The sequence below is a fragment of the Nicotiana tabacum genome, chromosome 4 (genome assembly GCF_000715075.1).
Source record: "Nicotiana tabacum cultivar K326 chromosome 4, ASM71507v2, whole genome shotgun sequence".
NCBI classification, from domain to species: domain Eukaryota; kingdom Viridiplantae; phylum Streptophyta; class Magnoliopsida; order Solanales; family Solanaceae; genus Nicotiana; species Nicotiana tabacum.
This window is the reverse complement of record NC_134083.1, coordinates 51,909,600-51,981,688: the sequence shown is the minus strand read 5'-3', so window position 1 is coordinate 51,981,688 and position 72,089 is coordinate 51,909,600. Positions and strand designations below refer to the sequence as shown.

General features: G+C 38.1%; 3 protein-coding genes and 1 long non-coding RNA gene across 9 annotated transcripts; 3 read left to right on the top strand and 1 right to left on the bottom strand.

Annotated features, from left to right (window-relative positions):
- Window positions 1–23,118: 23,118 nt before the first annotated feature.
- On the top strand, window positions 23,119–27,864 carry LOC142180300 (uncharacterized). 6 transcript variants are annotated; one of them, XM_075251849.1, is made up of 5 exons: window positions 23,119–23,346; window positions 24,099–24,125; window positions 25,143–25,233; window positions 25,357–25,400; window positions 25,664–27,864. In XM_075251849.1, exon 5 carries the CDS (start codon window positions 26,191–26,193, stop codon window positions 27,640–27,642), a length of 1,452 nt encoding a protein of 483 aa, XP_075107950.1. In that variant the 5' UTR covers window positions 23,119–23,346; window positions 24,099–24,125; window positions 25,143–25,233; window positions 25,357–25,400; window positions 25,664–26,190; the 3' UTR covers window positions 27,643–27,864. The 6 variants fall into 6 exon arrangements, with proteins under 6 accessions (XP_075107950.1, XP_075107955.1, XP_075107954.1 ...); XM_075251853.1 differs by having other exon boundaries at window positions 23,158–23,346; window positions 25,357–25,396; XM_075251852.1 differs by having other exon boundaries at window positions 23,185–23,346; window positions 24,099–24,183.
- An 834-nt stretch (window positions 27,865–28,698) lies between these two features.
- LOC142179920 (F-box/kelch-repeat protein At3g23880-like) lies at window positions 28,699–38,557 on the bottom strand. The gene is made up of 2 exons (XM_075250813.1): window positions 38,525–38,557; window positions 28,699–29,796 (listed from the first exon to the last, which is right to left on the bottom strand). The coding sequence occupies exons 1-2, from the start codon at window positions 38,555–38,557 to the stop codon at window positions 28,699–28,701; spliced, it is 1,131 nt and encodes a 376-aa protein (XP_075106914.1).
- Window positions 34,950–37,476, top strand: LOC107779011 (uncharacterized). The gene is made up of 3 exons (XR_001646514.2): window positions 34,950–35,357; window positions 36,558–36,607; window positions 37,194–37,476. It is a non-coding gene; the product is annotated as an uncharacterized LOC107779011 (long non-coding RNA).
- An 11,826-nt stretch (window positions 38,558–50,383) lies between the features above and the next one.
- Window positions 50,384–51,502, top strand: LOC142179919 (F-box/kelch-repeat protein At3g23880-like). Its single transcript, XM_075250812.1, has one exon. The coding sequence runs from the start codon at window positions 50,384–50,386 to the stop codon at window positions 51,500–51,502; it is 1,119 nt and encodes a 372-aa protein (XP_075106913.1).
- Window positions 51,503–72,089: the final 20,587 nt, after the last annotated feature.

Below are 72,089 nucleotides of genomic sequence, written 5' to 3'. Positions count from 1 at the left end.
ATTTTGGTTTAAATTAATTAATTGTTGAAATAAATTGTTTATCCTCTCGAATAAATCTTGCAATAAATACTCTCATTCCGGAGGTATATAAGAAAATATCCTCCTTTCTTGTGGACCGGGCCGAACGCCTCAGAAAGTGGACTTTGAGACAATTTAAGTCTCTTGCCTAATCTTGTGAGGGAAAAATTACCCCATTGGGATTAAATTAAATAATTGTTAATAATTGCGGGGGGCTCCCATAGGGAAGAGTTGCGGTTTTAGTTTGAGCAGCTCCAGCAGGGTCAGATGTCAGTGACTGATTATGAATAGAGGTTCTCTGAGTTATCTCGCCATGCACTTATGATACTCCCTACTGAGGCGGAGACAGTGCAGAGGTTTGTAACTGGTTTACATACTGGCATTCAGGCCACTACGGCTCGAGAGGTTGAGATAGGTACTTCTTATGAGCTAGTCGTGGAGATAGCCCGGAGGATTGAAGGTGTACGTCAGCGGAGCCGAGATCAGGTTGTGAGAGATAAGCGGTTCAAGCATTCTAGAGAGTGCAGAGGTGCTCTGTCTGGGGGCAGAGGTCAGTTCGTGAGAGGGCAGTCCAGCAGGAACCCATATCCAACACCACCGCCTCCTCGAGGTGCTCCAGTACGACCTTATTTCAGTGCTATACCAGAGAGTTCTTATCGCCCACCGGCTATTCAGGGCTCTTCCAGTGGGTATTCAGGTCCCCAGGGTCAGACTTCTAGTCAGCGGCTTATTGCACCGCAAAGTTGTTACGAGTGCGAGGATCCCAGTCACATACGGAGATTCTGTCCCAGGCTGCGGGGTAGGCCAGTGCAGCAGGGTCAGCAACCTATGATTACCGCACCAGTTGCTCTACCAGTTGTCCGACCACCAAGAGGTGGAGGAAAGGTGGGTAGAGGCTGTCATAGAGGTGGAGGTCAGCCAGGTGGAGGCTAGCCAGTTGGCGCTCCAGCAAGGTTCTATGCTTTTTCGGTCAGACCAGATGCAGAGGCCTTAGATGCCGTGATTACAGGTATTATTTCTGTTTGCGGCAAAGATGCCTCGGTATTATTTGATCCAGGATCCACGTATTCATATGTGTCATCTCTATTTGCTCAATTCCTGGGTGTTTCTCGTGAGTCCTTGAGTACTCATGTTTATGTGTCCACTCCTGTGGGTGATTCTGTTATTGTGAACTGGATCTACTGGTCTTGTATTATTACATTCTGTAGTTATGAAACTAGAGCAGATCTCTTATTGCTCGAGATGGCCGATTTTAAAATTATTTTGGGTATGGACTGGTTATCTCCATATCATGCTGGTCTAGATTGTCATGCTAAGACAATTACCTTGGCTATTCCATCTTTGCCTAGGCTGGAGTGGAAGGATTCGTCTGTTAGTTCATTTAATCGGGCTATTTATTTTATAAAGGCTTAACACATGGTTGAGAAGGGTTGTTTAGCTTATCTAGCTTATGTTCGGGATACTACTGCAGAGACTCCTACTATTGATTCAGTGCATGTAGTTCGGGAGTTTACCGATGTATTTCCTTCAGATCTTCCAGGCATTCCACATGATCGTGATATTGATTTTTGTATTGACTTGGCTCCAGATACCCAGCCTATAACTATCCTACTGTATCGCATGGCTCCGGAAGAATTGAAAGAACGGCTTGAAGAGTTACTAGAAAAAGGGTTCGTCAGACCGAGTGTATCGCCTTGGGGTGCACCGGTATTATTTGTGAAGAAAAAGGATGGCACAATGCGAATGTGTATTGATTATTGCCAATTGAACAAAGTCACTATTAAGAACAAGTACTCGTTGCCGCATATTGATGATCTATTTGACCAGTTGCAGGGTGTTCTCTAAGATTGACTTGAGGTCGGGGTACCATCAGTTGAAGATTCTGAATTTGAATGTTCCAAAGACTGCTTTCCGGACTAGATATGGTCATTATGAGTTTTTGGTGATGTCCTTCGGTTTAACTAATGCCCCGACAGTGTTCATGAATTTGATGAACAGGGTATTCAGGACATATATTAATTTATTTGTCATTGCCTTTATTGATGCCATTTTGATCTACTCACGCAGTAAGGAGGAGCATGAGCAGCATATGTAAGTAGTGCTTCAGACATTGCACGAACAAAAGCTATATGCTAAGTTCTCCAAATGTGAGTTTTGGCTAGAGTCTATAGCATTTTTAGGGCATATTGTATCAAGCGAGGGTATAAAGGTTGATCCCAAGAAGATTGAGGCAGTGCAGAATTGGCATCGTCCCACTTCGGCGATTGAGATCAGGAGTTTTCTCGGTTTAGCAGGTTATTATCGTCGATTTGTGGAAGGTTTTTCATCTATTGCAGCGCCTTGACCAAATTAACCCAGAAGGGTACTCCATTCCGATGGTCCGATGATTGTGAGGTGAGCTTTTAGAAGCTCAAGACAGCATTGACTACAACACTAGTGTTAGTGTTGCCTTCCGATTCGGGGATGTATACAGTGTATTGTGACACTTCACGCGTTGGTTTGGGTTGTGTATTGATGCAAGAAAAGGGAGTTATTGCATATGCTTCACGTCAGCTGAAGCCCCACAAGAATAATTATCCAGTACATGATTTGGAGTTAGCTGCGATTGTTCACGCTCTTAAGATTTGGAGGTATAATCTTTATGGGGTGTCTTGTGAAGTTTACAGTGATCATCACAGTTTGCAGCATTTGTTCAAGCAGAGGGGCCTAAATTTGAGACAACACAGATGGCTTGAGTTACTAAAAGATTATGATATTACTATCATGTATCATTCGGGCAACGCAAACGTGGTTGTGGACGCCTTGAGTAGGAAGGCAGAGAGTATGGGTAGTTTGGCTTTCATTTCAGTAGAGGAAAGGCCATTAGCTTGGGATATTCAGCCCTTGGCTAAAAGGCTTGTACGACTAGATATTTCAGAGCCCAGCCGAGTTCTTGCATGTGTTGTGGCTCAGTCTTCACTATTTGAACATATCAAGGCTCGCCAGTATGATGATCCACACTTAATGGTTCTTCGAGACACGGTACTACGAGGTGGTGCCGAGGAAGTTACTATTGGTGCGGATGGTGTTCTGCGACTCCAGGGTCGTCTATGTGTTCCTAATGTGGATGAACTAAGAAAAAAGATCTTAGAGGAGGTACACAATTCCAGGTATTCTATTCATCCGGGTGCTATGAAGATGTATCGTGATATAAGGTAGCATTATTGGTGGCGGCGAATGAAAAAGGATATAGTTGAGTTTGTAGCTAGGTGTCTAAGTTGTCAGCAAGTTAAATATGAGCACCAGAGGCCAGGTGGCCTACTTCAGCAGATGACCATACCGGAGTGGAAATGGGAATGCATTACTAAGGACTTTGTAGTTGGGTTGTCACGGATCTTGAGGAAGTTTGATGTAGTTTGGGTGATTGTTAACAGGTTGACCAAGTCGGCACACTTTATTCCTATTGTGACTACGTATACTTCAGAGAGGTTGGCCCGGATTAATATTCAGGAGATAGTTCGGTTGCATGGTGTGCCAATTTCCATCATATCAGATAGAGGCTCTCAGTTTACTTCACATTTCTGGAGAGCAGTGCAGAGTATATTGGGGACTCTACCGGACCCATGTAGAGCTCAGCATAGCTTTTCATCCGCAGACCGACGGGCAGTCATAACGGACAATTCAGATTTTGGAGGATATGCTTAGGGCATGTGTGATTGACTTTGGAGGTCAGTGGGATAGTTTCTTGCCTTTGGCCGAGTTTGCTTATAATAACAATTATCAATTTAGCATCGAGATGGCTCCATTTGAGGCTTTATATGGTCGGCGATGTCGTTCGCCCATCGAATAGTTTGATCCCGGTGAGGCTAAGTTATATGGTATTGATTTGGTGAATGATGCCTTGGAAAAGGTAAAGTTGATTCAGGAACGACTTCGCACAGCATAGTCCAGACATAAGAGTTACGCGGATCAGAAAGCGCGTGATTTATCATTTATAATAGGTGAAAAAGTTCTCTTGAAAGTTTCGCCGATGAAGGGAATCATGAGATTTGGGAAAACCGGAAAATTGAGCCCAAGGTTTGTAGGGGCCCATTTGAGGCGTCGAGACGAGTTAGGGAGGTGGCGTATGAGCTTGCATTACCTCCCAGTCTATCGGGAGTTCATCTGGTTTTTCATGTATCTATGCTCCGTAAGTATCATGCTGACCTGTCACATGTTTAGACTTCAGCACAGTTCAGCTAGATGATAGCTTGGGTTATGAAGAGGAGCCAATTGCCATTGTGGATAAACAGGTTCTCCCGTTGAGGTCCAAGAGGATTTCTGCAGTAAATATCTAAACTTATTTAGCACTCCAGGTATTATTCTAAACCCGTTCGAGGATGAACGTTTGTTTAAGAGGTGGAGAATGTAATGACCCAACCGGTCATTTTAATTTTTAGAAATCCGTTCCCAAAAAAACATAAAACTCCCCAAACATGCTTTTATTGATTTATGACTCGAGGGGATGGTTGGTTCGGGATTTGGAAGTGTCTGGGTTGAAATCGGAACACTTGGTTCCTTAAGTTGGCTTTAAATGGCCAAGTTTTTCTTCGGTCAACAATTTTAAGAAAACAACCTCGGAATCGGGATTTAATGGTTCCAATAGGTTCGTACGATGATTTCGGACTTGGGCTGCCCGAATCAGGTTTTGGATAATCCGGGAGCATTTTGGCGCTTAATAGTGAAAAATTAACTATTTGAAGGTTTAAAGTTCTTTAAATTTTGTTTGGAGTAGGTTTTTGAATAATTGAAGTCCGTTTAGAGTTCTTAGTTTTGGGAATAGTTCCGTATAGTGAATTAAGACTAGAACGCAAAATTTCGTGTCATTCCGAGTAGTTTAAATATGTTTCGGCGCGTTGGAAGTAAATAGAAGAACTTGAAGTTCTTAAGTTTGAATCAATTTGGTTTGGAGTATGATTATTAGATTTGATGTTGTTTTACACGTTCCGAGAGTTCGAGCGAGTCCGTTTTATGATTTCAAACTTGTTGGTATATTCGGGCAGGGGCCCCGGGGCCCCGAGCGTTATTCGGTAAAGGCTCGGATCAATTTTTGAACCTTGGACACAGCTGAAGCTTTCAGCTTCTGCTATAACCGCACATGCACTTGGCCAGCCGCAGGTGTGTGAAGAGCACCGCAGAAGCGCAAAGGGCGCAGATGCGCATGTACAAGCGCATCGCATGTGCGATGTACAAGCCGCAGAAGCGAGCTGCTGACCGCAGGTGCGAACGAAGCCTGCTAAAGGAAAACCGCATTTGTGAGGGAATTTCTGCAAATGCAGAGCCGCAGAAGCAGCTTATGAGCTGCAGATGAGATTTTCATTGTTCGATAGAATGTTTAAAAGTCGGTGCTCCGACATTTTTAGCCCATTTTTTCTCTATTTCCTCGCGATTTCAGAGCTTTTGAGAAGTGGATTTCAACTAGCAATTTAATGTAAGTTAATTCTACACCCCTTGAGTTAAATACATAGATTATGGGTCAATTTTAACTGGAAAAGCTTAGAAATCAAGGGTTTAGGTAAAAACCCTAGATTTTTATAAAAATGCGATTTCGAGTTATTGAGCATATATTAATTATTTTGTATAATATTTGGATAGTTTCGGATTTTTCGGCGCCGAATCGAGAATTTTACGTGACGCAGTAATCGAAAAGTGGACTTTGAGACAAGGTAAGTCTCTTGTTTAATCTTGTGAGGGGGAAATTATACCATAGGAATTAAATTAAATAATTATTGCTAATTGCGGGGGACTACGTACGCACGAGGTGACGAGAGTCCGTGCGTAGCTACTATTAATGCTGAAGTCCGGGTAGTTTAGGACTCAAAGCATGAATTACTTGTGTAAATTGTATTCTTTATTGATTAAATCATTTGATGTATATATTGTGAATTGTTATAAAAGGTAGAAAAAGATGAAATTTTCATATGCTTAAATTTTTGTTTAAATTAATTAATTATTGAAATAAATTTTTATCCTCTCGAATAAATCTTGCAATAAATACTCTCATTCCGGAGGTACCTAAGAAAATGTCCTCCTTTCTTGTGGATCGGGCCGAGCGCCTCGGCAGGATAGATGCATTTATGGATCGCGCTGCACGTCCCTCGGCAGTGTACACGACACTCTGGATCGGGCCGTACGTCCTCGGCAAAAATCGTGCTTAATAATAATAATTACATGATACTTTGATAGTTTATTGCAGCTTGCGAAGCTAATTGATAAATTGGAAATCTTTGAAATTTTAAAGAATTGTTTTTTTCCTGTTTGTTAATGAATTATTATTGTTTCTGAAAATGAGACTAATTGATAAATTGAAAATTTATTGGAATTGAAGGAATTTAATTATTTCTGTTGGTTAAGTAAATTATTGTAATATTCTGTGAATCATGCTGATTTAGATATTCTAGTTTTATTTCAATTATTATTATTGACCCATAGTGAGTGTCAAAGTCGGCCATCTCGTCTCTACCACTTCGAGATTAGGCTTGATACTTACTGGGTACACGTTGTTTACGTACTCATACTACACTTGCTGCACTTTTTGTGCAGGATCTGAGACAGGTACTAGTGGAGGACCTATCATCACATATCCACGTCATCCCGAGGCATAGTGGTGAGCTGGCCTTTCTGAGCCGTCCTGCAGCTACCTGTGTCTCTTCTTTTATTTACATTTCTGTCTATTTCATTTCAGACAGTATTTGGAGTTTTGTATAATCTACTAGATGCTCATATACTTGTGACACAAGGTCTTAGCATACATATTAGTAGAATTTGATGTTTTTATTATTTTCTTGGATTTAAATCTAATCGATATATGTTTAATTTATTAGTTGGATTGCCTAGTTGTAGTATTGTGCACCATCACGACCTTTAGGTGAAATTGGGTTGTGACACCCACGTCTTGGAATCCGGCAAAAGTTATGAAATATAAACACTCGTTCAACCACGAGTCTACCCATACCAAAAATATTAAATTCCGATAACAATTCGGCCATCAAATCCTCAAATCTATCCAAGAAGGTTTTCAAACTTTTCCAACTTAATTCACCAATTAAATGATAAAAACGGTGATAGATTTGGGTAACTTAACCGATATTGAGTTAAGAACACTTACCCCGTTGTTTTCTCTGAAAATCTCCCAAATATCGCCTCAATCCGACCTCCAAATCGTTAAAAATAGAAAATGGGACAAAGTCCTATTTTCAAAACTTAAACTCTCTGCCCAGTGATTTCTTTTACGCGATCGCGGACCAACTCACGCAATCGCGTAGCACAAATTTTTCTGCCCAGAAAATAACCCTACGCGATCGTGAAAATTCGCATGCGATCGCGTAGCACAGTCTCCGCAAGCCTACGCGTTTGCGAGCCTCCTCACGCGATCGCGAAGCAATAAGCGCGTGGAAAGCTTCTGCTTCGTTTCCTCTTCACGAACGCGGCCTTAGCCACGCGTTCGCATAGCACAACTGAATCCAACCTATGCGATGGCGGACTTGCCCACGCGATCACATAGAACAAATTCCGAGCTACCCAATTAAGCCTACGCGATCACAACCCAATTCACGCAATCGCGTAGAAGGTTAAAAATACTAGAAATCAGCATCTATCAGCAATGTTCCAAAAGCCAAAAATTATCCGTTAGCCGTCCGAAACTCACCCGACCCCCCGGGACCTCAACCAATTATACCAACAAGTCCTAAAACATCATATGAACTTAGTTGGAACCTCAAATCACATCAAACAATGCTAAAACCACGAATCATCCTCCAATTCAAGCTCAATGAAACTTAAAATTTCCAACTTCTACATTCGGGATCGAAACCTATCAAATCAAGTCCGATACCTGAAATTTTGCACAGAAGTCATAAATGACATAACAGAGCTATGTAAGTTTTCGGATCAAGATTCTGACCCCGATATCAAAAAGTTAACTCCCCGGTCAAACTTCTAAACTTAAATTCTTGTTTTAGCCATTTCGAGCCTAATTTAACTACGGGCTTCCAAATAAAATTCCGAACACGCTCCTAAGTCCAAAATCATCATACGGAGCTATTGGAACCGTTAAATCCCGATTCCGGAGTCGTTTTTCTCAAAATATTGACCGAAGTCAAACTTAGAACTTTAAGGCCAACTTAAGGAACCAAGTATTCCTATTTCAGCCCAAACACTTCCAAATCCCGAACCAACCATCCCCGCAAGTCATAAATCATTAAAATCACGTACGGGGAGTTTTATTTTAGGAAACGGGGTTCTAAAAGTAAAAATGAACGGTTGTATTATTACATTCTCCACCTCTTAAACAAACATTCGTCGTCGAACGGGTTTGGAATAATACTTGGAGTGCTGAATAAGTGTGGATACTTGCTCTGCATGTCCTCCTCGGCCTCCCAAGTCGCTTTTTTGACTGGTTGGTCCCTCCACTAGACTTTTACTGCAAAAATCCTCTTGGACCTCAACTGGCGAACCTGTTTATCCACGATGGCAAATGGCTCCTATTCATAATCCAAGCTATCATCTAGCTGAACTGTGCTAAATTCTAACACATGTGACATGTCGGCATGATACTTTCGGAGCATAGATACATGGAAAACCGAATGAACTCCTGATAGACTGGGAGGCAATGCAAGATCATAAGCAACCTCCTCAACTCATCTCAACACCTTAAATGGGCCTATAAACCTTGGGCTCAACTTGCCCTTCTTCCCGAATCTCATAATTCCCTTCATCGGTAAAACATTCAAGAGAACGTTTTCACCTACCATAAATGATAAATCATGCACTTTTTGATCTGCGTAGCTCTTCTGTCTGGACTATGCTGTACTAAGTCGCTCCTGAATCAACTTTACCTTTTCCAAGGCATCCTTTACCAAATCAGTACCATATAACTTAGCCTCACCGGGCTCAAACCATCCGATGGGCGAACGACATTGCCGGCCATATAAAGCCTCAAATGGAGCCATCTCGATGCTAGATTGTTAACTGTTATTATAAGCAAACTCGGCCAAAGGCAAGAAACGATCCCACTGACCTCCAAAGTCAATCACACATGCCTTGAGCATATCCTCCAAAATCTAAACTGTCCGCTCTGACTGTTCGTCGGTCTGCGGATGAAAAGTTGTGCTGAGCTTTACACGGGTTCCTAACTCACTTTGTACTGCTCTCCATAAATGTGAAGTAAACTGAGGACCTCTATCTGATCTGTTGGAAATTGGCACACCGTGCAACCGAACTATCTCCTGAATATATATCTAGTCCAACCTCTCTGAAGTATACGTAGTCACAACAAGAATAAAATGTGCCGACTTGGTCAACCTGTCAACAATGACCTAAACTGCATCAAACTTCCGCAAGGTTCGCGACAACCCAACTACAAAGTCCATAGTGATACGTTCCCATTTCCATTCTGGTATAGTCATCTGCTGAAGTAGACCACCTGGCCTCTGGTGCTCACATTTAACCTGCTGGCAATTCAGACACCTAGTTACATATTCAACTATATCCTTTTTCATTCGCCGCCACCAATAATGCTACTTCAAATCACGATACATCTTCTTAGCACCTGGATGAATAGAATACAGAGAACTGTGTGCTTCTTCTAGAATCTTTTTCCTCAGTCCATCCACATTAAGAAAACATAGACGATGCTGGAGTCGCAGCACACTGTCCGCACCAATAGTAACTTCCTTGGCACCACCTCGTAGTACCGTTTCACGAAGAACCATCAAGTGTGGATCATCATACTGGCGAGCCTTGATCTGCTCAAATAGTGAAGACTGGGCCACAACACATGCAATAACTCGGCTAGGCTCTGAAATATCCAGCCTCACAAGTTTGTTAGCCAAGGACTGAATATCTGAAGCTAATGGCCTTTTCTCTGCTGAAATGAAAGCTAAACTACCCATACTTTCCGCCTTTCTACTCAAGGCGTCTGCAACCACATTTGCTTTGCCTAGATGATACAGGATAGTAATATCATAATCTTTTAGTAACTCCAGCCATCTGCGTTGCCTCAAAATTAGGTCCCTCTGCTTGAACAAATGATGCAAACTGCGATGATCAGTATAAACTTCACAGGACACCCCATAAAGATAATGCCTCCAAATCTTAAGAGCCTGAACAATCGCAACTAACTCCAAATCATGTACCGGATAATTCTTCTCGTGGGGCTTCAGCTGACGTGAAGCATATGTAATAACTCGCATTTCCTGCATCAACACAGAACCCATACCAACGCGTGAAGCGTCACAATACACTGTATACTTCCCCGAACCGGAAGGCAATACTAGCACTGGTGTTGTGATCAATGCTGTTTTGAGTTTCTGAAAGCTCACCTCACAATCATCGGACCATCGGAATGGAGAACCCTTCTGGGTCCATTTGGTCAAAGGCGCTGCAATAGATGAAAAATCTTCCATGAATCGACGATAATAACCTGCTAAACCCAGAAAACTCCCGATCTCAGTCGCCGAAGTGGGACGACGCCAATTCTGAACCGCCTCATTCTTTTTGGGATCAACCTTAATACCCTCGCCCGATACAATATGCCCCAAAATTGCTATAGACTCTAGCTAGAACTCACATTTGGAGAACTTAGCATATAGCTTTTTTTCCCGCAACGTCTGAAGTACCACTCTCATATGATGTTCATGCTCCTCCTTACTGCATGAGTAGATCAAAATGTCATCAATAAAGACAATGACAAATGAATCAATATATGGACTGAATACCCTATTCATCAAATCCATGAATGCTGCCGGTGCATTAGATAAACCGAAAGACATTACCAGAAATGCATAATGACCATATCTAGTACGGAAAGCAGTCTTCGGAACATCCGAATCTTGAATCTTCAATTGATGATACCTCGACCTCAAGTCGATCTTAGAGAACACCCTAGCACCTTGCAACTGGTCAAATAAATCATCAATACGCAGCAACGGGTACTTGTTCTTAATAGTGACTCTGTTTAATTGGCGATAATCAATACACATTCGCATTGTTCTATCCTTCTTCTTCATAAATGATACTCGTGCACCCCAAGGCGATACACTCGGTTTGATGAACCCTTTGGCTAGTAACTCTTCAAGCTGTTCTTTCCACTCTTTCAATTCTTTCGGAGCGATACGATACTGTGGGATAGATATAGGTTTAGTGTCTAGAGCCAAGTCAATACAAAAATCAATATCACGATCATGTGGCATACCTGGAAGATCTGAAGGAAATACATCGGAGAACTCCCAAACTAAAGGCACTAAATCAATAGCCTGAGTCTCAGCAGTAGTATCCCGAACATAAGCTAGATAAGCTAAACAACCCTTCTCAACCATGTGTTGAGCCTTTATAAAAGAAATAACCCAATTAAATGAACTAACACACGAACCCTTCCACTCCAACTTAGGCAACGCTGGAATAGCCAAGGTAACAATATTGGTATGACAATCTAGAATAGCATGATATGGAGATAGCCAGTCCATACCCAGAATAATTTCAAAATCGGTCATCTCGAGCAATAAGAGATCTGCTCTAGTTTCATAACCAAATAATGTAATAATACAAGACAAGTATATACGGTTCACAATAACAGAATCGCCCACAGGAGTGGACACATAAACATGAGTACTCAAGGACTCACAAGAAACACCCAGGAATGGAGCGAATAGAGATGACACATATGAATACGTAGATCCTGGATCAAATAATACCGAGGCATCTTTGCCGCAAACAGAAATAATACCTATAATCATGACATCTGAGGCCTCTGCATCTGGTCTGGCCGTAAAAGCATAGAACCGAGATGGAGCGCCACCTGGCTGGCCTCCACCTGGCTGACCTCCACCTCTAGGATGGCCTCTACCCACCTGTCCTCCACCTCTAGGTGGTCGGACGACTGGTGGAGCAACTTGTGCGGTAATCGTAAGCTGCTGACCCTGCTGCACTAGTTTACCCTGCAGCTTAGGGTAGAATCTCCGTATGTGACTAGGATCCCCGCACTCGTAACAACTGTGCGGTGCAATAAGCCGCTGACTAGAATTCTGGCCCTGGGGACCTGAATACCCACTGGAAGAAACCTGAATAGCCGATGGGCCCTAAGAAATCTCTGGTATAGCATTGAAGTAAGGTCGTACTGGAGCACCCCCGAGGAGGCAGTGGTGCTGGATATGGGGGCCTGCTGGACTGCCATCTCATAAACTGACCTTTGTCCCCAGACGGAGCACCTCTGAACTCTCCAGAATACCTGAACCTCTTATCTCTCATAACCTGCTCTCGGCTCTGCTAACGTACACCCTCAATTCTCCGGGCTATCTCCACGACTAGCTCATAAGAAGTACCCATCTCAATTTCTCGAGCCATAGTGGCCTGAATGACAGTATCTAAACCAGCTACAAACCTCCGCACTCTCTCCGCCTCAGTAGGGAGTGTCATAAGTGCATGGCGAGATAACTCAGAGAATCTCGCCTCATAATCGGCCACTGACATCTGACCCAGCTGGAGCTTCTCAAACAGAAAACGCAACTCTTCCCTCTAGGAGGGTGGAATATACCTGTCTAGAAAGTTACGGGTGAACCTATCCCAAGTTATGGGAGGAGAATCTGCTGGTCTGCAAAGAACATAAGACTTCCACTATCTACGGGCCCTGCCCTCTAGCTAGAAAGTAGCAAAGTCAACCCTATGAGATTCAAATATCCTTATATTGTGCAGTCTGTCCCTGCACCGATCAATGAAGTCTTGTGGATCCTCATGTCGCTCACCCCCAAAGACAGGAGGATGTAGTCTAGTCCATCTATCCAATAGTTTTTGAGGATCAGCGGCTGCAGCTGGCCTGGGCTCAGGTGTAGCTGCTGCCACTGGCTGGGCTCCACCCACGGGTAGTGCACCCTGGGTCTGATATACAGTAGTTGCCTGTCCATGAGCCTGTGCGATCGGAGTCTGTGCTCCCCCGCCCGCCTGAGATGTGGCTGGGTCTACCGGAAATAAACCGTCTTGAGTCATAGTGTCCATGAATCGCAGCATACGACCCATAACATCTTGAAATCCCGGTGCAGATGTGAAATCCACCAGAGCTGGCTCTGCTACAGGTACTTCACCCTGCTCCTCAATAATGGGATCCTCTGCTGGACCCACTAGTGGAATAAGTGGGACAATCCTGGGACATCCTCTACATCTACCATGGGCTAGAGCCCTCCCTCGGCCTCTAGCAACTGGGGAAGTAGCTCTTCCCTGGTCTGGAACCTCATTAGAGCTCGTTCTCACCATCTGTGAGGGAGTAAGAGAAAGATATTTAGTATTGTATCAATTGCACGATGGAAGATGAAGAAAGGTAGTTCCCTAACACCCTATAGCCTCTCAAAGATAAGTACAGATGTCTCCGTACCGATCCGCAAGACTCTATTAGGCCTTCTCATAACTTGTGAGACCTACGTGAACCTAGTGCTTTGATACCATGTTGTCACGACCCAATTTCACCTATAGGTCGTGATGGCGCACAACACTATAGCTAGACAAGCCAACTAATAAATTAAACATATATTGATTAAACTTTTAATCCAATAATAAAATAAAATACCAAATTCTACCAATGTGTGTGCCAAGACCTGGTGTCACAAGTGTATGAACATGTAGTAGATTATACAAAACTCCAAATACTGTCTGAAATGAAATAGACAGAAATGTAAAATACAAAGAGAGGCACTGGTAACTGCAGGACGGCTCAGAAAGGCAGCTCACCACTACGCCTCTCGATAACGAGGATGTGAATAATAGGTCCTCCACAAGTACCTGTCTCAGATCCTGCACAAAAAGTGCAGTAGGTGTAGTATGAGTACGTAAACAACGTGTTAAGCAGTAAGTATCAAGCCTAATCTCGAAGCGGTAGAGACGAGATAGTTGACTTTGACACTTACTAAGGGTCAATAATAATAAATAGAATGGAATAGGATTTATTTAATTCAGCATGATTCATAGAGTTAACAATTATTTTTTTAAATCAGCAGAAATAATCAAATTCTTCCAAATGCAACAATTCTCAATTTATTAATTAAATTCCTTCAAGCCTAATAAATTTTCAATTTATCAATTAGCTTCACAAGTTGCAATAAACTATCAAAGTATAGTGTATTTATTATTATTATTAAGCACGATTTCTGCCGAGGACGTACGACCCGATCTAGAGTGTCGTATACACTGCCGAGAGACGTGCGGCATGATCCATAGATGCATATATCCTGCCGAGGCGTTCGGCCCGATCCACAAGAAAGGAGGACATTTTCTTATGTACCTCCGGAATAAGAGTATTTATTGAAAAGTTTATTCGAGAGGATAACAATTTATTTCAACAATTAATTAATCTAAACAAAAATTTAAGCATATGAAAATTTTATCTTTTACTACCTTTCATAAAAATTCACAATATATACCTCAAATAATTTAATTAATAAGGAATACAATTTACACAAGTAATTCATGCTTTGAGTCCTAAACTACCCGGACTTTAGCATTTATAGTAGCTACGCACGGACTCTCGTCACCTCGTGCGTACGTAGCCCCCGCAATTAGCAATAATTATTTAATTTAATCCCTATGGGGTAAAGTTTCCCCTCACAAGATTAGACAAGAGACTTACCTCAATTTGCTCCAATTTAATCCACTAAAAGGCCTTTTCCACGATTATCCAACTCTGTCTGGCTCGAATCTAGCCAAAATAATTTGATACAATCACTACAAATTATAGGGAATCAATTCTATAAGAAAATACTACATTTGTCAATAAAAATCCGAAATTAATTCAAACATCGTTCGTGGGGCCCACGTCTCGGAATCCGACGAAAGTTACGAAATATGAACGCTCATTCAACCACGAGTCTACCCATATCAAAATTACTAAATTTCGATAATAATTCGGCCCTCAAATCCTCAAATTTATCCAAGAGGATTTTCAAACTTTTTCAACTTAATTCACTAATCAAATGAAAATAACCCTACGCAATCGCGGAAACTCCCACGCGATCACGTAGCACAGTCTCCGCAAGCCTACAAGTTCGCGAGCCTCCTCACTAGATCGCGAAGCATTAAGCGCGTGGTCATCATCTGCTTTGTTTCCTTTTCGCGAATGGGGCCTTAGCCACGCGTTCACATAGCACAACTGAATTCAACCTACGCGATCGCGGACTTGCCCACGCGATCACATAGAACAAATTCCGAGCTGCCCAATTAAGCATACACGATCGCAACCCAGTTCACGCGATCGTGTAGAAGGTTAAAAATACTAGAAATCAGCAGCTATCAGCAATGCTCCAAAAGCCAAAAACGATCTGTTAGCCGTCCGAAACTCACCCGAGCCCCTCGGGACCTCAACCAATTATACCAACAAGTCCTAAAATATCATACGAACTTATTCGGAACCTCAAATCACATAAAACAACGTTAAAACCATGAATCATCCTCCAATTCAAGCTTAATGAAACTTAAAATTTCCAACTTCTACATTCGGTACTGAAACCTATCAAATCATGTCTGGTTGACCTCAAATGTTGCACACAAGTTATAAATGACATAACGGAGCTATGTAAGTTTTCGGAACTAGATTCCGACCCCGATATCATATAGTCAACTCCTCGGTCAAACTTCTAAACTTAAATTCTTGTTTTAGCCATTTCGAGCCTAATTTAACTACGGGCTTCCAAATAAAATTCCGAAAATGCTCCTAAGTCAAAAATCACCATACGGAGCTATTGGAACCGTCAAATCCTGATTTCGGGGTCGTTTTTCTCAAAATGTTGACCGAAGTCAAACTTAGCACTTTAAGGCCAACTCAAGGAACCAAGTATTCCGATTTCAACCCAAACACTTCCAAATCCGGAATCAACCATCCCCGCAAGTCATAAATCATTAAAAGCACATACAGGGAGTTTTATTTTAGGGAATGAGGTTCTAAAAGTAAAAATGACCGGTTGAGTCATTACAGCCTGGTTGTCACAATAGATTGAAACTGGGTTAGAAATGGACAAACCAAGATCATGCAGTAGTCGGAGCAACCAGGAAACCTCAGCTGAAACTTTGTGAAGTGCTCTGCATTCAGCTTTAGCTGAGGACAAGGAGATAGTGGGCTGTTTCTTGCTTTTCCAAGAAATTGGGCTGCCACCAAGAGTAATATAATAGCCAATGACAGATTTGCGAGAAATGGAAGATGCAACCAAATCAGAGTCAGAATATGCTGTGAGAGACAAATCAGATGAACTGAAGAGGATCACCCCTTGAGCTGGGTCATTAAGTAAATACCTGAGAACATGCAAGGCTGCCAACATGTGGGGTATTTGTGGCTTTTGAAGAAACTGACTTAAATGTTGAACTGAGAAGGAGATATCAGTCCTAGTATGTTGCAAGAAATTATGCTTCCCAATCAATCTCCTATACAAGCTAGGATCAGAAACATGCTCATCCATGTCTAACACCAGTTTCACAGAAGGATCCAAAGGGGTCATGACATGAGAGAAATGTTGAAAATTAAATTCAAACAAGAGATCAGAAGTGTACTTGTATTGGCTCATCACATAACCTTGAGGAAGAAGAGAAATTTCCAATCCCAGAAAGTAGTGAACTGAGCCCAGGTCTTTGATTTTGAATTGAGCATCCAAGAAGGACTTTAAAGAGTTCATCTCAACAATATCATTACCAGCTAGCAATATGTCATCAACATAGACAGCCAAGACAATGAGAGAATCAGAGGAGACCTTGGTGAATAAAGAATAATCGTTCATGATGGAAATGTAGCCTCTAGATTGCAAGGCTTCAAACAGTTTTGAGAACCACTGTCCAGAAGCTTGCCTAAGGCCATAGAGGGACTTCTTGAGTCTACAAACCAGGGGAGGAGAAGAGGAAGCAGACACATCAAGACCAGGTGGGACCTTTATATAAACCTCTTCATGGAGATCCCCATGAAGGAAGGCATTATTCACATCAAGTTAAAAAATAGTCCAGCCCCACTTAGCAGCCAAAGTGAGTAAGCACTTGATAATGGTCAATTTGACAACATGGAAAAAAGTTTCAGTAAAATCAATGCCCTCTTTTTGAGTGTCACCCCTAATGACCAACCGGGCCTTATATCTCTCAATAGAACCATCACCCTTTTGTTTGATTTTGTAAACCCACTTACAAGGAATAACTTTCTTGTGAGGAGGTAAAGGGATAATATCTCAAGTATGGTTTGCCTCAAGGGCTTAGAATTCCTTTAGCATAGTCTCTTGCCAAGAAGGATGTGAGGCAGCCTGCTGGTAGAACTGGGGCTCATGCATGTGGATGTCAACAGAAGATACTTTGGAAGAGGTAGGAAGAGAATTAGGGGAAGAGACACAAGAACATACATAGTCTTTGAGATAGGAAGGTTGTTGGACTATTTTGGTGGATTTCCTCAAAGGTGGAGGAGAAGGGATGACAAGAGGAGAGGCATAAAGAGGGGAAAGAGAAAGAGTTGATGGAATAAGAGAGTCTTGGGATGTGGAAACAGCAAGAGTAGGAGAAGATGAAGGGAACGAGGTTGTAGGATCTACAAAATCTGATATAGAAGAAGAGGAAAAGGTAGAAGGGTGATCAGATTTATAGGGAAATATATGTTCATGAAAAACTACATCCCTAGAAAAGAAAATGGAATGAGTAGTGAGATTAAGAAGTTTTTAACCCTTTTTGCCAAAGGGGTACCCAAGAATATAGAAGGAGTAGCTCTTGCCTGGAATTTATCTCTGCTAAACTTAGGTGAAGTAGCAAAACATAAACATTCAAAGGATTTCAGGTGATCATAAAGTGGAGGGAAGCCATGAAGTTTCTCATAAGGGGAAAGACTCTTCAAAACAACAGAAGGAAGTCTATTGATGAGGTAAGTGGCAGTTAGAACACAGTCAATCCAATATTTAAGGGGAAGGTTAGATTGAAAAAGAAGAGCCCTAGATACTTCCAATAAGTGTTTGTGTTTCCTTTCAACCACCCTATTTTGCTGAGGGGTGTGAGGGATAGTGGTCTGATGGAGAATGCCTTCGCTTGAGAAGAACTTGGTGGCTTCAGAACTGCCACCAAGTTCAAAGGCATTGTCAGACCTAAAAGTTTGAACAGATGATTTAAAATGAACTTTGACCATGACAGTAAAAGCTTTAAGGACAGAGAGAGCATTGCTCTTGCAAGAAAGAATGTGAGTCCATGTGGCTATATAAGTTCCACTATAAGTTCTAGTGTTATATGGACCCAAATGTCAATATGTACTAATTGAAAAGGGGCAAAAAAGTGTATAACAATTCCAGGAAAATGTAATCTCTGTTGTCTTGCTAGTGGACAAAATGATACATAAAACTTTGCTTGGAAGATACTTTATCAGACAAGAAAGGAATAATTTTTATTCTATGATAAGGCATGTGTCCTAATCTTTGATGCCAAAACAAGTCCAATTTATTAAGGCAATGTGACTGATTACAAGCATGAGTACCATTAACATGTGTGACAACATGGCTGGACTTATCAGATACAAGTGAAACAGAATTAGGTATACTACTAGAAGAAGAAACATTCATAGAACCAGATGGAACAGGAAAGAGGTCAACATCTGGATGGAGATAGTACAGTTTTCCTGCATATTTACCAATTTCCAGTGGCCTCTTCAGAGAAGGGCCCTGTAAAAAACAAATTATTTTGGTAAAAAGTGCTGAACAATCTAGCTGACAGATAAGCTGATGAACTGATATTAAATTGAAGTGAAAGGATGGCACAAGAACAACATGAAGTAAAATTATATCATGTCTAAGATACAAAGATCCAGTTGATATAACTTTAGCTTTATATCCATTAGGTAGGGTGACAAGAAAGGGCTTGATTAATGGTTGGACATTAAAAAGAAGTGACACCTAATTGAGAGGATGCACACACACGAGGAGCCTCAGAATCTACAATATATTTACTGAACAAACTTGCATAGTGTGCAAAAGCAGATGAGAAGCCTCAGAATCTATAGCATACTTACTGAACAAACCTGCAAAGTGTGACAAAGAAGATTGATCCACATTGGAGGCATCATAGGTGGAAGTATTGGACATCTGAGCTTGTTAGAACAAGGTCAACAGGTGTTGATACTGCTCTTTGGTGAACCCATGGGCTGAAGAATCAGCATGCTGATAAGTGGAAGTGACAGCAGTAGAGGGTGAAATTTCAGTCTGGACACAAGAAGCATACTTCTTATTCTTGGTGAATTTAAAATCAGTAGGGAACCCATGAAGTCTATAGCACTTGTCTACAGTGTGGCCAGGCTTCTTGCAAGAAACATTTGAAGTAGTTTTCCTGGCCTCAAAATTCACCTTTTGACTGAAGTTCCTATTTGTGGTAGGAGTACCAGGGGACACCAAGAAAGAGGTGGCATCACCAGAGAAGTTAAGAGTAGCAGAGTGAGCTTCTCTTTGACTCTCATCTTGCTGTAGAAGACTATAAGCTTTGTTGATTGGTGGAAGAGGATTCATTAATATAATGGCACTCTTAACAGTTGTGTAAAACTCATTGAGACTATTGAGAAGTTGAAACAACTGTTGATCCTCTATGAATTTCGGTAATGCACCACATGAACAAGTAGGACCTACATATGATGAATTCAGCTCATCCCACAAACTCCTCATTTTGGTGAAGTAATAAGCTATATCAGAGGAGACTTGAGTAGTACAGCTGATCTCCCTTTGTATTTGGATGTATTTAGACTCATTTGACTGACCAAACCTTTTATTTATATCTTTCTAGACTTCCTTAGCAGTTTTAAAATACATCACGCTAACAACTATTTCTCTAGATACTGAATTAGTTATCCAGGCTTTAACCATATCATTGCACCTTTCCCAACATGGATAATAAGGAGAGTCAGGAGTGGGTTGGTTGACTCTGCCATCTAATAGACTAAGCTTGTTCTTTGCGGAGAGGGAAGTGAGCATACTGTTACGCCATAACATAAACGCACAACCACTGAATGGTACGGATACCAGTTGACTTCCAGGATTATTCGAGGGATGAATATAGAAGGGATGTGAGGGATCCAAGGAAAACGAAGCAAAACCATTGGAAGGTGAAGGAAAGTTAACATCATCTATTACAATACCCATTTTCAGCAGTGACTAAAGCTAACACTAAGAAACTACAATAGTATATTAAAATAATCAGAGACAAATCCAAATCAAGTACATGCAATGAACATCAACAACAAAGGAATAACAAATCTTGTGATTAGGAGTGACCACGATACCGTCCTTCTTTTGAAAACCCGAAGAAGTGAGGTCTTGTTCAGCCATGGACCCTAGGTAGAGAAAAACTACTGAGTAAGTTGAAGATTATTGACGATTCAAGCAATACAAGTCGAATATACGCGGATATTGAAGGAAGCCCCAAATTTCATGAATGTATTCTGAACGTCGCCGATCAGATTCAATCCCTGACGATTTCAAACAAGGTTACCATCGGAAGAAAGCTTGTGACGAGAGGAATCTATATTCCTTCTCTGATACCATGTTAGTTTAGAAGCTTGTTAGCTATGGCGGAAACGACGGAAGAAAACCCTAGAAGGGTTGAGAGAAGAAGAGAGAGACGAGTGAGTCGGTCAAAGTCTAATTGACCAAAACTGATTTTCTTATTTAGTAAAAATTATTTATATTTACAAGTATCAAAAAGGGAAAAATAATTGTGAAAAAACATTTACATGTCTAAACTATAAGAGTTATAAAAGGGCTTCTTCTTTCCCTTATCCGATTGACCTGAGATGTATCTGGGCTAACAGGTGTTTACAAAAGGGTTGTACTAGCCAGCTTGATGAATTGGCCATCAAGACTTTTGCTGCCTTGATTACTGCGCACCCTGACAATGCATGTGTAAGTCTCAATTTGTTGTGCCATTTTTGTTGATGTGAGTTTCAGGAATTATTTTTATTGTGCTACTTTTTTAGATGCTTCAGTTTAGGTTCTGGGTTAATTTTCAAGGATTGCGAAGTTGAGTATTTGATCAATTTTCTACGTGATATAAATGAATTTTTCTTTTCTATTTCTTGAAGCTATACTACATCAGTTTCAGTTCGTTCCTTTTTGGCTTTAGGTATAAAGCTTTCTTGAAATGTGTGGGTTTGTATGGACAGTGTTTGAATATCGATCTAGATTAAAATTTACACCAATTAAGTTTTAAGCCTCTAAGAAGAGAATAAAGATATAAGACAAACGGGGTAAAAGTAATGAAGTAGTGAGGAAAAATATTCATTTACCTTCAAGAATCAAGATAGGTGTAGCTTATTTTGGAAATCCTAGGTTTTGAATTTTATGGAGAAACTCTCTCAAACTTGGGGTAAGTTTCTTACTCTATCTATATGTGAATTAGTATATCTTTTGTATGGTGACTTTTAGTCATTTAAAATCAGAAATTTAATCCCGTGAATTGGACAACAGTTACTATTTTGGGCATAATTTTTTTTTTAAAAATCGGATTGGGGTAATTCAAAAGGCTATAAAAAGATAAGAGATATATCTACAATTGTTAAAAAGACCAAGTTGTCCAGTTCTGTGATTTACTGCCTCAAAATATCTGCTGTAATACAGTGCAGAGCTACTGCCCAGATTTTCTCCTTAAGAATTGTGAATTGTGGAGACCATTTAGACCCCAATTTTGTTTATATAGTGATGAGTCTTGCTCAATTACTCTGGGAGGAAAAATAAAATTTAAGAGGAAATATAGTGATCCGTGTGTGCTGAAATATTATGGTGAAGTTTTGCTAAGCACTTTAAATGTTGGTACTACTATACGAATGCTAGGTAAATATGTGCCATTGTGTTCGAAGCTGAATGTTCTTTTTTTTTTTTTTATATGCAAGATTGCTATTGGAAGTGACTGTATAAAGACAATTAATCATATAAAATCACTTTTTTTTGTGGTAAAGATGAAACCATGTTCGTTAAGCTAAAAGGTGTGTATAAGAAATTTCTCCATTGTCCTTTTACTCTTTTGATGAAAGTGTCCTATTGTTTTCTGTTATCTTACTCTGTCTCTAAAGTTACCTTACATTCGTAACATATACTTCAAATGGCCAGGCTCAGGCTCAGTACATTTAAAATTTGACTATCAGAATCTAAAGGTAATATCATGTAAGTTTATTTTTCTTCATTTGGGTATCAAATTCACTTTCTTTTAGTTTTTTTGCAAAAAACTTTCTATATTGGGTTGATGTGAAGATTTGTGTATGACTAGTAATTTTTGATTTTGAGGATAAGTAGAGTTACTTGTCGATGAGTATCAGTTCAAGATCTCCTTATATATCACTGAACTAAAGAATGCCTTTCTTGTGAAAAGTATTACTATAATAAGACGAGACACAAAAGGTAACTATATTTTTGTGCTATAACACTAAACTTGTAATGACCCAACCAGTCATTTTGATTTTTAGAACCCCGTTCCCTAAAATAAAACTTTTCGCATGTGCTTTTAATAATTTATGATTTACGGGGATGGTTGGTTCGGGATTTGAAAGTGTTTGGGTTGAAATCGGAACACTTGGTTCCTTAAGTTGGCTTCAATTGTGTATGTCTTTATGATTTTTCATTTTGCTAAAAATATAGTTTGTCACATATTTATGTAAAAATCAAAATTTATAGAAACGCCTAAACAATATATGTTAGGTTAACGGCCCAACATGTAGCATAACCCTAGCAAGAGCACGTAGGCAGTAAACACAAAGACTATACACAATTGTGAAAAATATAATATGTAGATGAATATTCGCAGAGAAAAAAACATAACAGAAATATTCAACCATCGGATATGCTTCTTTTTTTTTTTAAATATGAATGATTTTGCTAAGCCAAGTTTATTAAGGAAAGCTTCAAGCATTCAACCTACATATCAACACATAGTTTTCCTTGACTATAACACAATAAATACAAAGTATAATAAATAAGAAAAATAACAAAGCAACACTACATGAAGAATAAGTTAATGTAAAAAACATAGAGAGAAAAGAACTTAAACCTTATCCCAAAGAAGCAAAGAGCGAAGAAAATGATGCGTTACTTAATTGAAAGAACAAGTTAGCCGTAGGCTTTATAGATGAGGGGTGAGGATTATATGTTACCAATACAGACTCAAAATGGGTCTGACCCCCACCCCAACACTCCCACCCCAAGGAAACAAAGAAGAAAACACCAAATGGGAAAAAAGAAACAAAAAAACCCACTTTGTTGCTACTTCCTTAAACATAATTTCATACATAAACACTGCCATGATTCTTTGAACTTTTGCTGTTTTTTTAAATCTTATAGCTCGTTCTTCATTCTAAAGGCAAGTTTTTGTAATCTTTTCTTGAACTCATTCTGTACGTTTTTTGAGGGCCTCAAAACCCAGAAAGGACAAGAAGAAAAAGAAAGTTAATAATTTCGTAGCCATATTTTTCTTAGGTGATAATAATTTTTATTTTCTATTTTCTTTGGTGTTGTACATGGGTGAATGGTTGAAGTTTGAGAAAAAGGACTATTCTTGACCTACAAAATATATAGCAGTCATTTCCTAAATTCCAGGAACCTTGAATTACTGTTTTTTTTGTTTTTTGTTAAAGTATTAAGCTTTGTGATTTTGGGTTTGCGATTGGATTACGGTATTTACATGTAGATCAGTAATAATCCATGTTTTGTCTATGTTTCTCTTTCTTGGTTGTTTCTATTTTGTGGCTATGAGTGTTGTATTTGGTTGCTAATTTATCCACACAACAAAAAAGTAGTGATTAAGACTAAAATTAAATTCGGTTTGGGTAAATATTTGTGGCCTCTTTGATTTCAGTTTCTGCACCAGGAAGAGAAGTGCCCAACTTGAGTTTCACATGCTCACAGGGTTCTTCTCTCTTTTTATTTTTTATTTTCTACTGACTTTCATTCCTTTGTCTTAAAGCATTACTTGCAACATAATGTTTTTGTCATCTTTAATTGCTTGACTGGTATAAATTTTTGCCTCTCTTTTTTATCCTTTTCCCCTTGTAATGTTCAATTTTTTGGATTTTGAACATTTAATTTTATTATGTGCATTCATTTTTCATGCAGAGATAATTGCTGAGGTCTTGAGGTCAGGTATTTGTTCATCTACAGGTTCATGTTTTAAGTTATAAAGAGAAATGTTATTGTAAATGTAAGAGAAAATGAATTGTAAATCGGTTCTGACGTTTGACGTGATCCTTTAAAGTCTAATTATCTGTCCATCCCCTGTCCGCTAATCTTGTGGATACTATTTGACTGGAAATTTAGGTGTCATTCAAATCTCTGGTTTTCCTTATTCAAGCTGGCGTATTTTATACTATTATATTAGTGATATTTTCATAACTTTTTTCGTTGTAAATCAGTAAGCTTTCCTCCTATTATTACCTCGGAATGTAATTTTAAAGGCCATAGAATTGAGCATCTATCACAATGTAATTTTTGAGAACTAAATGACCTATAAAAACCATGTGAAATTTCTTTACTTTGTCACTTTTATACCCTGTAAACCTTCTTCTTCTAACTACTCCTGGTAGTTGTTTTTCCTAACACTGAACATAAGCAGCTCTGATGTAAGTTTGCACGATCATATTCATCCAAAAATCAACCTTTACTGCTCGTAATGTATTGGACCTCATTGTTCTTAACCTTCTTCTTGCTTTGCTTGGCCATGTTCTTTCTAAATGGAGCTCCATTTATTTAGAAGTTCATTGATTCACTAGGTATATGCGAGTGCAATTGAACCTCCTTAATTCTAGTATGTACCTACTTTGGCAAGCATGGAATTTAGGTAAACAAAGTTTGAAAACATTGTTTTCAAATGTCACATCAGGTTTAAATAACATATAATGGTACTAGTTTATATTTATTTGAATTCTTCTCTTTTAAGAAGGAAAACTTTTAAGCATTTAAATTCTAAGTCAAGTTTTTGGGGTATACGAACAAGATAGTAGGCATAGCTTTTCTGGAAGAAGTAATAGGTTATGCAAAATTTTAGGCAGCCTTGCATCTTGAATTTCATTCTTTGATATATGTCAATATGCATTTCCCTGAAGTTGAAGACTACTGAAGTAGCACATATGGTGATCTCCATGTGCTCTCTTTACGTTGCAGAAAAATGCATTGTATCCTTAGGTGATCAGGTAGCATCATTCAGAAAGATCCAGATATGGATGACAGTACATTGTCCCTGAAATCTCTAGAGGTGCATAAGTTCAGTTCATGTTCTATGGTTGTGTATATTAATTGCTGCAAATCACATGGATGTACTAACTCTTTGTCATTCATCTGGATTAGTTCTGACATGTATTGTGGTACTTTCTTCTAGGACTATGGAGTATCTTCTGTTATTTGGAGATTTTGCAATTGTAGGTAAAGACAGCTTCTTGGTACTATCGATGAGCTACATATATTTTTGTATTTGTGTATTATTGTTGAAGTTCATTTTCTGTAGCTTGTCACTATATACCAACTACGTCGTTGGGAAGTGGAATTGACGTCATATACCACATTTATAGCTTTTCTTATAAATTGAAATATCGCATCAGATACCAACAGTTGGCCCTATATCTTTTCACATGATATTGGTTTAAGCTTAACAATGTTCATATGTTAACATATGAATCATTTTGCAGGTCTACAGATGTCACATTCTTTGTCTTGGAATCCAATGGACTATGGAGAGTTCTTGTTCTTCCACAACAATATCTCTACCGTCGGAGATCACTTCAATCAAATGTAAATAGAATTCAAGTTGGTTCGTTGTTGCCATTAACTTCTTTCTTGTTTGGTAGAGAGAAAATTCAAAGAGTTTTTAATATTGGCTCTCCTCTTGAATCAATCTCGTCTAGAAGCTCTCTACACGATGGAGGTGCTTTCAGCAATCTAAAGAAATGGGACATGTTATCAATCATTCCTTCTGGTCAAAATCCAATTATCGAATGTGAATTTCCTGGAACCATCTCCCGGGGATCTGATGCCAATAGTGTAGAAAATATGGATATTCATGACCCTAAGGAAAATAGATCCACAGACAGATACTCAAGGAAAAAACCTAGAAAGAAGGGGAAGCGGAATAGAAATCTCAAGTGCAGTAATGGCCTAAATGAGCTGCAATCTGCAGTTGGATGTTCAATAACTCAAGCTGTGATACAAAGATGCCATGACCGTGAGCTCTATTGCTCTTGGCTCAAGGAGTGATGAAAGATGTAGTTCGGGTGGATGTAAATCACCTGCAAGTACAGAGGTTTCTTATGCTGGATACATCTTAAACAGTGCTGGTGAGAGGAAAAAGCGTTCAAAGCAGCATCTTGGGAATCCTTATGTAACAGAAAAGAAGGATAAGTATTTTAGAAGAGTTCCGAAATACTCAAATGTCTATGCAAGTAGTACTGGAAACCAGAATAGCCATGCGAGAAAGGAAAATTATCATTGTATTTGGAAAAGGGTCCAGAAGAATGATGCTGATGTAAGCAACTGTGACTTGGAAAAATTGAACTTAGGTTTCTCACTGTTTGATGATAGGTTGAAAAAGAGTACATTGAAGAAAGAGCTTCCTAATGATTCTATTATATTATCACAATCCGCACATGAAAATCAGGAAAAGCTCAAATTTCCAAAAAATCCCAGGAGAAATAAGTGTTTAGATCCACTGGAGGAGAATGAAAGTCAATGTCAGAAAGGATCTCCAGTTAATGGAGCCTCTTCAAATGTTTGTTTGAAGACTAACACGCAATCAGATGATGTATTTGGTTCAGCTACTCAAATAGCTTCAGCAAAAAGATCAATTAATGTTGCAGATTCTCGAACTGGAACAAGTTCTTTCAGGGCTAGATACAAGAAAAGGAATGTTCAATATGTTTCCCTTAAACCAATCCCGAATCCCAAAGCTTGTTCCCGTAATGTGGAAGCAACAGGAGATGTCCCGATTGTTGTATCCAACGTGGATGATCAAATGGTTGAACATCAATTTGACTTGTTATCTAGATCAGAGAAGTTCGATGACCTAACAGCGCGGCGGCAGGAGCTTCCTGCTGTGGATGGAGAGGGTGACAAAGCGGACAAAGAAGTTTCTCCTCCTGGTCAAAATGTTACACATGAGCAACTGGCTTCTAAATGTCAAGCTCCTGTTTCTTCCTCAGTGAATGTCAGAGTGATAAATGTAGGTCAAAATTCAGAAAATATAAAAGCATTACCTGGTGATACTCAGTTTGGGAAGTTGAGAAATCATAACACATGCACTCTAGAGCAGGGCTACGACAATGCTGCTACGGCGAAGTTCTTCGTTCCTGAAGCTAAAATCCAAACCTTTCATAGTCTTGAAAATGATTGGAGAAACATTTCTCAGGCAGTGAATGATGCCCATAGGGCACAGCTAGCCTCTAAAGCCATTGAGATCGGTAATGGCTATCCTGCTGCCGAGTTTGAGAAACTTCTTAATTCTGCCTCTCCATTTATATGCCCATCTGTTAGTATTCGGACTTGTCGGGCTTGCCTCTGCAGTCAAGCTACTAATGATCCTCTATGCAGACATGAGATATCGAATATCTCTTTGGAGAACTTGTGGCAGTGGTATGAGAAACATGGGAGCCATGGTTTAGAAGTAAAAACATGAGGCGCAATGCATATCTACATCCAGTTCCAGAGCAACATTGTTTTCGGTTGGCCATTTTATAGGATACCCGATGGCAATTTGCGTGCTGCTTTCTTGACTTATCATTCGCTTGGCCATTTTATTCATGGAAACCAGACACTAAAACCCCGAAGTGTGGATTTCAATAGAATTTCGTACACTTTTGTTTTCGCGGATCAATAATAAATGGAGTCAATTTCCTTTTGACTAGGGATTTAATAAGGTTACTTGGAACACTGAAATTCAATTCTAAGTGGTGACTCTGTAAATAAAATAATCTCTATCCAAAATTGTCTTGGTAAGTGATTAACCCACTATATATATATATATATATATATATATATATATATATATATATATATATATATATATATATATATAAAGCTAGGTTGGTGAATTAAATCTAAATTATTAGCATTAAATGAGAAATGTGTCACTCATCCTAATAAGAGCGTAATAAAAACGAGAGGAAACGAGGAGCCAAATCCTTTTCCCAACAAATAACGAAATTCTCAATCACCCAATAGTTAATTCCCCCGCATTCAACTAAGAGCATTAAGTTCACTCAACTATGGCTACAAGAACGGATGATGTTTATCCCTAGAATTATATTGCAGATTAAATTAATTCCTTATATTGTTCAAACTCTTGTTGATTAATCTAAAGTCATTCCTAATTTCTCCTTTGAAGCTCAAATCAAGTAAACGGGGGATTCTTTTATGCCACTGAGCAATCTCGAACTTTCCGCTTAAGTCAAGGTGCATCTGCCTTGTCTGTAATTAACTAATTACTAAATCTAACTTTTACAATAAATGGTTTTCTATCTTTGGAAAATCTTACTGTTCTGGAAGGATTTTATATGTTCTGAACGAGTGGTTTATTATATCGTACACGAGTCATCCCCAACTATAATATAAAATAAAAGGTAAATCAAACTTGAAACCTCCAAAAACTCGCAAGAATAAATAAACTTAAGAGAATATGAGTTTGCAACATGATTTAACATGTAGAGTATATACTACTACTAAGCAATGCGAATTAACGAAGCTTATTAGTGATTGCCTTTGGAGACATCAAGCTCTGGGTATAAACGTATACATCGAGAATGGAATCTTCATTGATGTCATCACGGACCAGATCGGGCCATTCAATAAATGGTCCTTTCGATGTCCTAAATACAGTCCTTTCAGAATATTCACAACATAGTAGCACTTCACCATCAGCAAATATGTATTTTGGTATAGTTAAAGGAACCCCAATAGCAGGTATAGTAAGCATTTTAGACCAAGATTCTTTGACACCATAAAGTTTCATCACCCATAAATTAAATGTGCTCCCGTCATGATAAGTAGAATAAACGCATAACATTCCTTTCAACACTGATACAACTGACTCTCTCACTGTCATCGTCAAGCACACTGGCTCTGGCAACGGTTCATCTCTGTACGTTTCATTTGAAATATTAAACGAGATCACAATAAACTCTGGGAGCTGAATACGTCCTAGCCAATGAAATGCTCCATGTACAAATGCCAAATCCATATGCATAAACAAGCATGATACGTTATTTCTACAGCTTTTATTAGCAAGTTTTCTCCAAGAACCACTTTTAACTGAGAGAATTTCATTGAGGGTGTCATCCTCGTTATTAACCTTAAGGACCTTATAGTCATTACTACTTGAGTCAAAACCCAATCCAAAAGTGTATCTATTTCTGTCCACGGTGGAGTAATCTGAATGAGGAAGTACTATTGTTTCTCTTGTGGAGGGATTCCATAGCAATAATATCGAAGGATCTCTCTTAGGTGTATTCTGAAGCCCGACTAAAAACAAGCCATCACAACAACAATATATTCTGCCATACTTTGGTTCATAGTTTAACGGGCAATCAAGTTTTCGTACGACTTGAATATTCAAAGATAAAGAAGAAAAAGAGATGCTGGTATTAGCTTCACCATCCTTATAAGATATTTGGCTAATAAGCAATTTTTGAAGGTTTTGGTTCCTGCTGGCAATATTGAGATGCTTCGTCCTAAAGTAACATGATGAGATTAATGTATTCCAAAATCCAGAAACACACTTAAATCGCATAAGAGACTCAACAGGTAACCTGCTGAGGATATCGACAATTATTTCCTCTTGGACGTGAGTTCCCATTCCTACATACGACAAGGCAAGTACTTTTAATTATTAATCCACAGGTTGAACACCTTTATGTTGAGCAGAAATTGAAGAAGAAACCTACAACAATTAGAGAATACTATTAGTTAGAATATATTTTCAAATACATCTTACTTGAGTAATATGTTAGAGGAGGCCGACAACTACGCTGTTGCAAAATAACCGAATACACAACCATGTTTGTTCAATTGTGTATGTCTTTATGATTTTTCTTTTTGCTAAAAATATAGTTTGTCATATATTTATGTAAAAATCAAAATTGATAGAAACGCCTAAACAATATATGTTAGGTTAACGGCCCGACAGGTAGCATAACCCTAGCAAGAGCACGTAAACAGTAAAACAAAGACTATACACAATTGTGAAAAATACAATATGCAGATGAATATTCGCAGAAAAAAAAAACCCAGAAATATTCAACCATTAGATATGCTTCTTTTTTAAAATATGGATGATTTTGCTAAGCCAAGTTTATTAAGGAAAGCTTCAAGCCTTCAACCTACATATCAACACATAGTTTCACCTTGACTATAATACAATAAATACAAAGTATAATAAATAAGAAAAACAACAAAGCAACACTACATGAAGAATAAGTTAATGTAAAAAACATCGAGAGAAAAGAACTTACACCTTATCCCAAAGAAGCAAAAGAGTAAAGAAGTTGATGCGTTGCTTAATTGAAAGAACAAGTTAGCCGTAGGCTTTATAGATAAGGGGTGAGGATTATATGTTACCAATACAGAGTCAAAATGGGTTTGACATGGTAGGACAGCCCAACCCAAGCTGCTAGTTAGATGAGGTTGGATTATGATTTTCAGCCCATTCGTGAAAGTACCCTTATTTTAAGGGCAAAAACGTAAATATGCAAGAATTAAGAAATTTTTAATGAATCTTAGCAGCATTCGTTAATTAACAAAATATGTCAACGAAAGATTTACTTTCCTTAACAAAAACTTATAAAACTGGAATAACCATCTATGATCTATCCACCAATTTCTCACCCCTCAAAATTAAGAATCATGCATTAAATCAACTAGAAATTTTGAATGATTAAATCTTTACTTATTTGAATTATAGAAGTACTAATATTTAAGACTTTAAAATAAATATTGTTTGGGAGAACTAGGAGTATCACGTTTTCTTTTCCTTATATTTGCTAATGGAAATTTCCATGTGAAATAAGTTTGATACTTAATTCTTCTTATAGGGATCTTATCCGAGATATTTTTATACGTTGTTACTATTAAAGTGAGAGGTTTGTATTTAATATCTTTTAGCAAGAAAAAGAAACAATGTGGCCTAAAGTTTTTTCTAATTGGAATTTAAATTAGGATAATATACATTCTATTTAAACATGTACATTTGTAACTACCCAAGCATCTCTTCTCTTTTTCTTGCTAAAAGATATTGTCTTTCTATATTATTTTTGCTTTTGTATCATTTAAAGAATATGAAACTAATAAATCTAGAATATATAGTGTATAATAATATATAGATGAAAACCAAATAATTATAAAAGGATATTAAATATTACTATTATATATTGACTATCACAGTTAAAATAATAGTACTAAAATAAAATATTGAATATATCATCTATTTCTTGAAAAGTTACAGTGAAATGTTGATATTATCTCCTAATAACAATAATATACACTAATTATTTAATGTACATTATTATGAAATATGCATTATATTTTATGCATAGACATCGAAAAGTTGAAAAATATTTCATGTCAAATATACATAAAATATATTCAGATTTTACCAAGAGTACATAAATTATACATTAAATATGCCTAATACATATATCAAATATGTGCATTTACTTATAGGTCATATATACAGAAATATAAATTAAAAAATATATATATTATAAAAGCATGAATACAATGTTGATGGACAAAAATAACCTTAAATATAATTATAATACCGGATATAATTGGTAATATTACTAATTTCCTTTTTGTGTTCCGATTTTGTTTGGTTTAACAAAAATAACATGTTCTAGAAATTCTATTCTATTTGGTTTAGATTGACAGATATAAAACATTTGTGTAGGAAGATTTTTTCCATCTTAACATTCCAAATTAAATTCTAGAAATTATATTCTATTCTTTTATGACTTGCATAAAATTTACTTTTAGGTATTATAGCCATTTACATGTATATCATGCACGACTGAAGTTATTCACCTACAAAAGGTAAAAGTAAAATAATGACATGTTAATGTTTGTAGTTGTAGCTGTTGTATCGTAACGGGGATAACATTTTTGGAGTTCAAGTAAATAATGGCCATAGTTTTTAGTTTTGAATATCAAAATCTTATACATTAACGTAGTATTTTACTCTAAATTTTATATATTAAGAGATCAATGGTTTATTTTACATTCAAGACCAATGTTAGTGTAATATAATACTGATTTTCATCATTCAAAAGATTTGTCTCATGTACTTTTCCATGTCAAATTCGCAACTGTCTTACATCGTGTTTCTTTTTGTGTGTAATTCTTCTATAAATTTTAACTTTTTATATTTTGTATAGATTATTGATTAAAGTTTCTAATCCTATTTCATTTTGAATACAATGAGTAAATTCTTAAATATATCTATAATTTTAACTGCTTTATGAAATCTTACTATACTGCTTTCACGTCAACGTGAATGACTATAATGATATTTTTGATAATTTTTTATTTATTAGAGTATGCTATAACAAATGCAAATTATTTACTTTGCCATCGAATAACTGAGAAGGGGGCTTAGTAGAGTGTTAGAGGACGCACACGCTTGTAGAGATTAGAATAGGTTATTAGGGCCACCGTATAGACTGGAACACATATATAAGGTATAAGACTAGGGATTTTTGAACGATGAGAAGCAAGATGGAGATATTCTAAAAGAGAATGAGAAAGAATCAAACACGACAAGAAAACATAAACATTCGTAAGTCGTTGGCTTTGGTGGCACAAATATGTTAAGTATCTTGAGTCGGACAATATCAACCATTCTATGTTCACTGAGTATTTCAGTACATACTGCAGAGTATTATATTCGGAACCCTCAGCCTATCGAAGACATGGACAAAAAAAATGTAATTAATCGAATTGTACTGATAAGAAATTTAATATTTACACTTCAAAAGAATTTCTTTAATATATTTTATAAATTTGTATCTATTTATACTCTTTTCTTGAATAGTAGAGAAGATGAAATGTACTATTTGATATTATTGTTGAAGTATGTCAGAGGACCATATTCATTTGAAGATGTATTCATGGTTAATGGAAGATGGTGTGAGACATATAAGGAAGTTGCAAAAGAATGAGGGATATTAGAATGAGATAACAATATTTCGGAATGCTTACACGAGGAAGTTCTCTTCAAGACGCCATCAGCTCTCCGAAGTTATTTGCAACTATATTGGTACATTGTAGTTCAAGTGTTCAACCGACGTTAGAAAACTGTGGGGTATATATTACGAAAATATGTCATCCGTAACGTTTCAAAAGCACATGTCCGTTTTCCAAAAGCACATGTTTCAAACGATTCATCCATATTATCAACGTTGTTTTCTTACACAACGTGCACACTAAAGTACATTATGATATCCGTTTAGCTAAATCATATTTTCCAGCACTCTTGCTCATGCTCTCTAGGAAACTATTTATACTCTTCAAATACTACCATTAGTCCTAAATCGAACAAAGATTGTAAATGCTAACTTGGTAAAAAAATACTTATTACCTAAAATAACAAAGATTCATCTAACAAGAAACATGAGAACAAGAACAGATTCAGCATTCAGCATTCAGTCATTTTTTGCTTCGTGCCGTAAATGGAGAAAAGCATATAGTAAAAAATAATATGACCCTTTAGTAATAATTTTGGTGAATATCGCTTAATAAGAAAAATACTTTCATCATTAAATAAAAGTAAAAGTTGTGAAAAGTGCATGGCGCAAGAGATATTTCAATGTCGACAAATCAACTAGAAATTTTGAATGATTAAATCTTTACTTATTTGAATTATAGAAGTACTAATATTTAGGACTTTAAAATAGATATTGTTTGGGAGAACTAGGAGTATCATGTTTTCTTTTCCTTATATTTGCTAATGGAAATTTCCATGTGAAATAAGTTTGACACTTAATTCTTCTTATAGGGATCTTATCCGAGATATTTTTATACGTTGTTACTATTAAAGTGAGAGGTTTGTATTTAATTAAATATTTATTCTAATTATTGAATGTAATTTTTAAATATTACACAAAAAATCGATAAAAATTATTCGAGTAGGAAAGGAGTTCATGAATTATTTAATTTTCTATATTATTATAAAAGCACGAAGCAACGATGCGAAAAAAATAAATATTTTAAATGGTAAGAAAAAATAATTAAATCTTTGAATTAAGTAATTAGCAAAAACATAAATTCAATTCTTTTATAAAATTATCGTGTAAGTAAAATTATTTTTCAAGTTGAAAAATCTTTTAAGGCACATAAATTAATTTTCACAATAAAAGTATAGGTTTAGTGAAAGAAATAAGAAAATAGAGCAAAATCGGTTATAGTAAAAGTCAAATACTAAATATGCAAACTTGAAACAATAAGAATGTAACAACATAAGACAAAATATATTAAAAATGTCATTATTATTTTCTATCTTTTTTTAATCATTCCAACAAATGACAAATCCCTATATTTAGGTTATTTTTTATAAAGTATTAACTCTAACATTAAAGTATTTTTGTAAGATTTTGTATTATTATTTATTTATCGAGCAAACTAGCTAAATGAGAGCAATGGTTTTCATGTTTAAGAACTTATATTTTTTTCTTTAATATTTGTTCAATATAACTCACATTATTAAATAATTTTTGTGTAATTTTTAAAAATTATATATTAATTGATATAGTGTTCACCTAAGACTAGTTACATAAGAGCCAGGGTTTCGACCTGGCAGCTTCCAGGAATTCAATTCAATTCAATTATAAGGGCAGTATTGACATTTCGTATTATAGACTTACGTGTCATCCAAAGCAATCGCCGCCTCATTTATTTGACATTCATTGTCTAGAATTTTATCGCCTGTTTCCTTCTCCTTTTGTGTCTATCAGTTCATCTCCGTTTTCAATATTCCACTTCTACACCTGCCTTCTACTTAGGGCTTCATGCTTCATATTCAGTTGATATCATCAGAGAAAACCACTCCTCTATCAATACCTCATTTTGGTGTTTTTAATATTTTTCTTTTGTTAATTTGTACACTGATCATTTTATCGAAATTCCTCAATGAAAGTAACTATACAAGTATTTCGCAAAAGAGTTGGGCTTCAAAGAATTATCAAAGCTAAGTTAAAGAGGTTGGTTACGGCCTCAGTTATTGTGACCATGTGCTTATGTCTCAATGGTGTATGATAGTGTTTACAAAGGGATTGTACTAGCCAGCTTGATGAATTGGCCACCAAGACTTATGCTGCCATGATTACTGCGCACCCTGACTATGCATGTGTAAGTCTCAATTTGTTGTGCCATTTTTGTTGATGTGACTTTCAGGAATTATTTTTATTGTGCTATTTTTTTAGATGCTTCATTTTAGGTTCTGGGTTAATTTTCAAGGATTGAAAAATTGAGTATTTGATCAATTTGCTACGTGATATAAATGAATTTTTCTTTTCTATTTCTTGAAGCTATATTACATCAGTTTCAGTTAGTACCTTTTTGGCTTTAGGTTTAAAGCTTTCTTGAAATGTGTGGGTTTGTATGCACAATGTTTGAATATCGATCTAGATTAAAATTTACGCCAATTAAGTTATAAGCCTCTAAGAAGAGAATAAAGATATAAGACAAACAGGGTAAAAGTAATGGAGTGGTGAGGCAAAATATTCATTTACCTTCAAGAATCGAGATAGGTTGAGCTTATTTTGGAAATCCTAGGTTTTGAATTTTGTGGAGAAACTCTCTCAAACTTGGGGTAAGTTTCTTACTCTATCTATATGTGAATTAGTATATCTTTTGTATGGTGACTTTTAGTCATTTAAAATCAGAAATTTAATCCCGTGAATTGGACAGCAGTTACTATTTTGGGAATAACTTTTTTTCTAAAAATCGGGTTGGGGTAATTCAAAAGGCTATAAAAAGATAAGAGATATATCTACAATTGTTATAAAGACCAAGATGTCCAGTTCTGTGGTTTACTGCCTCAAAAAATATACTGCAATACAGCGCAGAGCTGTTGCCCAGATTTTCTCCTTAAGAATTGTGAATTGTGGAGACCATTTAAACCCCAATTTTGTTTATATAGTGATGAGTCTTGCTCAATTACTCTGAGAGGACAATAAAAATAAAGTTGTTTAAGAGGAAATATAGTGATCCGTGTGTGCTGAAAAATTATGATGAAGTTTTGAAATCACTAAGCACTTTAAATGTTGGTACTGCTACACGACTGCTAGGTAAATATGTGCCATTGTGTTCGAAGCTGAATATTTTTAAAAAAAAATATATGCAAGATTGCTCTCGAAAGTGACTGTATAAAGACAATTAATCAAATAAAATCACATTTTCTTTTGTGGTAAAGATGAAACCATGTTCGTTAAGCTAAAAGGTGTGTATAAGAATCTTCTCCATTGTCCTTTTACTCTTTTGATGAAAGTGTCTTATTATTTTCTGTTATCTTAATCTGTCTCTAAAGTTACCTTATATTCATAACAGATACTTCAAATGGCCAGGCTCAGTACGTTTAAAATTTGACTAATCTGAAGGTAATATCATGTAAGTTTATTTTTCTTCATTTGGGTTTCAAATTCACTTTCTTTTAGTTTTTTTGCAATAAACTTTCTATATTGGGTTGATGTGAAGATTTGTGTATGACTGGTAATTTTTAATTTTGAGGATAAGTAGAGTCACTTCTCGATGAGTATCAGTTCAAGATGTAATTAAACTAAGTATGTATTGTTGGCTTGCCTGACAGCGGTGCCCGACGCAATCACGACCTTTAATGGATTTTGGGTCGTGACAAAACTAACAGATATATTCATGTGAAACAAGTTTGGAAGATGTACAGGTTTCAAAAACCAGATAGGAATTGATTACTCACACTAATTGACCAAAACAAAGAATAGTTGTATAAAACCTTCGCTAATAATTCTGCTGATTTAAAAAAAAATTGTTAACTCTATGAATCATGTTGAATTAAATAAATCCTATTCCATCCTATTTATTATTATTGACCCTTAGTAAGTGTCAAAGTCAACTATCTCGTCTCTACCGCTTCGAGATTAGGCTTGATACTTACTGGGTATACGTTGTTTACGTACTCATACTACACATGCTGCACTTTTTGTGCAGGATCTGAGACATGTACTTGTGGAGGACCTATTATTCACATCCTCGTTATCGAGAGGCGTAGTGGTGAGCTGCCTTTCTGAGCCGTCCTCCAGTTACCAATGCCTCTCTTTGTATTTTACATTTCTGTCTATTTCATTTTAGATAATATTTGGAGTTTTGTATAATCTACTAGATGCTCATACACTTGTGACACCAGGTCTTGGCACACACATTGGTAGAATTTGGTATTTTATTTTATTCTTGGATTAAAAGTTTAATCAATATATGTTTAATTTATTAGTTGGCTTGCCTAGTTGTAGTGTTGGGCGCCATCACGACCTATAGGTGAAATTGGGTTGTGACACAGGCAGCTCTTCATATTGCCAAAAACCCAGTTTTTTACGAGCGCACCAAACATATTGAGATTGACTGTCATTATGTACGCACTTGCTTGCAGACTGGTCTGATTTCTTTGCATTTTATCTCCATCTCCAACCAGTTGGTAGACATCATGACCAAAGTTCTTCCTGGTCAAGTTCATCATGGTTTACTTTGCAAGCTTGGTGTGTTCTCACCCTTAAGCTTGAGAGGGGTGTCCGCCCAGATACATCTCAGGCCTAATTGTCACAGGCCCAATCGGATAAGGGAAAGAAGAAGGCCGTTTTTATGACTCTTATAGTTTAGACATGTAACTATTTTTTCACAATTATTTTTCCCTTTTTGATACCTGTAAATATAAATAGTTTTTACTAAATAAGAAAATCAGTTTTGGTCAATTAGACTTTGACCGACTCACTCGTCTCACTCTTCTTCTCTCAACCCTTCTAGGGTTTTCTTCCGTCGTTTCCGCTATAGGTAACAAGCTTCTAGCCTAACAACACCATCATACACCATTGAGACATATGCACATAGTCACAATAACTGAGGCCGTAACCAACCTCTTTAGCTTAGCTTTGATAATTTTTTGAAGCCCAACTCTTTTTGCAAAATACTTGTTTAGTTACTTCCATTGAGGAATTTCATGGAACGACTCTCGAGGCAAATAAAAGCAAAGACATATTGACGCTCCGAAACTACTGGACATGCGAGTTGCAACATACGTGGTAAATGAGAACATACATTTGCATTGGATAATTCCTAATGGTTAGAATTACCATAAACTGTCAATATGATATTTTCTTGAAGAATGTGATGTAAGAGTTTCCTTTGACCTGAGATCGTCATAGTAATTGAAAAGTTATTTATTGTGCTTTGATACTAGACACCTATGGCCCTAGGTCGATAGTTGAAAGGATATTGGTACGATTAAATACTTGTAGAATTAGTGATTGATCAAGATAGAATCTGTCAACTCTTGGTAATGAGTTTAAGCTCCATGTTGTCATAAATTATAACCGACCAAATTAAGACCTTGGCCAAGGCAATTGAATGAAAGAAGCAAAGAGTTTCTTAGGTCATTCAATGGTCGATTACGTTTTACACGAACACATAGTCGGTCGCCTATTAGGATTTGATAGTTGAACCATATCCTAGGGTGACCCAGAGCTATAAAGACAGAAGGAATTAATACATTATTCTTCTACTGGTTCTTGAGAGTAAATTGGAGTGTTACTAGACGCCGCCCTTGATTAGTATATTGATGTGATCAATTTACTACCGGCTTAGTATTGAACCTATGAGGTCGCACACTAACGAGTGTTCTGATCTTTGCTAAAGGATTAATTACTTTATTATTTGATAATTAAATTAAAGAATTTAATTAGTCAAATAAATTTAGTTATTAGTCCAAATAAAATATTATTATATTCTTTGCTAGCACAGAGGATATAATTAATATTGTGAACAAGTTAAAATTTTCTATTTTAAATAAGAAAATTAAAATTACATCTCTTGGTTGATATATATGCACTTGGTAATTATAATTAATATTTATAGAATTCAATTTAGAATTGAATTCCATAAATGAGTTACATGTTTTTATTTTAAAAGTATAACTAAGTTGTAGAATTCAATTTAGAATTGAATTTCATAAATGAGTTACATATTTTTTAAATATTTACCATAAAGCATGTGATTTGTCTTTTCCAATGAAAATTATGTGTGTGTGTGTATATATATATATATATATATATATATATATATATATATATATATATATATATATATATATATATATATATATATGTGTGTGTGTGTGTGTGTGTGTGTGTGTGTGTGTGTGTGTGTGTGTGTGTGTGTGTGTGTGTGTGTGTGTGTGTGTGTGTGTGTGTGTGTGTGTGTGTGTGTGTGTGTGTGTGTGTGTGTGTGTGTGTGTGTGAGTGTTATACATATTGTAAAAATCATGAGAAGAAAATTGCTTTGGGAAAGTAATAATGCAATACAAAGCCAAGATAGAAAATACTAGTACAAAAAAATTATTTCTTGTTCTTCTACCTTTGAGTTGAGATATCTGAGAAAAATTTCAACACAATATTTTCATTCAATTTGTTCGCGGAATTTTATTGATCAAAGAGTTGATAGTAAGGATCAGTCTCGGTGTGGATACGCATAGAGTCTTCACACTATCGAAGAAATTTAAAATAAGACTCATTTCACCAGGTACGTCTTAGATCCGATTTTTGACATGCAAAATAATTTTTAAACACGAAAAATTCTACCTAGAATTATTATTGTCTTCCGCTGCGTGTTATGAACACCTCTACTCAATCCTATAATTTCGTGGAACGACTCTTGAGGCAAATAAAAGCAAAGACATATTGACGCTCCGAAACTACTGGATAGGCGAGCTGCAACATACGTGGTAAATCAGAACATACATTTGCAGAAGGGTATAGAATAATTGAGAAAAAATAGCAAATCCAAAGAAGACGCAAAAAGAAGTAGAAATAGAAATAGAACAGGAGGAAAGTAAAGCTCAAAATTGCACCCAATTTCAAAAAGAAAAACGTTGGCATAATAGTAAACAACATTTAAAAGGAGAAGATATAGGATCAAAATTCTGTACCTCTCAACTCAAATAGAATTTACCCAAAAAATGTACTCAAAATTATAACAACAGTTAGAGACTGAAGAGGAAAAAAGAAGCAATAGAAAGCTCACCAGAAACAAAGACATACCAAAATAAGATCAGAAACAAAATAAGAAAATTAAAAGAAATTCAGTTGATTTAGTCATTTAATCGAGCACCCTCAGCTCACCAGTATGCAAATTGGATAAAGTCACCGACATGCATGTGAAAATCTAACAAAAATGTAATGACCTAACCGGTCATTTTAACTTTTAGAACTCCGTTCCCTAAAATAAAACTTCCCGTAGGTGCTTGTAATGATTTATGACTTGCGAGGATGGTTGGTTCGGGATTTGGAAGTGTTTGGGATTAAACCGGAACACTTGGTTCCTTAAGTTGGCCTTAAAGTGCTAAGTTTGACTTCGGTCAACATTTTGACAAAACGACCCCGGAATAAAATTTTGATGATTCCAACAGCTCCGTATGGTGATTTTGCACTTAGGAGCGTGTTCGAAAATATATTTGGAAGTCCGTAGTTAAATTAGGCTTGAAATGGCTAAAAACAAGAATTTAAATTTGGAAGTTTGACCGATGAGTTGACTTTTTGATACAGGAGTCAGAATCCAGTTCCAAAAATTTCCATAGCTCCGTTATGTCATTTATGACTTGTGTGTAAAATTTGAGGTCAATCGGAGTTGATTTGATAGGTTCTGACGTCGAACCTAGAAATTGAAAACTCTTAGTTTCATTAAGCTTGAATTGGGGTATGATTCATGGTTTTAGCGTTGTTTGATGTGATTTAGAGGTTTGACTAAGTTCGTATGATGTTTTAGGACTTCTTGGTATATTTGATTGAGGTCCCGAGGGCCTCGGGTGAGTTTCGGATGGTTAACGGATCAAAGGTTGGACTTAAAAAGCTGCTGCAATTTTCCTTTCTGTTCTATATTCTGGGTTGTGATCGAACCCAGATATCGAGCCCACGATCGAGGCTTGAGTCAAAGCCAAGGACGAGGCTCAGTATCGAAGCCACGATCGAAGGTCCAGCTCGAGGGCCATGATCGAAGGCAAGGCTCGAGGGCCAGGATCAAGACCCAAGATCGAACTTGATCGAGGCCATGACCATGTCCTAGGCACGAGGCCTAATCGAGGCCATGACCCAGTCCCAAGTTCGAGGACATGATCGAGGCCATGACCGAAGCCCAGGCTCGAGGGCCACAATCGAAGCCACGATCGAGGCAGAATTCCGAAGGCTGCCTAGGGAGTTTATAAAAGAGGACATTCGTCCCATTTGCCATTTTTGACAAACTTGAGCTTGAGCAGAGGCGACTTTTGGCAGATTTTCAAGGAAAAATATTGGAGTAAGTGATTCTAACTCGGATTTGGTCTACATATACAAGTATATCATTGTTTTCACCATAAATTAGTGTTTTGAGATTTGAATTTAAAAATCTTTTAGAAATCTCATAGAAACGCATTTTTGACATTTCGGTATCGATTCAGAGTCGATTTGAGTGAAACTGGTATGGTTGGACTCATAATTGAATGGGTTGTCGGATTTCGTAACTTTTTCCGGATTCCGAGACGTGGGCCCCACAGACGAATTTTTAATTAATTTCGGAATTTTTATTAAAAATATAGTATTTTCTTATATAATTGATTCTTATAATTTTTGGTGATTGTATCGAATTATTTTGGCTAGATTCGAGCCAGACAGAGTTGGATAATCGTGGAAAAGCCCTTATTGTTGATTAAATTGGAGCAAGACGAGGTAAGTCTCTTGTCTAATCTTGTGAGGGAGAAATTAAATCATAGGTGATTAAAATTAAATAATTATTGCTAATTGTGGGGGCTACGTATGCACGAGGTGACGAGAGTCCGTGCGTAGCTACTATTAATGCTAAAGTCCGGGTAGTTTAGGACTCAAAGCATGCATTACTTGTATAAATAGTATTCTTTAATTAATTAATATTAATTGATATATATGAATATATTGTGAATTATTAGGTAAAGATATTAAATGATGGAAATCTCATAGGCTTGATTTTCTGTTTAAATCAATTAATTGTTAAAAGAAATTGTTCTCCTCCCGAATTAATCTTATAATAAATATACTCTCCTTACGGAGGCACATAAGAAAATTTCCTCCTTTCTTGTGGAGCGGGCCGAACGCCTTGGCAGGATAGATGCATTTATGGATCGCGCCGCACGTCCCTCGGCAGTGTACACAACATTCTGGATCGGGTCGTACGTCCTCAGCTGAAATCGTGCTTAATAATAATAATTATTATACGATATTTTAATAATTTATTTCAGCTTGTGAAGCTAATTAATAAATTAGAAAATCCTTGAAATTTAATGAATTATTATTCTTGCTTGTTAATGAATTAATTGTTACTCCTGTAAATGAGATTTAATTGATAAATTAGAAATTATTTGAATTGAAAGAATTTAATTAATATATTGAGAATTGTTACATTTGATGGAATTTGATTATTTCCGCTGATTAAATAAATTATTGTAAATTCTGTAAATCATGCTGATTTAAATATCCTAGTTTTATTTCAGTTATTATTGACCCATAGTGAGTGTCAAAGTCGGCCATCTCGTCTCTACCACTTCGAGATTAGGCTTGATACTTACTGGGTACATGTTGTTTACGTACTCATACTACACTTGCTGCACTTTTTGTGCAGGACCTGAGACAGGTACTAGTGGAGGACCTATCATCACATACCCACGTCATCCCGAGGCATAGTGGTGAGCTGCCTTTCTGAGCCGTTCTGCAGCTACCAGTGTCTCTTCTTATATTTACATTCTGTCTATTTCATTTCAGACAGTATTTGGAGTTTTGTATAATCTACTATATGCTCATTCACTTGTGATACCAGGTCTTGGCACACACATTGGTAGAGTTTGGGTTTATATTTTTTTGATTTTTAATTTTATCAATGTATGCTTAATTTATTAGTTGGCTTGCCAAGCTGTAGTATTGGGCGCCATCACGACCTACAGGTGAATGGGTCGTGACAACATGGTATCAGAGCACTAGGTTCACGTAGGTCTCACAAGTTATGAGCAGACCTAATAGAGTCTTGCAGATCGGTATGGAGACATCTGTACTTATCTTCGAGAGGCTATAGGGTGTTAGGAAATTACCTTTCTTCACATTCCATCGTGCAATTAATGTAGCACTAAAAATCCTTCTCTTATTTTCTAACAGATGGTGAGAACGCGCTCGAATGAAGTTCTAGACTAGGGTAGAGCTACTCCCCCAGTTGTTAGAGGCCGAGGGAGGGCTCCAGCCCGTGGTAGAGGGCGAGGACGTCCCAGGACTATTCCAGTTATGACACTAGTGGATCCAGCAGAGAATCCCATTATTGAGGAGCAGGGTGAGGTGCCAGAGCCAGCTCCGGTGGACTTCACATTTACACCGGGATTTCAGGATGTCATGGGTCGTATGCTGCGATTCATGGACAATATGACTTAGGCCGGTTTATTTCCGGCAGACCCAGCCACATATCAGGCGGGCGGGGGAGCATAGACCCCTACCGCGTAGGCTCATGGACAGGCAACTGCTGTATATCAGACCCAGGACGCACTACCCATGGGTGGAGCCCAGCCAGTGGCAGCAGCTACACCTGAGCCCAGGCCAGCTGTAGCCGCCGATCCTCAGATACTATTGGACAGATGGACTAGACTACATCCTCCTGTCTTCGGGGGTGAGCGACATGAGGATCCACAGGATTTCATTGATCGTTGCAAGGATAGACTGTACAACATGAGGATATTTGAATCCCATGGGGTTGATTTCGCTACTTTTCACCTAGAGGGTAGAGCCCGTAGATGGTGGCAGTCTTATGCTCCTGGCAGATCAACAGATTCTCCTCCCATGACTTGGGACAGGTTCACCCGTTTCTTCTTGGAAATGTATATTCCACCCTCCCGGAGGGAAGAGTTGCGGTTTCAGTTTGAGCAGCTCCAGCAGGGTCAGATGTCAGTGACTAATTATGAGGCGAGGTTTTCTGAATTATCTCGCCATGCACTAATGATACTCCCTACTGAGGCGGAGAGAGTGCGAAGGTTTGTAGCCGGTTTACATACTGGTATTCAGGCCACTATGGCTCGAGAGGTTGAGATGGGTACTTCTTGTGAGCAAGTTGTGGAGATAGCCCGGAGGATTGAGGGTGTACGTCAGTGGAGCCTGAGAGCAGATTATGAGAGATAAGCGGTTCAGGTACTCTGGAGAGTTCAGAGGTGCTCCGTCCGGGGGCAGAGGTCAGTTCGTGAGGGGGCAGTCCAGCAGACCCCCATATCCAGCACCACCACCTCCTCGAGGTGCTCCAGTGCGACCTTATCTCAGTGCTATCCCAGAGAGTTCTTACCGCCCACCAGCTATTCAGAGTCCTCCCAGTGGGTATTCACGTCCCCAGGGCCAGACACTTAGTCTGTAGCCCATCGCACCGAAAAGTTGTTACGAGTGCAGGGATCCCAGTCATATGCGGAGGTTTTGCCCCAGGCTTCGGGGTAGACCAGTACAGCAGGGTCAGCAGCCTATGCTTACCGGACCAGTTGCTCTACTAGTAGTCCGACCACCCAGAGGTGGAGGACAGGTGGGTAGGGGTCAGAGGTGGAGGTCAGCCATGCGGAGGCCAGACAGTTGGCGCTCCAGCTCGGTTCTAATGCTTTTCTAGCTAGACCAGATGTAGAAGTCTCAGATGCCGTGATTACAGGTATTATTTCTGTTTGTGGCAAAAATGCCTCAGTATTATTTGATCAAGGATCTACGTATTCATATGTGTCATCTCTATTTACTCCATTCCTGGGTGTTTCTCGTGAGTCCTTGAGTACTCCTGTTTATGTGTCCACTCCTGTGGGCGATTCTGTTGTTGTGAACTGGATCTACCAGTCCTGTATTATTACATTCTGTGGTTATGAAACCAGAGCATATCTCATATTGCTTGAGATGACCGATTTTGAAATTATTCTGGGCATGGACCGGTATCTCCATATCATGCTATTCTAGATTGTCATGCCAAGACTGTTACCTTGGCTATTCTAGCATTGCCTAAGCTGGAGTGGAAGGGTTCACTTGTTAGTTCATTTAATCGAGTTATTTCTTTTATAAAGGCTCAACACATGGTTGATAAGGGTTGTTTGGCTTATCTAGCCTATGTTCGGGATACTACTGTAGAGACTCCGGCTATTGATTCAGTGCCTGTAGTTCGGGAGTTCCCCGATGTATTTCCGTCAGATCTTCTAGGTATGCCACCTGATCGTGATATTGATTTATGTATTGACTTGGCTTCAGATACCCAACCTATATCTATCCCACCGTATCGCACGGAATTGAAAGAATTGAAAGAACATCTTGAAGAGTTACTAACCAAAGGGTTCGTCAGACCGAGTGTATCGCCTTGGGGTACACTAGTATTATTTGTGAAAAAGAAGGATGGAACAATGCAGATATGTATTGATTATCGCCAATTGAATAAAGTCACTATTAAGAACAAGTACCCGTTGCCGCGTATTGATGATCTATTTGACCAGTTGCAGGGTGCTAGGGTATTCTCTAAGATCGACTTAAGGTCGGGGTACTATCAGTTGAAGATTCGGGATTCGGATGTTCCAAAGACTGCTTTTCGGACTAGATATGGTCATTATGAGTTTCTGGTGATGTCCTTCGGTTTAACTAATGCCCCGGCAGCGTTCTGATGAACAGGGTATTCATGCCATATATTGATTCGTTTTTCATTGTCTTCATTGATGACATATTAATCTATTCACGCAGTAAGGAGGAACATGAGCAACATATGAGAGTAGTGCTTTAGACATTGCGGGAACAAAAGCTATATGCTAAGTTCTCTAAATGTGAGTTTTGGCTTGAGTTTGTAGCATTTTTGGGACATATTGTATCGGGCAAAGGTATTAAAGTTGATCCCAAAAAGATTGAGGCAGTTCAGAATTGGCATCGTCCCACTTCGGCGACTGAGATCAGGAGTTTTCTGGGTTTAGCAGGTTATTATCGTCGGTTCGTGGAAGGTTTTTCATCTATTGCAGTACCTTTGACCAAATTAACCCAGAAGGGTGTTCATTTCCGATGGTCTGATGATTGTGAGTCAAGCTTTCAGAAGCTCAAGACAGCATTGACTACAACACTCGTGTTAGTGTTACCATCTGGTTAGGGAATATATACAGTGTATTGCGATGCGTCACGCGTTGGCTTGGGTTGTGTATTGATGCAGGAAAGGCGAGTTATTGCATATGATTCACGTCAGCTGAAGCCCCACGAGAAGAATTATTCAGTACATGATTTGGAGTTAGTTGCGATTGTTCACGCTCTGAAGATTTGGAGGCATTATCTTTATGGGGTGTCTTGTGAAGTTTACACTGATCATCGCAGTTTGCATCATTTGTTCAAGCAGAGGGATCTAAATTTGAGGCAGCGCAGATGGCTGGAGTTACTAAAAGATTATGATATTACTATCTTGTACCATCCGGGCAAAGCAAATGTGGTTGCAGATGCCTTGAGCAGGAAGGCGGAGAGTATGGGTAGTTTGGCTTTCATTTCAGCAGAGGAAAGGACATTAGCCTCGGATATTCAGTCCTTGGCTAACAAACTTGTGAGGCTGGATATTTTAGAGCCCAACCAAGTTCTTGCATGTGTGGTGGCCCAATCTTCACTATTTAAGCAGATCAAGGCTCGCCAATATGATGACCCATACTTTATGGTTCTTCGTTAAACGGTACTACGAGGTGGTGCCAAGGAAGTTACTATTAGAGAGGATGGTGTTCTGCGACTCCAGGATCGTCTATGTGTTCCTAATGTGGATGGACTGAGGAAAAAGATCCTGGAAGAAGCACACAGTTCTCGGTATTCTGTTCATCCAGGTGCTACTAAGATGTATCGTGACTTGAGATAACATTATTGGTGGCGACGAATGAAAAAGGACATAGTTGAGTATGTATCTAGGTGTCTAAATTGCCAGCAAGTTAAATATGAGCACCAGAGGCCAGGTGGCCTACTTCAGCAGATGACTATACCAGAGTGGAAATGGGAACGAATTACTATGGACTTTGTAGTTGGGTTGCCGCGGACCTTGAGGAAGTTTGATACAGTTTGGGTGATTGTTGACAGGTTGACTAAGTCGACACATTTTATTCCTGTTGTGACTACGTATACTTCAGAGAGGTTGGCCCAGATTTATATTCAGGAGATAGTTCGGTTGCACGGTGTTCCAATTTCCATCATATCAGATAGAGGCCCTCAGTTTACTTCACATTTTTGGAGAACAGTACAGAGTGAGTTGGGGACCGGTGTAGAGCTCAGCACAGCCTTTCATCCGCATACCGATGGACAGTCAGAGAGGACAATTCAGATTTTGGAGGATATGCTCAGGGCATGTGTGATCGACTTTGGAGGTCAGTGGGATCGTTTCCTGCCTTTGGCCGAGTTTGCATATAATAACAGTTACCAATCCAACATCGAGATCGCTCCATTTGAGGCTTTATATAGTCGGTGATGTCGTTCACCTATCGGATGGTTTGAGCCAGGTGAGGTTAAGTTATATGGTACTGATTTGGTAAGGGATGCCTTGGAAAAGGTAAAGTTGATTCAGGAGCGACTTCGTACAGCACAGTCCAGACAAAAGAGTTACGCGGATTAGAAAGCGCGTGATATATCATTTATGGTAGGTGAAAAAGTTCTTTTGAAGGTTTCGCCGATGAAGGAAATTATGAGATTCGGGAAGAAGGACAAGTTGAGCCCAAGGTTTATAGGCCCATTTGAAGTGTTGAAACGAGTTGGGAAGGTTGCTTATGAGCTTGCATTGCCTCCCAGCCTATCGGGAGTTCATCCGGTTTTTCACGTATCTATGCTCCGGAAGTATCATGCCGACCTATCACATGTGTTAGACTTCAGCACAGTCCAACTAGATAATAGCTTGGGTTATGAAGAGGAGCCAATTGCCATTGTTGATAAACAAGTTCGCCAGTTGAGGTCCAAGAGGATTTCTGCAGTAAAAGTCCAGTGGAGGGGCCAACCAGTCGAGGAAGCGACTTGGGAGGCCGAAGAAGACATGCGGAGCAGATATCTACACTTATTCAGCACTCCAGGTATAATTCTAAACCCGTTCGAGGACGAACGTTTGTTTAAGCTGTGGAGAATGTAATGACCCAACCGGTCATTTTAACTTTTAGAACCTCATTCCCTAAAATAAAACTTCTCGTAGGTGCTTGTGATGATTTATGACTTGCGGGGATGGTTGGTTCGGGATTTAGAAGTGTTTGGGGTGAATATATGACCTATAAGTTATATTTTTAATTTATATTTTTGTATATATGACCTATAAGTAAATGCACATATTTGATATATGTATTAGGTATATTTAATGTATAATTTATGTACTCTTGGTAAAATCTGAATATATTTTATGTATATTTGACATGAAATATTTTTCAACTTTTCGATGTCTATGCATAAAATATAATGCATATTTCATAATAATGTACATTAAATAATTAGTGTATATTATTGTTATTAGGAGATAATATCAACATTTCACTGTAACTTTTCAAGAAATAGATGATATATTCAATATTTTATTTTAGTACTATTATTTTAACTGTGATAGTCAATATATAATAGTAATATTTAATATCCTTTTATAATTATTTGGTTTTCATCTATATATTATTATACACTATATATTCTAGATTTATTAGTTTCATATTCTTTAAATGATACAAAAGCAAAAATAATATAGAAAGACAATATCTTTTAGCAAGAAAAAGAGAAGAGATGCTTGGGTAGTTACAAATGTACATGTTTAAATAGAATGTATATTATCCTAATTTAAATTCCAATTAGAAAAAACTTTAGGCCACATTGTTTCTTTTTCTTGCTAAAAGATATTAAATACAAACCTCTCACTTTAATAGTAACAACGTATAAAAATATCTCGGATAAGATCCCTATAAGAAGAATTAAGTATCAAACTTATTTCACATGGAAATTTCCATTAGCAAATATAAGGAAAAGAAAACGTGATACTCCTAGTTCTCCCAAACAATATTTATTTTAAAGTCTTAAATATTAGTACTTCTATAATTCAAATAAGTAAAGATTTAATCATTCAAAATTTCTAGTTGATTTAATGCATGATTCTTAATTTTGAGGGGTGAGAAATTGGTGGATAGATCATAGATGGTTATTCCAGTTTTATAAGTTTTTGTTAAGGAAAGTAAATCTTTCGTTGACATATTTTGTTAATTAACGAATGCTGCTAAGATTCATTAAAAATTTCTTAATTCTTGCATATTTACGTTTTTGCCCTTAAAATAAGGGTACTTTCACGAATGGGCTGAAAATCATAATCCAACCTCATCTAACTAGCAGCTTGGGTTGGGCTGTCCTACCATGTCAAACCCATTTTGACTCTGTATTGGTAACATATAATCCTCACCCCTTATCTATAAAGCCTACGGCTAACTTGTTCTTTCAATTAAGCAACGCATCAACTTCTTTACTCTTTTGCTTCTTTGGGATAAGGTGTAAGTTCTTTTCTCTCGATGTTTTTTACATTAACTTATTCTTCATGTAGTGTTGCTTTGTTGTTTTTCTTATTTATTATACTTTGTATTTATTGTATTATAGTCAAGGTGAAACTATGTGTTGATATGTAGGTTGAAGGCTTGAAGCTTTCCTTAATAAACTTGGCTTAGCAAAATCATCCATATTTTAAAAAAGAAGCATATCTAATGGTTGAATATTTCTGGGTTTTTTTTTTCTGCGAATATTCATCTGCATATTGTATTTTTCACAATTGTGTATAGTCTTTGTTTTACTGTTTACGTGCTCTTGCTAGGGTTATGCTACCTGTCGGGCCGTTAACCTAACATATATTGTTTAGGCGTTTCTATCAATTTTGATTTTTACATAAATATATGACAAACTATATTTTTAGCAAAAAGAAAAATCATAAAGACATACACAATTGAACAAACATGGTTGTGTATTCGGTTATTTTGCAACAGCGTAGTTGTCGGCCTCCTCTAACATATTACTCAAGTAAGATGTATTTGAAAATATATTCTAACTAATAGTATTCTCTAATTGTTGTAGGTTTCTTCTTCAATTTCTGCTCAACATAAAGGTGTTCAACCTGTGGATTAATAATTAAAAGTACTTGCCTTGTCGTATGTAGGAATGGGAACTCACGTCCAAGAGGAAATAATTGTCGATATCCTCAGCAGGTTACCTGTTGAGTCTCTTATGCGATTTAAGTGTGTTTCTGGATTTTGGAATACATTAATCTCATCATGTTACTTTAGGACGAAGCATCTCAATATTGCCAGCAGGAACCAAAACCTTCAAAAATTGCTTATTAGCCAAATATCTTATAAGGATGGTGAAGCTAATACCAGCATCTCTTTTTCTTCTTTATCTTTGAATATTCAAGTCGTACGAAAACTTGATTGCCCGTTAAACTATGAACCAAAGTATGGCAGAATATATTGTTGTTGTGATGGCTTGTTTTTAGTCGGGCTTCAGAATACACCTAAGAGAGATCCTTCGATATTATTGCTATGGAATCCCTCCACAAGAGAAACAATAGTACTTCCTCATTCAGATTACTCCACCGTGGACAGAAATAGATACACTTTTGGATTGGGTTTTGACTCAAGTAGTAATGACTATAAGGTCCTTAAGGTTAATAACGAGGATGACACCCTCAATGAAATTCTCTCAGTTAAAAGTGGTTCTTGGAGAAAACTTGCTAATAAAAGCTGTAGAAATAACGTATCATGCTTGTTTATGCATATGGATTTGGCATTTGTACATGGAGCATTTCATTGGCTAGGACGTATTCAGCTCCCAGAGTTTATTGTGATCTCGTTTAATATTTCAAATGAAACGTACAGAGATGAACCGTTGCCAGAGCCAGTGTGCTTGACGATGACAGTGAGAGAGTCAGTTGTATCAGTGTTGAAAGGAATGTTATGCGTTTATTCTACTTATCATGACGGGAGCACATTTAATTTATGGGTGATGAAACTTTATGGTGTCAAAGAATCTTGGTCTAAAATGCTTACTATACCTGCTATTGGGGTTCCTTTAACTATACCAAAATACATATTTGCTGATGGTGAAGTGCTACTATGTTGTGAATATTCTGAAAGGACTGTATTTAGGACATCGAAAGGACCATTTATTGAATGGCCCGATCTGGTCCGTGATGACATCAATGAAGATTCCATTCTCGATGTATACGTTTATACCCAGAGCTTGATGTCTCCAAAGGCAATCACTAATAAGCTTCGTTAATTCGCATTGCTTAGTAGTAGTATATACTCTACATGTTAAATCATGTTGCAAACTCATATTCTCTTAAGTTTATTTATTCTTGCGAGTTTTTGGAGGTTTCAAGTTTGATTTACCTTTTATTTTATATTATAGTTGGGGATGACTCGTGTACGATATAATAAACCACTCGTTCAGAACATATAAAATCCTTCCAGAACAGTAAGATTTTCCAAAGATAGAAAACCATTTATTGTAAAAGTTAGATTTAGTAATTAGTTAATTACAGACAAGGCAGATGCACCTTGACTTAAGCGGAAAGTTCGAGATTGCTCAGTGGCATAAAAGAATCCCCCGTTTACTTGATTTGAGCTTCAAAGGAGAAATTAGGAATGACTTTAGATTAATCAACAAGAGTTTGAACAATATAAGGAATTAATTTAATCTGCAATATAATTCTAGGGATAAACATCATCCGTTCTTGTAGCCATAGTTGAGTGAACTTAATGCTCTTAGTTGAATGCGGGGGAATTAACTATTGGGTGATTGAGAATTTCGTTATTTGTTGGGAAAAGGATTTGGCTCCTCGTTTCCTCTCGTTTTTATTACGCTCTTATTAGGATGAGTGACACATTTCTCATTTAATGCTAATAATTTAGATTTAATTCACCAACCTAGCTTTATATATATATATATATATATATATATATATATATATATATATATATATATATATATATATATATATATATATAGTGGGTTAATCACTTAAAGTGACAAATTTGAAATAGAGATTATTTTATTTACAGAATCACCACTTGGAATTGAATTTCAGTGTTTCAAGTAATCTTATTAAATCCCTAGTCAAAAGGAAATTGACTCCATTTATTATTGATCCGCGAAAACAAAAGTGTACGAAATTCTATTGAAATCCACACTTCGGGGTTTTAGTGTCTGGTTTCCATGAATAAAATGGCCAAGCGAATGATAAGTCAAGAAAGCAGCACGCAAATTGCCATCGGGTATCCTATAAATGGGGTACCATGCAACCGAAAACAATGTTGCCTTTTAGTGTTATAGCACAAAAATATAGTTACCTTTTGTGTCTCGTCTTATTATAGTAATACTTTTCACAAGAAAGGCATTCTTTAGTTCAGTGATATATAAGGAGATCTTGAACTGATACTCATCGACAAGTGACTCTACTTATCCTCAAAATCAAAAATTACTAGTCATACACAAATCTTCACATCAACCCAATATAGAAAGTTTTTTGCAAAAAACTAAAAGAAAGTGAATTTGATACCCAAATGAAGAAAAATAAACTTACATGATATTACCTTTAGATTCTGATAGTCAAATTTTAAATGTACTGAGCCTGAGCCTGGCCATTTGAAGTATCTGTTACGAATGTAAGGTAACTTTAGAGACAGAGTAAGATAACAGAAAACAATAGGACACTTTCATCAAAAGAGTAAAAGGACAATGGAGAAATTTCTTATACACACCTTTTAGCTTAACGAACATGGTTTCATCTTTACCACAAAAAAAAAAAGTGATTTTATATGATTAATTGTCTTTATACAGTCACTTCCAATATCAATTTTGCATATAAAAAAAAAAGAACATTCAGCTTCGAACACAATGGCACATATTTACCTAGCATTCGTATAGCAGTACCAACATTTAAAGTGCTTAGCAAAACTTCACCATAATATTTCAGCACACACGGATCACTATATTTCCTCTTAAATTTTATTTTTCCTCCCAGAGTAATTGAGCAAGACTCATCACTATATAAACAAAATTGGGGTCTAAATGGTCTCCACAATTCACAATTCTTAAGGAGAAAATCTGGGCAGTAGCTCTGCACTGTATTACAGCAGATATTTTGAGGCAGTAAATCACAGAACTGGACAACTTAGTCTTTATAACAATTGTAGATATATCTCTTATCTTTATATAGCCTTTTGAATCACCCCAATCCGATTTTTAGAGAAAACGTTATGCCCAAAATAGTAACTGCTGCACAATTAACGGGATTAAATTTCTGATTTTAAATGACTAAAATTCACCATACAAAAGATATACTAATTCACATATAGATAGAGTAAGAAACTTGACACAAGTTTGAGAGAGTTTCTCCACAAAATCCAAAACCTAGGATTTCCAAAATAAGCTTAACCTATCTTGATTCTTGAAGGTAAATGAATATTTTTCCTCACCACTCCATTTCTTTTACCATGTTTGTCTTATATCTTTATTCTCTTCTTAGAGGCTTAAAACTTAATTGGCGTAAATTTTAATCTAGATCGATATTCAAACACTGTCCATACAAAACCACACATTTCAAGAAAGCTTTATACCTAAAGCCAAAAAGGAACGAACTGAAACTGATGTAGTATAGCTTCAAGAAATAGAAAAGAAAAATTCATTTATATCACGTAGCAAATTGATCAAATACTCAACTTCGCAATCCTTGAAAATTAACCCAGAACCTAAACTGAAGCATCTAAAAAAGTAGCACAATAAAAATAATTTCTGAAACTCACATCAACAAAAATGGCACAACAAATTGAGACTTACACATGCATTGTGAGGGTGCGAAATAATCAAGGCAGCAAAAGTCTTGGTGGCCAATTCATCAAGTTGGCTAGTACAACCCCTTTGTAAACACTTGTTAGCCCAGATACATCTCAGGCCAATCGAATAAGGGAAAGAAGAAACCCTTTTATAACTCTTATAGTTTAGACATGTAAATATTTTTTCACAATTATTTTTTCCTTTTTGATACCTGTAAATATAAATAATTTCTACTAAATAAGAAAATCAGTTTTGGTCAATTAGACTTTGACCGACTCACTCGTCTCTCTCTTCTTCTCTCAACCCTTCTAGGGTTTTCTTCCGTCGTTTCCTCCATAGCTAACAAGCTTCTAACCTAACATGGTATCAGAGCAGGAATATAGATTCCTCTCGTCACAAGCTTTCTTCCGATGGTAACCTTGTTTGAAATCGTCAGGAATTGAATCTGATCGGCGACGTTCAGAATACATTCGTGAAATTTGGGGCTTCCTTCAATCTCCGCGTATATTCGACTTGTATTGCTTGAATCGTCAATAATCTTCAACTTACTCAGTAGTTTTTCTCTACCTAGGGTCCATGGCTGAAAAAGACCTCACTTCTTCGGGTTTTCAGAAGAAGGACGGTATCGTGGTCACTCCTAATCACAAGCTTTGGTATTCCTTTGTTGTTGATGTTCATTGCATGTACTTGATTTGGATTTGTCTCTGATTATTTTAACATACTATTGTAGTTTCTTAGTGTTAGCTTTAGTCACTGCTGAAAATGGGTACTGTAATAGATGATGTTAACTCTCCTTCACCTTCCAACGGTTTTGCTTCATTTTCCTTGGATCCCTCACATCCCTTCTATATTCATCCCTCGAATAATCCTGGAAGTCAACTGGTATCTGTACCATTCAGTGGTTGTGGGTTTATGTTATGGCGTAACAGTATGCTCAATTCCCTCTCCGCAAAGAACAAGCTTAGTCTATTAGATGGCAGAGTCAACCAACCCACTCCTGACTCTCCTTATTATCCATGTTGGGAAAGGTGCAATGATATGGTTAAAGCCTCGATAACTAATTCAGTATCTAGAGAAATAGTTGTTAGTGTGATGTATTTTAAAACTGCTAAGGAAGTCTAGAAAGATATAAATAAAAGGTTTGGTCAGTCAAACGAGTCTAAATACATCCAAATACAAAGGAAGATCAGCTCTACTACTCAAGGCTCCTCTAATATAGCTTCTTACTTCACCAAAATGAGGAGTTTGTGGGATGAGCTAAATTCATCATATGTAGGTCCTACTTGTTCATGTGGTGCATTATCGAAATTCATAGAGGATCAACAGTTGTTTCAATTTCTCAATAGTCTCAATGAGTCTTACACAACTGTTAAGAGTGCCATTATGTTAATGAATCCTCTTCCACCAATCAGCAAAGCTTATAGTCTTCTACAGCAAGATGAGAGTCAAAGAGAAGCTCACTCTGCTACTCTTAACTTCTCTGGTGATGCCACCTCTTTCTTGGTGTCCCCTGGTACTCCTACCACAAATAGGAACTTCAGTCAAAAGGTGAATTTTGAGGCCAGGAAAACTACTCCAAATGTTTCTTGCAAGTACTGCAAGAAGCCTGGCCACACTGTAGACAAGTGTTATAGACTTCATGGGTTCCCTACTGATTTTAAATTCACCAAGAATAAGAAGTATGCTTCTTGTGTCCAGACTGAAACTCCACCCGCTACTGCTGTCACTTCCACTTCTTAGCATGCTGATTCTTCAGCCCATGGGTTCACCAAGGAGCAGTATCAACACCTGTTGACCTTGTTCTAACAAGCTCAGATGTCCAATACTTCCACCTATGATGCCTCCAATGTGGATCAATCTTCTTTGTCACACTTTGCAGGTTTGTTCAGTAAGTATGCTATAGATTCTGAGGCTTCTCATGTGTATGCATCCTCTCAATTAGGTGTCACTCCTTGGATCTTAGATACAGGGGCTACTAATCACATGACTCCACACAAATATCTTCTTTTTAATGTCCAACCATTAATCAAGCCCTTTCTTGTCACCCTACCTAATGGATATAAAGCTAAAGTTATATCAACTAGATCTTTGTATCTTAGACATGATATAATTTTACTTCAAGTTCTTCTTGTGCCATCCTTTCACTTCAATTTAATATCAGTTCATCAGCTTATCTGTCAGCTAGATTGTTCAGCACTTTTTACAAAAATAATTTGTTTTTTACAGGGCCCTTCTCTGAAGAGGCCACTGAAAATTGGTAAATATGCAGGCAAACTGTACTATCTCCCTCCAGATGCTGACCTCTTTCCTGTTCCATCTGGTTCTATGAATGTTTCTTCTTCTAGTAGTATACCTAATTCTGTTTCACTTGTATCTGATAAGTCCAGCCATGTTGTCACACATGTTAATGGTACTCATGCTTGTAATCAGTCACATTGCCTTAATAAATTGGACTTGTTTTGGCATCAAAGATTAGGACACATGCCTTATCATAGAATGAAAATTATTTCTTTCTTGTCTCATAAAGTATCTTCCAAGCAATGTTTTGTGTGTCATTTTGTCCACTAGCAAGACAACAGAGATTATATTTTCCTGGAAGTGTTATACACTTTTCTGCCCCTTTTCAATTAGTACATATTAACATTTGGGGTCCATATAACACTAGAACTTATAGTGGATTCAGATATTTTCTAACTTTGGTTGATGATTATACTAGAGCCACATGGACTCACATTCTTTCTTGCAAGAGCAATGCCCTCTCTTTTCTTAAAGCTTTTACTGTCATGGTCAAAGTTCATTTTAAATCATCTGTTCAAACTTTTAGATCTGACAATGCCTTTGAACTTGGTGGCAGTTCTGAAGCCATCAAGTTCTTCTCAAGCCAAGGCATTCTCCATCAGACAACTATCCCCCACACACCTCAGCAAAATGGGGTGGTTTAAAAGAAACACAAACACTTATTGGAAGTATCCAGGGCTCTTCTTTTTCAGTCTAACCTTCCCCTTAAATATTGGGTTGACTGTGTTCTAACTTCCACATACCTCATCAATAGACTTCCTTCTGTTGTTTTGAAGAGTCTTTCCCCTTATGAGAAACTTCATGGCTTCCCTCCACTTTATGATCACCTGAAATCCTTTGAATATTTATGTTTTGCTACTTCACCTAAGTTTAGCAGAGATAAATTCCAGGCAAGAGCTATTCCTTCTATATTCTTGGGGTACCCCTTTGGCAAAAAGGGTTACAAACTTCTTAATCTCACTACTCATTCCATTTTATTTTCTAGGGATGTAGTTTTTCATGAACATATATTTCCCTATAAATCTGATCATCCTTCAACCTTTCCCTCTTCTTCTATATCAGATTTTGTATATCCTACAACCTCGTTCCCTTCATCTTATCCTACTCTTGTTGTTTCCACATCCCAAGACGCTCATATTCCATCAACTCTTTCTCTTTCCCCTCTTTATGCCTCTCCTCTTCTCATCCCTTCTCCTCCACCTTTGAGGAAATCCACTAGAACAGTCCAACAACCTTCCTATCTCAAAGACTATGTATGTTCTTCTGTCTCTTCCACTAATTCTCTTCCTACCTCTTCCAAAGTATCTTCTGTTGACACCCACATGCATGAGCCCCAGTTCTACCAGCAGGCTGCCTCACATCCTGCTTGGCAAGAGGCCATGCTAAAGGAATTCCAAGCCCTTGAGGCAAACCATACTTGAGATATTATCCATTTACCTCCTCACAAGAAAGTTATTCCTTGTAAGTGGGTTTACAAAATCAAAAAAAAAGGTTGTTGGTTCTATTGAGAGATATAAGGCCCGGTTGGTCATTAAGGGTGACACTCAAAAGGAGGGCATAGATTTTACTGAAACTTTTTTCCCTGTTGTCAAATTGACCATAATCAAGTGCTTACTCACTTTGGCTGTTAAGTGGGGCTGGACTGTTTTTTAACTTGATGTGAAGAATGCCTTCCTTCATGGGGATCTCCATGAAGAGGTTTATACAAAGGTCTCACCTGGTCTTGATGTGTCTGCTCCCTCTTCTTCTCCTCCCCTGGTTTGCAGACTCAAGAAGTCCCTCTATGGCCTTAGGCAAGCTTCTAGACAGTGGTTCTCAAAACTGTTTGAAGCCTTGCAATCCAGAGGCTACATTTCCAGCATGAATGATTATTCTTTATTCACCAAGGTGTCCTCTGATTCTCTCATTGTATTGGCTGTCTATGTTGATGACATATTGCTAGCTGGTAATGATATTGTTGAGATGAACTCTTTAAAGTCCTTCTTGGATGCTCAATTCAAAATCAAAGACCTGGGCTTAGTTCACTACTTTCTGGGATTGGAAATTTCTCTTCTTCCTCAAGGTTATGTGATGAGCCAATACAAGTACACTTCTGATCTCTTGTTTAAATTTAATTTTCAATATTTCTCTCCTGTCATGACCCCTTTGGATCCTTCTGTGAAGCTGGTGTTAGACATGGGTGAGCATGTTTCTGATCCTAGCTTGTATAGGAGATTGATTGGGAAGCATAATTTCTTGCAACATACTAGGACTGATATCTCCTTCTCAGTTCAACATTTAAGTCAGTTTCTTCAAAAGCCACAAATACCCCACATGTTGGCAGCTTTGCATGTTCTCAGGTATTTACTTAATGACCCAGCTCAAGGGGTGATCCTCTTCAGTTCATCTGATTTGTCTCTCACAGTATATTCTGACTCTAATTCGGCTGCATGTGCCATTTCTCGCAAATCTGTCATTGGCTATTATATTACTCTTGGTGGCAACCCAATTTCTTGGAAAAGCAAGAAGCAACCCACTATCTCCGTGTCCTCAGCTGAAGCTGAATACATAGCACTTCGCAAAGTTTCAGCTGAGGTTTCCTGGTTGCTCAGACTACTGCATGATCTTGGTTTGTCCATTTCTAGCCCAGTTTCAATCTATTGTGACAACCAGGCTGTAATGACTCAACCGGTCATTTTTATTTTTAGAACCCCATTCCCTAAAATAAAACTCCTTGTATGTGTTTTTAATGATTTATGACTTGCGGGGATGGTTGATTCCGGATTTGAAAGTGTTTGGGTTGAAATCGGAATACTTAGTTCCTTGAGTTGGCCTTAAAGTGCTAAGTTTGACTTCGGTCAACATTTTGAGAAACACGACCTCGGAATCGGGATTTGAGGATTCTAATAGCTCCGTATGGTAATTTTGGACTTAGGAGCGTGTTCGAAATTTTATTTGGAAGCCCGTAGTTAAATTAGGCTCGAAATGGCTAAAACAAGAATTTAAGTTTAGAAGTTTGACCAAGGAGTTGACTATATGATATCGGGGTCGGAATCCAGTTCCGAAAACTTACATAGCTCCGTTATGTCATTTATGACTTGTGTGCAACATTTGAGGTCAATCGGACATGATTTGATAGGTTTCGGTACCGAATGTAGAAGTTGGAAATTTTAAGTTTCATTAAGCTTAAATTGGAGGATGATTCATGGTTTTAACGTTGTTTTATGTGATTTGAGGTTCCGAATAAGTTCGTATGATATTTTAGGACTTGTTGGTATAATTGGTTGAGGTCCCGAGGGGCTCAGGTGAGTTTCGGACTGCTAACGGATCATTTTTGGCTTTTGGAGCATTGCTGATAGCTCCTAATTTATGGTATTTTTAACCTTCTACACGATCGCGTGAACTGGGTTGCGATCGCGTATGCTTAATTGGGCAACTCGGAATTTGTTCTATGTGATCGCGTGGGCAAGTCCGCGATCGCGTAGGTTGAATTCAGTTGTGCAATGTGAACGCGTGGCTAAGGCCCCATTCGCGAAGAGGAAACAAAGCAGAAAATGACCACGCGCTTAATGCTTCGTGATCTCGTGAGGAGGCTCGCGAACTTGTAGGCTTGCGGAGACTGTGCTACGTGATCGCGTGGGAATTTCCGCGATTGCGTAGGGTTATTTTCTAGGGAAAAAAATTGTGATACGCGATCGCGTGAGTTGGTCCGCGATCGCATAGAAGAAATCACTGGGCATGGAGTTTAAGTTCTGAAAATGGGACGTACAATTTTCCATTTTTAACGATTTGGAGCTCGGATTGAGGCGATTTTTCAGAGATTTTCAGAAAAAACAATGGGGTAAGTGATCTTAACTCAATATTGGTTAAGTTACCCAAATCTATCACCGTTTTTATCATTTGATTGGTGAATTAAGTTGGAAAAGTTTGAAAATCCTCTTGGATAAATTCGAGGATTTGAGGGCCGAATTATTATCGAAATTTAGTAATTTTGGTATGGGTAGACTCGTGGTTGAATGAGAGTTCATATTTCGTAACTTTCGCCGGATTCCGAGACGTGGGCCCCACGAACGATGTTTGAATTAATTTCGGATTTTTATTGACAAATGTAGTATTTTCTTATAGAATTGATTCCCTATAATTTGTAGTGATTATATAAAATTATTTTGGCTAGATTCGAGCCAGACAGAGTTGGATAATCGTGGAAAAGGCCTTTTAGTGGATTAAATTAGAGCAAATTGAGGTAAGTCTCTTGTCTAATCTTGTGAGGGGAAAATTTACCCCATAAGGATTAAATTAAATAATTATTACTAATTGCGGGGGCTACGTACGCACGAGGTGACGCGAGTCCGTGCGTAGCTACTATAAATGCTAAAGTCCGGGTAGTTTAGGACTCAAAACATGAATTACTTGTGTAAATTGTATTCCTTATTAATTAAATTATTTGAGGTATATATTGTAAATTGTTATGAAAGGTAGTAAAAGATGAAATTTTCATATGCTTAAATTTTTGTTTAGATTAATTAATTGTTGAAATAAATTGTTATCCTCTCGAATAAACTTTTCAATAAATACTCTTATTCCGGAGGTATATAAGAAAATGTCCTCCTTTCTTGTGGATCGGGCCGAACGCCTCGACAGGATAGATGCATTTATGGATCATGCCGCACGTCTCTCGGTAGTGTACATGACACTCTGGATCGGGCCGTACGTCCTCGGCAGAAATCGTGCTTAATAATAATAATAAATACACGATACTTTGATAGTTTATTGCAGCTTGTGAAGCTAATTGATAAATTGAAAAATTATTAGGCTTGAAGGAATTTAATTAATAAATTGAGAATTGTTGCATTTGGAAGAATTTGATTATTTCTGCTGATTTAAAAAAAAATTTGTTAACTCTATGAATCATGTTGAATTAAATAAATCCTATTCCATCCTATTTATTATTATTGACCCTTAGTAAGTGTCAAAATCAACTATCTCGTCTCTACCGCTTCGAGATTAGGCTTGATACTTAACACGTTGTTTACGTACTCATACTACACCTACTGCACTTTTTGTGCAGGATCTGAGACAGGTACTTGTGGAGGACCTATTATTCACATCCTCGTTATCGAGAGGCGTAGTGGTGAGCTGCCTTTCTGAGCCGTCCTGCAGTTACCAGTGCCTCTCTTTGTATTTTACATTTCTGTCTATTTCATTTCAGACAGTATTTGGAGTTTTGTATAATCTACTACATGTTCATACACTTGTGACACCAGGTCTTGGCACACACATTGGTAGAATTTGGTATTTTATTTTATTATTGGATTAAAAGTTTAATCAATATATGTTTAATTTATTAGTTGGCTTGCCTAGCTGTAGTGTTGTGCGCCATCACGACCTATAGGTGAAATTTGGGTCGAGACAATATGGTATCAAAGCACTAGATTCACGTAGGTCTCACAAGTTATGAGAAGGCCTAATAGAGTCTTGCGGATCGGTACAGAAACATCTGTACTTATCTTCGAGAGGCTATAGGGTGTTAGGAAACTACCTTTCTTCATCTTCCATCGTGCAATTGATGCAATACTAAATATCTTTCTCTTACTCCCTCACAGATGGTGAGAATGAGCTCTAATGAGGTTCCGGACCAGAGAAGAGCTACTCCCCCAGTTGCTAGAGGCCGAGGCAGAGGCCGAGGGAGGGCTCTAGCCCATGGTAGAGGTAGAGGATGTCCCAGGACTGTTCCAGTTATTCCACCAGTGGGTCCAGCAGAGGATCCCATTATTGAGGAGCAGGGTGAAGTACCTGTAGCAGAGCCAGCTTTGGTGGATTTCATATCTGCACCGGGATTTTAGGATGTTATGGGTCGTATGTTACGATTCTGTTATTGTGAACCGTATATACCGGTCTTGTATTATTATATTATGTGGTTATGAAACTAGAACAGATCTCTTATTGCTCGAGATGACCGATTTTGAAATTATTCAGGGTATGGAATGATTCTCTCCATATCATGCTATTCTAGATTGTCATGCCAAGATTGTTACCTTGGCTATTCCAGCGTTGCCTGAGTTGGAGTGGAAGGGTTCGTCTGTTAGTTCATTTAATCGGGTTATTTCTTTTATAGAGGCTCAACACATGGTTGAGAAGGGTTGTTTAACTTATCTAGCTTATGTTCGGGATACTACTGCTGAGACTCAGGCTATTGATTTAGTGCCTTTAGTTTGGGAGTTCTCCGATGTATTTCCTTCAGATCTTCCAGGTATTTCACATGATCGTGATATTGATTTTTGTATTGACTTGGCTCCAGACACTCAGCCTATATCTATCCCACAGTATCGTATCGCTCCGAAAGAATTGAAAGAGTGGAAAGAATAGCTTGAAGAGTTACTAGCCAAAGGGTTCGTCAAACCGAGTGTATCGCCTTGGAGTGCACGGGTATTATTTGTGAAGAAGAAGGATAGAACAATGCGAATGTGTATTGATTATCGCCAATTGAACATAGTCACTATTAAGAACAAGTACCCGTTGCCGCGTATTGATGATTTATTTGACCACTTGCAGGGTGCTAGAGTGTTCTCTAAGATCGACTTGAGGTCGAGGTATCATCAATTGAAGATTCCGGATTCGGATGTTCCGAAGACTGATTTCCGTACTAGATATGGTCATTATGAGTTTCTGGTGATGTCTTTCGGTTTAACTAATGCCCCGACAACATTCATGGATTTGATGAACAGGGTATTCAGTCCATATATTGATTCATTTGTCATTGTCTATATTGATGGCATATTGATCTACTCCCGCAGTAAGGAGGAGCATGAACAACATATGAGAGTGGTACTTCAGACGTTGCGGGAACAAAAGCTATATGCTAAGTTCTCCAAATGTGAGTTCTGGCTAGAGTCTGTAGCAATATTGGGGCATATTGTATCGGGCGAGGGTATTAAGGTTGATCCCAAAAAGATTGAGGCGGTTCAGAATTGGCGTCGTCCCACTTCGGCGACTGAGATCGGGAGTTTTTTGGGTTTAGCAGGTTATTGTTGTCGATTTGTGGAAGGTTTTTCATCTATTGCAGCGCCTTTGACCAAATGGACCCAGAAGGGTGCTCCATTCCGATGGTCCGATGATTGTGAGGTGAGCTTTCAGAAGCTCAAGACAGTATTGATCACAACACCAGTGCTAGTATTGCCTTCCGGTTTGGGGAAGTATACAGTGTATTGTGATGCTTCACGCGTTGGTATGGGTTGTGTGTTGATGCATGAAACGCGAGTTATTGCATATGCTTCACGTCAGCTGAAGCCCCACGAGAAGAATTATCCGCTACATGATTTGGAGTTAGCTGCGATTGTTCACGCTCTTAAGATTTGGAGGCATTATCTTTATGGGGTGTCCTGTGAAGTTTATACTGATCATCACAGTTTGCATAATTTGTTCAAGCAGAGGGACCTAATTTTGAGGCAACGCAGATGGCTGGAGTTACTAAAAGATTATGATATTACTATCCTGTATCATCCAGGCAAAGCAAATGTGGTTGCAGACACCTTGAGTAGAAAGGCGGAAAATATGGGTAGTTTAGCTTTCATTTCAGCAGAGGAAAGGCCATTAGCTTCAGATATTCAGTCCTTGACTAACAAACTTGTGAGGCTGGATATTTTAGAGCCTAGCCGAGTTCTTGCATGTGTTGTGGCCCAGTCTTCATTATTTGAGCATATCAAGGTTCGCTAGTATGATGATCCACACTTGATGGTTCTTCGAGAAACGGTACTACGAGGTGGTGCCAAGGAAGTGACCATTGGTGCGGACAGTGTGCTGCGACTCCAGGATCGTCTATGTGTTCTTAATGTGGATGGACTGAGGAAAAAGATTCTAGAAAAAGCACACAGTTCTCTGTATTCTATTCATCCAGGTGCTAAGAAGATGTATCGTGATTTGAAGCAGCATTATTGGTGGCGGCGAATGAAAAAGGATATAGTTGAATATGTAACTATGTGTCTGAATTTCCAGCAGGTTAAATGTGAGCACCAGAGGCCAGGTGGTCTACTTCAGCAGATGACTATACCAGAATGGAAATGGGAACGTATCACTATGGACTTTGTAGTTGGGTTGCCGCGAACCTTGCGGAAGTTTGATGCAGTTTAGGTCATTATTGACAGGTTGACCAAGTCGGCACATTTTATTCCTGTTGTGACTACGTATACTTCAGAGAGGTTGGACCAGATATATATATTCAGGAGATAGTTTGGTTGCACGGTGTGCCAATTTCCAACATATCAGATAGAGGTCCTCAGTTTACTTCACATTTATGGAGAGCAGTACAAAGTGAGTTAGGAACCCATGTAGAGCTCAGCACAACTTTTCATCCGCAGACCGACGAACAGTCAGAGCGGACAGTTTAGATTTTGGAGGATATGCTCAAGGCATGTGTGATTGACTTTGGAGGTCAGTGGGATCGTTTCTTGCCTTTGGCCGAGTTTGCTTATAATAACAGTTACCAATCTAGCATCGAGATGGCTCCATTTGAGGCTTTATATGGCCGGCGATGTCGTTCGCCCATCGGATGGTTTGAGCTCGGTGAGGCTAAGTTATATGGTACTAATTTGGTGAAGGATGCCTTGGAAAAGGTAAAGTTGATTCAGGAGCGACTTCGTATAGCACAGTCCAGACAGAAGAGCTGCACAGATCAAAAAGCGCATGATTTATCATTTATGGTAGGTGAAAACGTTCTCTTGAATGTTTCGCCGATGAAGGGAATTATGAGATTCGGGAAGAAGGGCAAGTTGAGCCCAAGGTTTATAGGCACATTTAAGGTGTTGAGATGAGTTGGGGAGGTTGCTTATGAGCTTGCATTGCCAGTCTATCAGGAGTTCATTTGGTTTTCCATGTATCTATGCTCTGGAAGTATCATGCCGACATGTCACATGTGTTAGATTTTAGCACAGTTCAGCTAGATGATAGCTTGGGTTATGAATAGGAGCCATTTGCCATCGTGGATAAACAGGTTCGCCAGTTGAGGTCCAAGAGGATTTCTGCAGTAAAAGTCTAGTGGAGGGGCCAACCAGTCAAAGAACCGACTTGGGAGGCCGAGGAGGACATGCGGAGCAAGTATCCACACTTATTCAGCACTCCACGTATTATTCCAAACCTGTTCGAGGACGAATGTTTGTTTAAGAGGTGGAGAATGTAATAATACAACCGTTCATTTTTACTTGTAGAACCCCGTTTCCTAAAATAAAACTCCCCGTACGTGATTTTAATGATTTATAACTTGCGGGGATGGTTGGTTCGGGATTTGGAAGTGTTTGGGCTAAAATCAGAATACTTGGTTCCTTAAGTTGGCCTTAAAGTGCTAAGTTTGACTTCGGTCAACATTTTGAGAAAACGACTCCGGAATCGAGATTTGACGGTTCCAATAGCTCTGTATGATGATTTTGGACTAAGGAGCGTGTTCAGAATTTTATTTGGAACCCCGTAGTTAAATTAGGCTCGAAATGGCTAAAATAAGAATTTAAGTTTAGAAGTTTGATCGGGGAGTTGACTTTTTGATATCGGGGTCGGAATCTAGTTTCGAAAATTTTCATAGCTCTGTTATGTCATTTATGATTTGTGTGCAAAATTTGAGGTCAATCGGACTTGATTTGATAGGTTTCAGTACCAAATGTAAAAGTTGAAAATCTTAAGTTTTATTAAGCTTGAATTGGAGGACGATTCGTGGTTTTAGCGTTGTTTGATGTGATTTGAGGTTCTGACTAAGTTCGTATGATGTTTTAGGACTTGTTGGTATAACTGATTTGAGGTTATTTGGAAGCCCGTAGTTAAATTAGGCTCGAAATGGCTAAAATAAGAATTTAAGTTTAAAAGTTTGACCGGGGAGTTGACTTTTTGATATATGGGTCGGAATCAAGTTTCGAAAACTTACATAACTCCGTTATGTCATTTATGACTTCTGTGCAAAATTAGAGGTCAATCAGACTTGATTTGATAGGTTTCGATACCGAATGTAGAAGTTGAAAAATTTAAGTTTCATTAAGCTTGAATTGGAGGATGATTCGTGGTTTTAGCGTTGTTTGATGTGATTTGAGGTTCTGACTAAGTTCGTATGATGTTTTAGGACTTATTGGTATAATTGGTTGAGGTCTCGAAGGGCTCGGGTGAGTTTCGGACGGCTAACGGATAATTTTTGGCTTTTGGAACATTGCTGATAGCTGCTGATTTCTGGTATTTTTAATCTTCTACGCGATCGCGTGAACTGGGTTGCGATCGCGTAGGCTTAGTTGGGCAGCTCGAAATTTGTTCTATGTGATCACGTTGGCAAGTTCGCGATCATGTAGGTTGGATTCAGTTGTGCTATGCGAACGTGTGGCTAAGGCCGCGTTCGCGAAGAGGAAACGAAGCAGAAGCTTACCACGCGCTTATTGCATCACGATCACGTGAGGAGGCTCGCAAACGCGTAGGCTTGCGGAGACTGTGCTACGCGATCGCATGGGAATTTCCACGATCGCGTAGGGTTATTTTCTGGGCAGAAATATTTGTGCTACGCGATGGCATGAGTTGGTCCGCGGTCGCGTAGAAGAAATCACTGGGTAGAGAGTTTAAGTTCTGAAAATAGGACTTCGTTCCATTTTCCATTTTTAACGATTTGGAGCTCGGATTGAGGCGATATTTGGGAGATTTTCAGAGAAAACAACGGGGTAAGTGTTCTTAACTCAATATTGGTTAAGTTACCCGAATCTATCACCGTTTTTATCATTTAATTGGTGAATTAAGTTGGAAAAGTTTGAAAACCTTCTTGGATAGATTTGAGGATTTGATGGCCGAATTGTTATCGGAATTTAATACTTTTGGTATGGGTAGACTCGTGGTTGAATGAGCGTTTATATTTCGTAACTTTTGCCGGATTCCGAGACCTGGGTGTCACAACCCAATTTCACCTAAAGGTCGTGATGGCGCACAACACTACAACTAGGCAATCCAACTAATAAATTAAACATATATCGATTAGATTTAAATCCAAGAAAATAATAAAAACATCAAATTCTACTAATATGTATGCTAAGACCTAGTGTCACAAGTGTATGAGCATCTAGTAGATTATACAAAACTCCAAATACTGTCTGAAATAAAATAGACAGAAATGAAATAAAAGAAGAGACACAGGTAGCTACAGGACGGTTCAGAAAGGCAGCTCACCACTATGCCTCGGGACGACGTGGATATGTGATGATAGGTCCTCCACTAGTACCTGTCTCAGATCCTGCACAAAAAGTGAAGGAAGTGTGGTATGAGTACGTAAACAACGTGTAACCAGTAAGTATCAAGCCTAATCTCGAAGTGGTAGAGACGAGATAGCCGACTTTGACAGTCACTATGGGTCAATAATGATAATTGAAATAAAACTAGAATATCTAAATCAGCATGATTCACAGAATTTACAATAATTTACTTAACGAGCAGAAATAATTAAATTCCTTCAATTCTAATAAATTTTCAATTTATCAATTAGTCTCATTTTCAGAAACAATAATAATTCATTAACAAACAGGAAAAAACAATTCTTTAAATTTCCAAAAATTTCCAATTTATCAATTAGCTTCGCAAGCTGCAATAAACTATCAAAGTATCGTGTAATTATTATTATTAAGCATGATTTTTGCCGAGGACGTACGGCCCGATCGAGAGTGTCGTGTACACTGCCGAGGGACGTGTGGCACGATCCATAGATGCATCAATCCTGCCGAGGTGTTCGGCCTGATCTACAAGAAAGGAGGACATTTTCTTATGTACCTCCGGAATGAGAGTATTTATTGTAAGATTTATTTGAGAGGATAAAAAAATTATTTCAACAATTAATTAATTTAAACAAAAATTTAAGCATATGAAAATTTCAACTTTTTCTACCTTTTATAACAATTCACAATATATACATCAAATGATTTAATCAATAAAGAATATAATTTACACAAGCAATTCATGCTTTGAGTCCTAAACTATCCACACTTCAGCATTAATAGTAGCTACACACGGACTCTCATCACCCCGTGCGTACGTAGCCCCCCGCAATTAGCAATAATTATTTAATTTAATTCTTATGATATAATTTCCCCCTCACAAGATTAAACAAAAGACTTACCTTGTCTCAAAGTCCACTTTCTAATTACTGTGTCGCGTAAAATTCTCGATTCGGCACCGAAAAATCCGAAACTATCCAAATATTATACAAAATAATTAATATATGCTCAATAACTCGAAATTCGTCTATTAAATAAACTACTCTATCCAAAATGATAAAATTCCTAAAATTTACCCTGAGCCCACGCGCCCGGATTCTAAAAATATTTGGATGAAAACGTCACTCAAAATTTCAAGAACTCAAATATATAATTTCTCTCCAATTCCATAACCATTTTCGTGGTAATAATCGTATTTTTATAAAAATCTAGGTTTTTCACCTAAACCCTTGATTTCTAAGATTTACCAGTTAAAATCGACCCATAATCTATGTATTTAACTCAAGGGGTGTAGAATTAACTTACCGTAAATTGCTAGTTGAAATTCCCTTCTCAAAAGCTCTCAAATCGCCCGGAAATAGAGAAAAAATGTGCTCAAAATGTCTAAGCCCCGACTTTTAACCATTCTGTCGAACAGTGAAAATCTCATCTGCAGCTCATAAGCTGCTTCTGCGGCTCTGCATCTGCGGAAATTCCCTCACAGATGCGGTTTTCCCTTAGCAGGCTTCGCTCGCATCTGCGGTCAGCAGCTCGCTTCTGCGAGTCCGCTTTTGCGGCTTGTACCTGCGCATCTGCGCCCTTTGCGCTTTTGCGGTGCTCTTCACGCACCTGCAGCTGGCCAAGCGCATGTGCGGTTATAGCAGAAGCTGAAAGCTTCAGCTGTGACCAAGGTTCAAAAATTGATCCGAGCCTTTACCGATTAACGCTCTGGGCCCCCGGGGCCCTGCCCGAATATACCAACAAGTTTGAAATCATAAAACGGACTCGCTCGAACTCTCGAAACGTGTAAAACAACATCAAATCTAATAATCATACCCCAAACCAAATTGATTCAAACTTAAGAACTTCAAGTTCTTCTATTTACTTCCAACGCGCCGAAACATAATTAAACTACTCGGAATGACACGAAATTTTGCGTGCTAGTCTTAATCCACTATACGGAACTATTTCCAAAACTGAGAACTCCAAACGGACTTCAATTATTCAAAAACCTACTCCAAACAAAATTTAAAGAACTTTAAACCTTTAAATAGTTAGTTTTTCACTATTAAGCGCCAAAACGCTCCCGAATTATCCAAAACCCGATTCGGGCATACGCCCAAGTCCGAAATCATCGTACGATCCTATTGGAACCGTCAATCCTGATTCCGAAGTCATTTTCTTTAAACTGTTGACCGAAGAAAAACTTGGCCATTTAAAGCCAACTTAAGGAACCAAGTGTTCCGATTTCAACCCAGACACTTCCAAATCCCGAACCAACCATCCCCTCGAGTCATAAATCAATAAAAGCATGTTTGGGGAGTTTTATTTTTTTTTGGGAACGGATTTCTAAAAATTAAAATGACCGGTTGGGTCATTACATTCTCCACCTCTTAAACAAACGTTCATCCTCGAACAGGTTTAGAATAATACCTGGAGTGCTAAATAAGTTTAGATATTTACTGCAGAAATCCTCTTGGACCTCAACGGGCTAACCTGTTTATCCACAATGGCAATTGGCTCCTCTTCATAACCCAAGCTATCATCTAGCTAAAATGTGCTGAAGTCTAAACATGTGACAGGTCAGCATGATACTTCCGGAGCATAGATACATGAAAAACCGGATGAACTCCCGATAGACTGGGAGGTAATGCAAGCTCATAAGCCACCTCCCTAACTCGTCTCGACACCTCAAATGGGCCTACAAACCTTGGGCTCAATTTCCCGATTTTCCCAAATCTCATGATTCCCTTCATCGGCGAAACTTTCAAGAGAACTTTTTCACCAATCATAAATGATAAATCACGCGCTTTCTGATCCGCGTAACTCTTATGTCTGGACTATGCTGTACGAAGTCGTTCCTGAATCAACTTTACCTTTTCCAAGGCATCGTTTACTAAATCAGTACCATATAACTTAGCCTCACCGGGCTCAAACTATCCGATGGGCGAACGACATCGCCGACCATATAAAGCCTCAAATGGAGCCATCTCGATGCTAAATTGGTAATTGTTATTATAAGCAAACTCGGCCAAAGGCAAGAAACTATCCCACTGACCTCCAAAGTCAATCACACATGCCCTAACCATATCCTCCAAAATCTGAATTGTCCGCTCTGACTGCCCGTCGGTCTGCAGATGAAAAGATATGCTGAGCTCTACACGGGTCCCCAATTTACTCTGCACTGCTCTCCATAAATGTGAAGTAAACTGAGAGCCTCTATCCGATATGATGGAAAATGGCACACCATGCAACCGAACTATCTCCTGAATATTAATCCGGGCCAACCTCTCTGAAGTATACGTAGTCACAACAGGAATAAAGTGTGCCGACTTGGTCAACCTGTCAACAATCACCCAAACTACATCAAACTTCCTCAAGATCCGCGGCAACCCAACTACAAAGTCCTTAGTAATGCATTCCCATTTTCCACTCCGGTATGGTCATCTGCTGAAGTGGGCCACCTAGCCTCTGGTGCTCATATTTAACTTGCTGACAATTTAGACACCTAGCTACAAACTCAACTATATCCTTTTTCATTCGCCGCCACCAATAATGCTGCCTTAGATCACGATACATCTTCATAGCACCCGGATGAATAGAATACCTGGAATTGTGTACCTCCTCTAAGATCTTTTTTCTTAGTTCATCCACATTAGGAACACATAGACGACCCTGGAGTCGCAGAACACCATCCGTACCAATAGTAACTTCCTCAGCACCACCTCATTGTACCGTGTCTCGAAGAACCATTAAGTGTGGATCATCATACTGGCGAGCCTTGATATGTTCAAATAGTGAAGACTGAGCCACAACACATGCAAGAACTAGGCTGGGCTCTTAAATATCTAGTCGTACAAGCCTTTTAGCCAAGGGCTGAATATCCCAAGCTAATGGCCTTTCCGCTACTGAAATGAAATCCAAACTACCCATACTCTCTGCCTTCCTACTCAAGGCGTCCGCAACCACGTTTGCGTTACCCGGATGATACAGGATAGTAATATCATAATCTTTTAGTAACTCAAGCCATCTGCGCTCTCTCAAATTTAGGTCCCTCTGCTTGAACAAATGCTGCAAACTGTGATGATCATTGTAAACTTCACAAGACACCCCATAAAGATTATGCCTCCAAATCTTAAGAGCGTGAACAATCGCAGCTAACTCCAAATCATGTACTGGATAATTCTTCTCGTGGGGCTTCAGCTGACGTGAAGCATATGCAATAACTCCCTTTTCCTGCATCAATACACAACCCAAACCAACGCGTGAAGTGTCACAATACACTGTATACATCCCCGAATCGGAAGGCAACACTAACACTAGTGTTGTAGTCAATGCTGTCTTGAGCTTCTAAAAGCTCACCTCACAATCATCGGACCATCGGAATGGAGTGCCCTTCTGAGTTAATTTGGTCAAAGGCGCTGCAATAGATGAAAAACCTTCCACAAAACGACGATAATAACCTGCTAAACCCAGAAAACTCCTGATCTCAGTCGCCGAAGTGGGACGATGCCAATTTTGCACTGCCTCAATCTTCTTGGGATCAACCTTTATACCCT

Coding starts and splice junctions, on each gene's coding strand:
- LOC142179919 (XM_075250812.1), top strand. CDS start 50,384: ATGGGAACTCACGTCCAAGAGGAAATAATTGTCGATATCCTCAGCAGG.
- LOC142179920 (XM_075250813.1), bottom strand. CDS start 38,557: ATGACAACATGGAGCTTAAACTCATTACCAAGA. Junction 29,797..38,524: donor GCTTAAACTCATTACCAAGA/GTTGACAGATTC, acceptor CACGTCCAAGAG/GAAATAATTGTCGATATCCT.
- LOC142180300 (XM_075251849.1), top strand. CDS start 26,191: ATGACCGTGAGCTCTATTGCTCTTGGCTCAAGGAGTGATGAAAGATGT.